The 72,089-nt window shown below is 41.3% G+C and overlaps 1 protein-coding gene across 1 annotated transcript; it reads left to right on the forward strand.

Moving 5' to 3' along the window:
- The first annotated feature begins 30,021 nt into the window (after positions 1-30,021).
- Positions 30,022-60,317, forward strand: LOC126471448 (zinc finger CCHC domain-containing protein 10-like). Its single transcript, XM_050099634.1, has 3 exons — positions 30,022-30,246; positions 41,449-41,613; positions 57,960-60,317. The coding sequence occupies exons 1-3, from the start codon at positions 30,203-30,205 to the stop codon at positions 58,531-58,533; spliced, it is 783 nt and encodes a 260-aa protein (XP_049955591.1). The 5' UTR covers positions 30,022-30,202; the 3' UTR covers positions 58,534-60,317.
- The last annotated feature ends 11,772 nt before the right edge of the window (positions 60,318-72,089 follow it).

The following is a 72,089-nucleotide window of genomic DNA, read 5'->3' on the forward strand; positions in this document are numbered from 1 at the left end:
TTCACGTTACTTTAATATTCGGACACTGATTTTGTGGAACATTAAATGTTTCAATATCTTGTCGGGTAGCCATTCTGTTTTATCACTTCTTTCAAACGCTGCGGCATACTGCAAATTATCTTTTTTAAATAGTCCGCATGTAGACTGTCCCATTCTTCTTTTAATGGACGCTTCAGAGTTTCCTTGGACGATGGTGGTGTTTTTCTAATATGTCGCTCCAGTTCTCTCCACACATTCTCAATGGGGTTGAGATCTGGTGACTGAGGTGGTGGTTATAAGACTTTGGGGCAACTGTAGAACAAATATTCCTGCACAATGCGAGCCTTATATTTCAGGTCATTGTCCTGGTAAAACTCGAACGTGTTTGATATCCCCATGGTTTCAGCACTTTCCCGTAAATCCTTCTTTAATATGTTCAAATAAACATATTTGTCCATAATACTGTCAATGAGCACCAATTCTCCCGGTCCAAATATCGATATACAGCCCCAGACAAGAACGCTACCACCTCCATGCTTTACAGTCGGTTTAATATTTGTGACTGTAAATTCTTCGTTCTTCCTCCACCACGCCACGCTTCGTCCATCAGACCCAAAAATGTGAAATTTACTTTCGTCGGCAAAAATGACGTCTTTCCACCATATTTCATCCTTCGCAATAAACTCCCTGGCAAAGTACAATCTCTTCTTTCGATTCTGTTCATTTACACACGGTTTCTTCCTGGCCACTTCTCCATTTTAGGTGCTTTCATTCAATGCTCTGCGAATCGTTTGAGGATGTACCTTCTTACCAGTTTCGTTTAGCAGCTCACGTGCTAATCTGGGTGCACTGAGTCTAGGATCTTTCTTCATTTTCCGTGTTAGCTGCCTCCTGTCACCAGCATCCAGCTTCAGTGGCTGGCCCTTTTGCGGTATAGAGTCGATACGGTCCTCATTTTTGATTCGTCTGACGATATTTGCCGCCGGCCGGAGTGGCCGTGTGGTTCTAGGCGCTACAGTCTGGAACCGAGCGACCGCTACGGTCGCAGGTTAGAATCCTGCCTCGGGCATGGATGTGTGTGATGTCCTTAGGTAAGTTAGGTTTAATTAGTTCTAAGTTCTATTCGACTGATGACCTCAGAAGTTAAGTCGCATAGTGCTCAGAGCCATTTGAACCATTTTTTTATATTTGCCACAGTACTCTTACTTACGTTGAGCGTGGCAGCAATTTGTCTATATGATTTACCTTTCGCGTTGTGAGAAATCACAAGTTGTCGTATCCCAAAACTAGTATAACTTTGCGTGGCATCGTAGCGTCTGGACAGTCGACAGCGCTTGTAAACACACACTTGCCGTCTGACTCGAAGTATTTACCCCGGTGTGAACGGTGAAATAAGTACGACACTGCCATCTGTCCGGATATTAGTGTATCGTGACAATCAAAGAGTGCTTTATTTCAATCGTATTATTTAAAAAGCGGTATACGTTGTGTAAACATCATTCATACTATCATTTACTAGACATCTGCGGACATATGTGGATATATTGCAAGTGAAGTATCAGAGACAAGTGCAGTAATCGAAATTAATTTAAGGAATTTGTGCAAAAAAAAAAGAAGAGAGAACTAAAGAAAAATGTATAATATCGTTTCTTATGAAACTTCAACACTAACATACCGAAAGAATATTCTAGATTCCTCCTTCCCCCAGTTACTGTGATTAAATATGCAGCTCTCATCAGTTAAATGTCTATGAGGATGTGACCTGATCGTGTGGTTTGTGAGAGCGAAAGGTTCATACAAGAGAAAGGGTACAGTAGTGTATGGCAGCTAGAAATGTCAGAGCACGCAAGAGATAACAGCCATAGATGTGGACAGTTAACTCCGCCAAATACAGCTTCCTGTAGAAGAACAGACACTTGCAGAATGTAGAATAAAACGCCAGTATGATTTCAGTGAGGACGCCCTGGACACGCATTCTACTGCAGAGAAAGAAGACGAGTGTTCGGCGATTAGTATGGCGCAAGCATCTATCATCACATCAGCCCTATTCACGCCAGCCACGAAAGACGAAAGTCACCAAGATGTCAGGAGATCTCATTCTCATTATCGACAGCCAACCTATCCGAGAGCTAATTAACTGAGGGGCTTCCTTGATTTAATGTCAGATGCTTACCGTCATCAGCTAAAGAAGACTATGTTCCGTGATACAAAAGCAATTGCGCTGAAAGTTGCAAATGCGAAATTCGTCCAATCAGTAATGACGTGGATTGCAATGACAGATCACAGCCCTTCCGAGCTAACGTTTTAACAGAATATAGTATTAATGATATTCTCGGATGGGATTTCTCACAGGCATCACGCGCAACCCCAGACCGTAGAAGATAAAAGCCCCAGATTGACGAAGCTATTCCAATAAACACACACAACAAAACTTGCTCTTGACGCGGGGTCGCCATTGAAGACATTGGTATCCCGGCGTCATCAACGAGAAGAGTTCCAGTCGTTAATCGACAAACTCAGCTAAACTGTGAAGCTTTTGTCGATTGCAAAAAGCTTCTCAGGATCACAAAAGAACTCTACGTGCCAGCGATACTAATAACCATTGTAGGTGATGAGGGAGAACTTCGGATCATTAATTGCCACAAGCAACCAATAACTCACACCTAAAAGTATGTGGATAGTAAAGTTGTGGCTAGGAACAGCAGTTAGCGTCATCGACGAAGAATTCATCCACCAACTAACCAGTGATCATATAGGGAGTCGCCAGCTGAATGAGGCATAACCCGAGAGGAAGTGGACAATATGCAGAAAGATGAGTTCAAAGTTATAACGTTTGGACTGTGCAATAATCCATCCACCTTCTATACATATCATGCACAAACTGTTTCGACACCTTAAATGGCCGACATCTCTTTGCTCTCTGGATGACATTGCCGTTTGTTATGTCTGTAATGTTTTTTGAAACATTTGATGTTTGTATAAGCAGCTGCTCTCGCGGTCCTGGAGGTCAGTTCTGTCCTGGCTGTATACTGGTGTCAGTAATAGAGGTGCCATCAGTTTAAGTGTTGTACTTGATTGCCGACCCTGCCTTTAGAATTGGACTTGATTGTTGTTTCGGCTTGACACAATTATAAGCTATTAAATTTAGCTATCTGAATACTTTTTGTTAAATATGCTAATACTCCTTATATGTGAAAAGATGATACAAGAGTAAAGCATTGTTTTATTTTATGCAATGTGCTTTACTTACAATTTTTTCCATATTGTACATCGAAAACAACCAATGCTGTATCTAAAAATTCTATATATGATATTTTCGATGCTGTATTATGGGCTCAAATCCAAAATATGTAAATATGAAATTTTTTGAAAACTCGCTGTAAGTTGCACACAGTTCCGCCATAGACAAAAAGAACCAATGAATAAATACTTACTGTTGATAGACTACACCAGCAATAAAAACCATACGCAACAGCTTGGTTGTAGCACTTTTCAATCAAATTCTGTTTATAATCATGCTATTGCAGCACTTTCTGTACATCTATATTCTTGTGTACTTAACTCTGTGACAACTCCGATGATTCCGTGATGTGTATGTTTATCCCACAAGAATAGAATCACAGTGAGATGGTATGTAATAATATATTTATAGGCTCACCTAGACGTAAACATCTATAGTACTGCACATATGGACCAATCAGGAGAAGTGTTTAAGTGTACAGTAATGATCGTTACTGGAGTGCTCTAACAGCAATCACGTTTGCAGAAAAAATTATATAGGACTGTGTTTTGCCTGTTTATGCTTCTTCTTCTTCATTCTTCTTTTTTTCTGGCTTTATACCATATACCCCCCCCCCCCCCCCCCATGAACCATGGACCTTGCCGTTCGTTGGGAGGCTTGCGTGCCTCAGCGATACAGAAGATGGCCGAACCGTAGGTGCAACCACAACGGAGGGGTATCTGTTGAGAGGCCACACAAACGTGTGGTTCCTGAAGAGGGGCAGCAGCCTTTTCAGTAGTTACAGGGGCAAGAGTCTGGATGATTGACTGATCTGGCCTTGTAACACTAACCAAAACGCCTTTGCTGTGTTGGTACTGCGAACGGCTGAAAGCAAGGGGAAACTACAGCCGTAATTTTTCCCGAGGGCATGCAGCTTTACTGTATGGTTAAATGAAGGTGGCGTCCTCTTGGGTAAAATGTTCCGGTGATAAAATACTCCCCCATTCGGATATCCGGGCGAGGACTACTCAAGAGGACGTCGTTATCAGGAGAAAGAAAACTGGCGTTCTACGGATCGGAGCGTGGAATGTCAGATCCCTTAATCGGGCAGGTACGTTAGAAAATTTAAAAAGGGAAATGGATAGGTTAAAGTTAGATATAGTGGGAATTAGCGAAGTTCGGTGGCAGAAGGAACCAAATTTTTGGTCACGTGAATATAGGGTTATAAATACAAAATCAAATACGAGTAATGCAGGAGTAGGTTTAATAATGAATAAAAAAATTGGAGTGCGGGTAAGCTACTACAAACAGCATAGCGAATGCATTATTGTGGCCAAGATAGACATGAAAACCATACCTACTACGGTAGTATAAGTTTATATGCCAACTAGCTCTGCAGATGATGAAGAAATTGATGAAATGTATGATGAGATAAAATAATTTATTCGGGTAGTGAAGGGAGACGAAAATTTAATAGTCATGGGTGACTGGAATTAGACAGTAGGAAAAGGGAGAAAAGGAAACATAGTAGATGAATATGGATTGGGGGTAAGAAATGAAAGAGGAAGCCGACTGGCAGAATTTTGCACAGAGCATAACTTAATCATAGCTAACACTTGGTTCAAGAATCATGAAAGAAGACTGTATACATGGAAGAATCCTGGAGATACTAGAAGGTGTCAGATTATATAATGGTAAGGGAGATTTAGGAGCCACGTTTTAAAATGTAAGACATTTCCAGGGGCAGATGTGGACTCTGACCACAATCTATTGGTTATGAACTGTAGATTAAAACTGAAGAAACTGCAAAAAAGTGGGAATTTAAAGACATGGGTCCTGGATAAACTGACTAAACCAGAGGTTGTACAGAGTTTCAGGGTGAGCATAAGGGAACAACTGACAGGAATGGGGGAAAGAAATACAGTAGAGGAAGAATGGGTAGCTCTGAGGGATGAAGTAGTGAAGGCAGCAGAGGATCAATTAGATAAAAAGACGAGGGCTAATAGAAATCCTTGGGTAACAGAAGAAATATTGAATTTAACTGATGAAAGGAGAAAATACAAAAATGCAGTAAATGAAGCAGGCAAAAAGGAATACAAACGTCTCAGAAATGAGATCGACAGGAAGTGCAAAATGGCTAAGCAGGGATGGCTAGAGGACAAATGTAAGGATGTAGAGGCTTATTTCACTGGGGGTTAGATAGATATTGCCTACAGGAAAATTAAAGAGACCTTTGGAGAACAGAAAACCACTTGTACGAATATCAAGAGCTCAGATGGGAACCCAGTTCTAAGCAAAGAAGGGAAAGCAGAAAGGTGGAAGGAGTATATAGAGGGTCTATACAAGGGCGATGAACTTGAGGGCAATATTATGGAAATGGAAGAGGATGTAGATGAAAATGAAATGGGAAATATGATACTGCGTGAAGAGTTTGACAGAGCACTGAAAGATCTAAGTCGAAACAAGGCCCCGGTAGTAGACAACATTCCATTAGAACTACTGACAACCTTGGGAGAGCCAGTCCTGACAAAACTCTACCATCTGATGAGCAAGATGTATGAGACAGGTGAAATTCTCTCAGACTTCAAGAAGAATATAATAATTCCAATCCCAAAGAAAGCAGGTGTTGACAGATGTGAAAATTACCGAACTATCAGTTTAATAAGACACAGCTGCAAAATACTAACACGAATTCTTTACAGATGAATGGAAAAACTGGTAGAAGCCGACCTCGGGGAAGATCAGTTTGGATTCCGTAGAAATGTTGGAACACGTGAGGCAATTCTGACCCTACGACTTACCTTAGAAAATTGATTAAGGAAAGGCAAACCTACGTTTCTAGCATTTGTAGACTTAGAGAAGGCTTTTGACCATGTTGACTGGAATACTTTCTTTCAAATTCTAAAGGTGGCAGGGGTAAAATACATGGAGAGAAAGGCTCTTTACAATTTGCACAGAGACCATATGGCAGTTATATGAGTCGAGGGGCATGAAAGGGAAGCAGTGGTTGGGAAGGGAGTGAGACAGTGTTGTAGCCTCTCGCCGATGTTATTCAGTCTGTATATTGAGCAAGCAGTGAAGGAAACAAAAGAAAAATTCGGAGTATGTATTAAAATCCATGGGGAAGAAATGAAAACTTTGAGGTTTGCCGATGACCTTGTAATTCTATCAGAGACAGCAAAGGACATGGAAGAGCAGTTGAACGGAATGGACAGTGTCTTGAAAGGTGGATATAAGATGAACATCAACAAAGGCAAAACGAGGATAATTTAATGTAGTCGAATTAAGTCGGGTGATGCTGAGGGAACTAGATTAGGAAATGAGACACTTAAAGTGTAAAGGTGTTTTGCTATTTGGGAAGCAAAATAACTGGTGGTTGACGAAGTAGAGAGGATATAAAATGTAGACTGGCTATGGCAAGGAAAGCGTTTGTGAAGAAGAGAAATTTGTTAACATCAAGTATAGATTTAAGTGTCAGGAAGTCGTTTCTGAAAGTGTTTGTATGGAGTGTAGCCATGTATGGAAGTGAAACATGGACAATAAGTAGTTTGGACAAGAAGAGAATAGAAGCTTTCGAAATGTGGTGCTACAGAAGAATGCTGAAGATTAGATGGGTAGATCACGTAACTAATGAGGAGGTATCGTCGAGAGTAAAAATCATAGAGGGAGACCAAGAGATGAATACATTAAGCAGATTCAGAAGGATGTAGGTTGCAGTAGGTACTGGGAGGTGAAGAAGCTTGCACAGGATAGAGTAGCATGGAGAGCTGCATCAAACCAGCTTCAGGATTGAAAAACACAACAACAACATACCATATACGTTTATGTGGATTTGGCAATGTTACTGGCAAGTGGTGGCCACATGTCCTTCATGTCACCAGCTATCAGAACTAATTTCACAATGCAGCATCGTCCATAGTATGACAAGTGTCTACCATCAGCTTCACAGCATGCTTTCATAAGACATTGACACATATAGCCTTGATGAACAGTCATGCTCAAAAGTATCCGAACGACATGAATTGCACTTCGCGTTATTCGTATGCAACCCGCAAAACGCAGCTGTCTAGCAGGTCCTCTAATCGCTCCTCAGTTCAGTTGTTTGACTATTGAAAATGGTTCCAACAAGTCACCACTAGAAAACACTGGTCTGCATCGCAATAATTCTTGATGTACAGTAATATCACTATACTACAAATATCACAGATAAGACTGTCCTTAAGGCTTGTAAGCTCACATTTATTACAATAAATGACATACCTGAAATGTAACCACTCTCATTATTACGTCAGATAGGTAATGCACGTAGTAAGTTCGTCGTATTCAGGATTTCCTCTTCAAAGTAACATACCGTACTCATTATATAACTCAAAATGACATTAAAAATTTACGTTATTCACCGGCAGCAAGTTGAGAATATGTACGAACTTCAAATGACACGACGCATCGTCCCGTTCTGCATATGGATTCAAACCCAGGTCATGCAGACTAAGCAAAGATTTCGTGACGGACGGAAACTAACAGTCACTCCTGACTAGGCATACAGAGAGTGATATACCTCGATTTTAGACAGTATCAGTTAGCAAATACACTCCTGGAAATGGAAAAAAGAACACATTGACACCGGTGTGTCAGACCCACCATACTTGCTCCGGACACTGCGAGAGGGCTGTACAAGCAATGATCACACGCACGGCACAGCGGACACACCAGGAACCGCGGTGTTGGCCGTCGAATGGCGCTAGCTGCGCAGCATTTGTGCACCGCCGCCGTCAGTGTCAGCCAGTTTGCCGTGGCATACGGAGCTCCATCGCAGTCTTTAACACTGGTAGCATGCCGCGACAGCGTGGACGTGAACCGTATGTGCAGTTGACGGACTTTGAGCGAGGGCGTATAGTGGGCATGCGGGAGGCCGGGTGGACGTACCGCCGAATTGCTCAACACGTGGGGCGTGAGGTCTCCACAGTACATCGATGTTGTCGCCAGTGGTCGGCGGAAGGTGCACGTGCCCGTCGACCTGGGACCGGACCGCAGCGACGCACGGATGCACGCCAAGACCGTAGGATCCTACGCAGTGCCGTAGGGGACCGCACCGCCACTTCCCAGCAAATTAGGGACACTGTTGCTCCTGGGGTATCGGCGAGGACCATTCGCAACCGTCTCCATGAAGCTGGGCTACGGTCCCGCACACCGTTAGGCCGTCTTCCGCTCACGCCCCAACATCGTGCAGCCCGCCTCCAGTGGTGTCGCGACAGGCGTGAATGGAGGGTCGAATGGAGACGTGTCGTCTTCAGCGATGAGAGTCGCTTCTGCCTTGGAGCCAATGATGGTCGTATGCGTGTTTGGCGCCGTGCAGGTGAGCGCCACAATCAGGACTGCATACGACCGAGGCACACAGGGCCAACACCCGGCATCATAGTGTGGGGAGCGATCTCCTACACTGGCCGTACACCACTGGTGATCGTCGAGGGGACACTGAATAGTGCACGGTACATCCAAACCGTCATCGAACCCATCGTTCTACCATTCCTAGACCGGCAAGGGAATTTGCTGTTCCAACAGGACAATGCACGTCCGCATGTATCCCGTGCCACCCAACGTGCTCTAGAAGGTGTAAGTCAACTACCCTGGCCAGCAAGATCTCCGGATCTGTCCCCCATTGAGCATGTTTGGGACTGGATGAAGCGTCGTCTCACGCGGTCTGCACGTCCAGCACGAACGCTGGTCCAACTGAGGCGCCAGGTGGAAATGGCATGGCAAGCCGTTCCACAGGACTACATCCAGCATCTCTACGATCGTCTCCATGGGAGAATAGCAGCCTGCATCGCTGCGAAAGGTGGATATACACAGTACTAGTGCAGACATTGTGCATGCTCTGTTGCCTGTGTCTATGTGCCTGTGGTTCTGTCAGTGTGATCATGTGATGTATCTGACCCCAGGAATGTGTCAATAAAGTTTCCCCTTCGTGGGACAATGAATTCACGGTGTTCTTATTTCAATTTCCAGGAGTGTATCAACTTTAAATTACATAACGTAAACATTTTGAATGGACACGAATTCCTACCCAGCATCTATTGCCCCTGTTAACGAACTATGAGAGATGTTAAATATTGCTTCTTCACAAGTACCTTACTTGAAATGCCGCGAGGTAAAGCTTTGTGTTGGACAGGGATTCGAACCCAGGACCTAATCGGATTACCATCGAAGCACAATCAACTGTGACATATCGAATTTTCTCGGCAGTAGCTAGATGTTTTAACTGAAATGACGAGACCAAACATTAACTTTTTCCTTCCCAGGACTCCAACACGGCAACTTTAGTGCCAAGCCCTGATTCGAACCCATTCACGCGCAATATGTGGAGCTGTTGAGGAATCTGCAGTTCTGAGCGAACAACAAATTGTAGTAGAGCGGTATTGTCACGAAGGGATAAAATTCCGCGTCAAGGGCGGTCTGAGTTGCATTCCCAGTTCAGAACCAATTTTATCGACATACCGAAGCTCAAATAAAAGATGGAATAAGTGTCCTGTTAACCTACATAGCGTTCTTTTCGTCACTAGAAATAAATAACTAGTATATGAAAGGTTACTGGTGATAGAATTTTTACATGTCGCCACTCCTGACTTTATTGTGGTTCAACCTAACGTCTACTTGGTAGAGAAGGAATATCATGTTTAATGTGAGTTACAGACCACAATGCCATTATACCTTCTTCACGTGGCGTAGGTAGAAAAGAATAGAATCTGTCTCTCCCTATCAAATATCATTGACAGAAGTTGGAATCGAACCCAGACCATAAGTATATGAACCTATCATCAATCCAACAGACCACCAAATCCTCTTCTCTGTGACTCCTTCTTCTATCGTAATGCCGTTGCACCACACTGGATGAGAATTCTGACACACAGGCTCCCTGTAGTGGTTAGCAGCATGTTCAGCACATCCATTTACTTGGTTGACAGAATCGCCATGAACTAGCTGCCTCAGCTACCCAGTGCATACATTCGACTCTATTTTGTAATCACCGAAATAAAATCACGTAACTGCCACCTACACAGAACTGCCAACAGTGTAGGGTGCAGAAACTTAAATAAGAGGTGTTCCTTTCCTCTTGAGCTACTCTATTGCGCTATCTGTTTGTTGAAAACGTCGTGTAGTGCAAAAGAAAAGCTGAAACTGTCTGTCTCTCAGAAGTCTAGATCCGGCCATATGCATTATCTCACAGCACTGGCGAAGGCGGAAGTTCTGGAGCAATTGTTGTTGACTTCTGGAGATGCTGTAGCTACGTATCAGCTAGTAATGTAACGGAAAGCGTCGCGCACCGTAGAGAAGACGTCGCGAGTTCGAGTACATTCACTGCTACATTTTTTAAAACGCAATTCTGCTGTCTGCTGAAGTTATCAATCTAATGGAACTTTCAACATAATTCCCTTCACTTCTCAACCCAAAATAATCGCATGTGGAAAAAGGGCTAACTTCTGTGACATTTTGTTCTTTTCAGGTTTAATAGACGGCCAGGCTGCAGATGCATTTCGAAACTTTTGCATTATGTGTGGGGAGAGCGCATCGTGCCAAAGTACGTCAGAAAAGCATTCACTACATTTTATGTCGTGTGGTAGTGGCATTTTATTCTTATTCAAACCTTGTTTGACAGCTTTAACTCAGAACAAATTTTCTACATGCATGTAATCAATAAACTGCATGTGCATTGTCGGATTGTTATAGATAACATCAGAGAATGCGTATACATGGTGTTACAAAAAGGTACGGCCAAACTTTCAGGAAACATTCCTCACACACATCGAAAGAAAATATGTTATGTGGATGTGTGTCCGGAAACGCTTACTTTCCATGTTAGAGCTCATTTTATTACTTCTCTTCAAATCACATTAATCATGGAATGGAAACACACAGCAACAGTACGTACCAGCGTGACTTCAAACACTGTGTTACAGGAAATGTTCAAAATGTCCTCCGTTAGCGAGGATAGATGCATCCACCCTCCGTCGCATGCAAGCCCTGATGCGCTGATGCAGCCCTGGAGAATGGCGTATTGTATCACAGCCGTCCACAATACGAGTACGAAGAGTCTACATCTGGTACCGGGGTTGCGTAGACAAGAGCTTTCAAATGCCCCCATAAATGAAAGTCAAGAGGGTTGAGGTCAGGAGAGCGTGGAGGCCATGGAATTGGTCCGCCTCTACCAATCCATCAGTCACCGAATCTGTTGTTGAGAAGTGTACGAACACTTCGACTGAAATGTGCAGGAGCTCCATCGTTCATGAAGCACACATGTTGTGTCGTACTTGTAAAGGCATATGTTCTAGCAGCACAGGTAGAGTATCCCGTATGAAATCATGATAACGTGGACGAAACTAAAATGAGCTCTAACATGGAAAGTAAGCGTTTCCGGACATATGTCCACATAACATCTTTTCTTTATTTGTGTGTCAGGAACGTTTCCTGAAAGTTTGGCCGTACCTTTTTGTAACATCCTGTATATCGTTGATGAATAATTTCTCTGTCATGTTTAGTACTGTTTTAACAACACTGAAAGAAACAATACGAAAATTGTGCACTGTATTATAATAAATACCTCTTAGACAAAATACTTACGCAGTGCTATCAGACAAAAAGCGCAACCCGACAAAAACTGTGGGAAGTTTGTTTTACTACTTTCGTCCCTGCATAAAGAGCTTTTCCTATTTGAGATATCTGTGATCGTTGCTGCATAAGACGATTTAAGAAGAAACTAAATTCTTTCAGTTACGACAATGTTTAAAAAATCGTCTTAACGCCACTAAATTGTGGTTTGTGAATCGTTTACCAGCCATACTCTGCAGACTTTCGCTGGCTGGAAGGCAAAAAGCTTACTGAAAAATTTCACGGAATGAAAAGGGGGACAAAATGTCTCCCAGTGGAAGGTGATGTTTTATTTAAATGATTACAAAATCAGATAAAACGAGCAGTGAGGTTGTCAGTATAAGCACACTACGGTTGTCAGTATGATGTGCACTGCCCAGGGCCTGTAACGATAAATGGTCCGTTTAGGTCAGGCATATTGTATACAGAAGTTGAAGAGAGAGCACCACTAAATTCTACAATCCGTATGCATTGCATACACACAAAAATTACTCTTACAGTGTACTTACGGAGCCCAATGAATGAATGGCGTATTGTCTGGTGAGAAAGAGCACTGGCAAACAGTCTTCACTACATTAGGTGTCACTCTGAGCTAGAATTTATAGTCAGCTGCTAAGTGTAAGATCAATGAGTCGTATGCTGGTTTTGCAACTGTGAAATACTTTCCTACATTATAGAAGCGAATATTAAATTTGAACTAATATTGCGAAATTTTTGAAGTTGGATAGCTTAGAATGAAAATCTTTCTGTTTATTGCAAAGGAAAACAATTGATTTTCTAAAACATTCTCTGTCGTACACAACTTGAAACAGGTCACCGTCGGCCAAATCATATGGAAGAACCGTCAGCGACGTATCTCGGAAGGCAGTAAGATCCCTTGGCTTTATGATTGGCAGTATTCGACAGCCAATTCTAGGCGCAAGTAAATGAAGAAAGGCATCGCGTTTCTGTTATCAAGTAACGTCTTCATCAATTACTTTAGTTTTAGTGTAATCTAAGAGTAATTGCTGATGCTTGATATTAACATGAAAAGGATTCCGTAGACAGGGAAAGAACCTGTCCTTGGGCAACTACTTCTATAATGACCAAAAGGCATTAAATGATCTTCAAGCACAAGTGTTACAGCAGCGGTATGAAGAAAATGATAGTAATAATGACGGCAATACTCGAATTATCTGCTAACTTCACACTTCACAGTGGATTTTCTCGAACTAAGAAATTTTCTGAATTAGTGAAAGTTTCAAAATGGCTTCACATCGAGGCTGTGATACCTAGAACAGTCATTACACCCTGCTGGCATGAGAATAGCATAATCTCCACGTCAGAGGATTGCTTCTACTTAACCATTAAATAGACTCGCATTCTTTCCACCGTGACTAATTTTGTAAGCTAAGCACATCATCCATTACTGCACACTCCTGGGGCTGGGAAATGTGGCCACGATTGTCGGGTGGAACGAACTATCACAGGTGCAATGCGTGGGCTCAGGCATTTACTTTTAAGAGGCACAAACAGATTTACTTTACCTCTGGTAACCTCAAGAGACGTTATAATCCAGAATCCGCATTAAATATCACGTTCCTTCATTACCAACTGGGCAAAGCCGGTTTACGTTGGGAAATGACATAGGCGGAAGTCATGGTCAACAGAAATACTGTCGCCAGTAAGCTTACTTACATTAGAAAATTTTATTTTATTTTATGAACTGATAGCCATTTAAAGGAACACGTATTTTACTTGTACTTGATTGAACTAGAGACGCTGAAAAATTTGATGCTGCATTGTGATTCGAATTCGTATCTCCTCTTTCGAGGATCTGAATCTCTCGGAACAGTATAGTTCAATCATTTCTTTCCTTTTCCCATGACAGCAGTCTTCTCTGGGTCTCATCCAAAGGTAAGTATATGGGTCCGAATCCTGATCCAGTACAAAAATATTTATGATTTCATTTCAAGCCCTATGACGTGCACACCGGCCTGCTAGTGAAAATTAACGTGCATTTTTAATGTCTGAAGAATTTAATACACTAAGGAGATGCAGAAGGATGAAGGTTGCAGTAAGTACTGGGAGATGAAGAAGCTTGCACACGATAGAGTAGCGTGGAGAGCTGCATCAAACCAGTCTCAGGACTGAAGACCACAACAACAATAACAAACATGTGTTGCCAACAATCGCAATAGGTGTCGTTATTTCTGGTCAAACAAGCACACATCTTACTGTTGGTGAGTAAGCAATTGATACTTAAGCTAGACTACTGGCCATTAAAATTGCTACACCACAAAGATGACGTGCTACACACGGGAAATTTAACCGACAGGAAGAAGATGCTGTGATATGCAAATGATTAACTTTTCAGATCATTCACACAAGGTTGGCGCCGGTGGCAACACCTACAATGTGCTGACATGAGGAAAGTTTCCAACCGATTTCTCATACACAAACAGCAGTTGGCCGGCGTTGCCTGGTGAAACGTTGTTGCGATGCCTCGTGTAAGGAGGAGAAATGCGTACCATCACGTTTCCGACTTTGATAAAGGTCGGATTGTAGCCTATCGCGATTGCGGTTTATCGTATCGCGACATTGCTGCTCGCATTGGTCGAGATCCAACGACTGTTAGCAGAATATGGAATCGGTGAGTTCAGGAGGGTAATACGGAACGCCGTGCTGGATCCCAACGGCCTCGTATCACTAGCAGTCGAGACGACAGGCATCTTATCCGCATGGCTGTAACGGATCGTGCAGCCACGTCTCGATCCCTGAATCAACAGATGGGGACGTTTGCAAGACAACAGCCATCTGCACGAACAGTTCGACGACGTTTGCAGCAGCATGGACTATCAGCTCGGAGACCATGGCTGCGGTTACCCTTGACGCTGCATCACAGACAGAAGCGCCTGCGATGGTGTACTCAACGACGAACCTGGGTGCACGAATGGCAAAACGGCTTTTTTTCGGATGAATCCAGGTTCTATTTACAGCATCATGATGGTCGCATCCGTGTTTGGCGACATCGCGGTGAACGCACATTGGAAGCGTGTATTCGTCATCGCCATACTGGCGTATCACCCGGCGTGATGGTACGGGGTGCAATTGGTTATGTGGTGTCACCGCCAGACACCACATTTGCTAGGTGGTAGCTTTTAAATCGACCGCGGTCCGTTAGTATACGTCGGACCCGCGTGTCGCCACTATCAGTGATTGCAGACCGAGCACCGCCACACGGCAGGTCTAGAGAGACTTCCTAGCACTCGCCCCAGTTGTACAACCGACTTTGCTAGCGATGGTTCACTGACAAAATACGCTCTCATTTGCCGAGACGATAGTTAGCATAGCCTTCAGCTACGTCATTTGCTACGACCTAGCAAGGCGCCATTACCAGTTACTATTGATACTGTGAATAATGTACCGTCAAGAGCGACGTTCACCATTAATGGATTAAAGTTAAGTATTCCACCAGCTACGTCCGTTTTTATAAATTCTAATTTCCTTGTCCTGTTCCAGACCTCACGCCAGCCTGCGTGAGCTAAAACGCGCGCCTTTCGGCTTCCTCCAATAACACGGTGTTGGTTCTCCTGCCAACCACAACAGGTTGCACGTCTCGGTCACCTCTTGTTCGCACTGACGGCGCTCTGAATAGTGAACGTTACATATCAGATGTGTTACGACCCGTGGCTCTACCCTTCATTCTAGGCGCTTCAGTCTGGAACCGCGTGACCGCTACGGTCGCAGGTTCGAATCCTGCCTCGGGCATGGATGTGTGTGATGTCCTTAGGTTAGTTAGGTTTAAGTAGTTCTAAGTTCTAGGGGACTGATGACCACAGGTGTTAAGTCCCATAGTGCTCAGAGCCATTTGAACCAATCTACCCTTCATTCGATCCCTCCGAAACCCTACATTTCAGCAAGATAATGCACGAGCGCAAGTTGCAGGTCCTGTACGGGCCTTTCTGGATACAGAAAATGTTCGACTGCTGCCCTGGCCAGCACATTCTCCAGATCTCTCACCAACTGAAAACGTGTGGTCAATGGTGACCGAGCAACTGGCTCTTCACAATACGCCAGTCACTACTGATGGTACCGTGTTGAAGCTGCATGGGCAGCTGTACATGTACACGCCATCCAAGCTCTGTTTGACTTAATGCCCAGGCGTATCAAGGCCGTTATTACGGCCAGAGATGGTTGTTCTGGATACTGATTTCTCATGATCTATGCACCCAAATTGCGTGAAAATGTAATCACATGTCAGTTCTAGTACTGTATATTTCTCCAATGAATACCCGTTTATCATCTGCATTTCTTCTTGGTGTAGCAATTTTAATGGCCAGTAGTGTATATTCGTGGATGATAAGGAAGGACGGTAGGTATGCGGTTCGATTGTCGCTCAGGCACAAAAATTTGTATTGGAAATCGCAACTAATCTCGTGAAGTCGCATACCTCTTCGCTAGCTCTGTGGTAACCTGCTGACCTGTGAAAAAGCGTCTGTTATGGTTCGCGGTTCCAGTCTCGCTGACTGTAACGTTCTTATTCTTTCTGTGAAAGAGCTACAAGCAGTCACATCAAACATCGATAAGGAAATCGCAAGAAAATACTTTCGGCTCATAGTGCAATGATGAAAAACTTACAGTGCTGCACAACAGGTAACGTATCTTTCCGCTGCTGGCTGTCAAATTTTGGGTTTCTAGGAATACATAACTTTATTTATGAAATGCCATATTTGTATATCTCTTGAGTGTGACACAGCATACCAATTAAACACAGACCGACTCGAAATATAAGTGAGTAGTATTTTACTAATTCGTGCCGATAGACGCACACTTGTGTACAGATACTCAGTTTTATTAAAACAGACATTCGTCGCACAGTTGTCGTGGGTAGTTTTATTTCATTTCTTATAATACAGCGCACAATTTTCGTAAGGTTTCTTTTTACAGTGCACAATTTTCGTAAGGTTTCTTTTAGTGTTGTTAAAACAATACTGAGAGAGAAATTAATCATCAACGATATATGCGAATTCTCTGATGTTATCTATAACAATCTGACAATGCACATGCAGTTTATTGATTACATGCATGTAGAAAATTTGTTCTGAGTTAAAGCTGTCAAACAAGGTTTGAATAAGAATAAAATGCCACTACCACACGACATAAAATGTAGTGAATACTTTTCTGATGTACTTTGGCACGATGCGCTCTCCCCATACATAATGCAAAAGTTTCGAAATGCATCTGCTGCCTGGCCGTCTATTAAACCTGAAAAGAACAAAATGTCACAGAAGTTAGCCCTTTTTCCACATGCGATTATTTTGGGTTGAGAAGTAAAAGGAATTATGTTGAAAGTTCCATTAGATTGATAACTTCAGCAGACAACAGAATTGCGTTTTAAAAAATGTAGCAGTGAATGTACTCGAACTCGCGACGTCTTCTCTACGGTGCGCAGCTCCAGAAGTCAACAAGACGGTTCGTCGTGTCATCTGAAGTTCACACATGTTCTCAACTAGCTGCTCGTGAATAACTTAAATTTTTAATGTCATTTTGTGTTAAATAATAAGTACGGTATGTTACTTTGAAGAGGAAATCCTGAATACGACGAACTTACTACGTGCATTACCTATCTGACGTAATAACGAGAGTGGTATGTCATTTATTGTAATAAATGTGAGCTTACCAGCCTTAAGGACAGTCTTATCTGTGATATTTGTAGTATAGTTATATTACTTTACATCTTCAATTATTGCGATACAATCCAGTGTTTTCTAGTGGTGACTTGTTGGAACCATTTTCAATAGTCAAACTACTGTACTGAGGAGCGATTAGAGGACCTGCTAACAGGTGCCTTTTGCGGGTTGCACGCGAATCAGGTGAAATGCATTTCAGGTCGTTCGGATACTTTTGAGCACGACTGTACATTGACACTGAACAAAGTGACTGGGATATGATACTGCCTGTCATGGCTGTTATGTATGAGGTGGAACTATGGGCCTCATGGAAAAAGGGTGACCTGGCTGAGTCACGCACTTTGACTCTTAGTCTGATCACGAGGTGTGGCCATTAATTGCACGCGTTGATCACGTAGGCTGACGTGAGGATCAATGAACTATACTTGACGGGATGTGTCTGAAACATCTTAGGTGATCAGAAAGTTAGTATACAGGAATACAATTAAATACTTGGCTTTAATTCAGCATCAGCGATGAAAGTCGTCGATCTTGACTTTGTACAATATATTTACAAGTGCAGTTATAGATTGACCTGCAAATACTTCTTTACAATTCTGATTGCTTCACACATATAGATCAATTGTCAATGCATAAAATGTATGTGGCGCCTGGCTACGTCGTAGCTACTGACTCAGCTGAAGGCTATGCTAACTAGTTTCTCTGCAAATGAGATCTCTGAAGCTATAATAAGTGAACCATTCCTATTAAAGTCGGCTGTAGAACTGACCAGTGCGCTAGCTTGTCTCGTAAGACCAGCCGAGTGGCGGCGCTCGGTCTGCTAGAGTCGACAGTGGCGACTCGCGGGTCCGATGTGTACTGACGCACCGCGACCGATTTGAAGCCTACAACCTAGCAAGTGTGGTGCCTTGCGGTGACACCACATTCCTCCCCCGCAGATCGGCGAACGGCCGTGGAATACAGCTTACGACCGCCCGGGAGAGGACCCCATGCTCACGTATGCGAGGAGGCGGGGAGCCGAACTGCAGGCGAGGCTGTGCTACCCGCACCCCTCCATTCGGACCGCAGCAAGAGGAAACGCCTGTAAACCGCCCCCAGGGTGCACGCCAGCATGAGGTGTTGGCGCCCTTACAGCTAAGGCAATGGCCGAAGGGCCGATGTCCATCGGGTCGGGGAACCCGACTAGCGAAGACGACATCATTTCTGGAGTGTTCCGCTCCGGAGGACAAGTGTTCACATGGATCGATCTTCTTCTCTTGACCGAGAGGGGCGCCAGGCTGCCGCAGCGATGCCTCCACTGTGGGCGCCTCCGGCGCGGTAGCATGCGTCTGCGCCGGCGTGTCGTCGTGTGGCAAAATGATAGGAATCGTCGGTAGCACCGGGGGAAGAGGCTAGGCAGTAGATGGTTCCCAGGGGCGCTGAGCGAACGGCACCGTAGCTGATAGCAGAGGGCGATCGGCAGATTCCTTGCGACTACAGAGGCGCAACTGATTGAGATGCCTACGCACCTCACCAGAGGCACCCAAAACCACATACATAGCGCGGCCGAGGCAGCGAAGAATGTGCTCTTGAAGCCAACGTTTAAACCCACGACATTGGCGATAATAAACAATGTCGCCAGGAGCAAAAGTAGGAGTCCGCCGTGGCAAAGTAACACGATGCGGTGGATGTAACAACGTCATCGAAGTCCGATGAGGACGGCCATGGAGTAATTCAGCCGGCGAGCGGCCATCTCGGGGCTGAGAGCGGTATGAGGATAAGAAGAGCAACAATGCGTCCTCCCGAGAACGTGAGTCTCGTAACTTTAGCATCTGTGATTTGAAAGTCCTGACCAACCTTTCAGCTGCACCGTTGGACTGTGGCGAAAACGGCGCTGACGCCAGATGTTGAATACTATTGCATTGCAAAGTGATTGAAACTCTACGGAAATGAATTGCGGCCCATTGTCGGAGACAATTGTCTGTGGAAGACCTTCAATACAAAAAATAGCAGATAATGCTTGCATGGTGATGGCTCTGAGCACTATTGGACTCAACTGCTGAGGTCATTAGTCCCCTAGAACTTAGAACTAGTTAAACCTAGCTAACCTAAGGACATCACAAACATCCATGCCCGAGGCAGGATTCGAACCTGCGACCGTAGCGGTCTGGCGGTTCCAGACTGCAGCGCCTTTAACCGCACGGCCACTACGGCCGGCATGCTTGCATGGTGGCCAATGATGTCGTGGAAGACATCCGGACAACAAAAGGAAAATTACTATAAGAATCAATCACAACCAACCATCGAGTATTCCAGAATGGGCCAGCAAAATCTATGTGTAAGCGCTGCCAAGGGAATGTGGCTTTCGGCCATGAAAAGAATTTCTGTGGTGGTGCTGATTTTTGTTCTGCACAAACCGTTCAAGAAGAGCAAATCTTTGTAATCGCTGCATCGATTCCGAACCAAGTACAGTGTCGGCGAGCAAGTTGTTTCGTGCACACTATACCCCAGTGTCCTTGATGGAGAAGATTTAAAACAGTGGACTGTAAGGAACTGGGCACTACTACCCTGGACTGATCATTACCAGTACGCACAACAACACTCACCACGCCGAACAAAAAGTCTCTTTTTGTGAGCAAAAAATCGGCGAACCAACGGGTCCAAGATCCGTGACTTTGACAACGGCCATTGCGTTGTAACATATCGCAGAACAATATTAAGGACAGGGTCGGCAGCCGTGGCTGTGGCTACACGATGAAAATCTATCGGAAAAGATTCGACCACGTCATTGGTTTCAGTGTCGGTCAACATACAAGCGGCCGCGCGGGATTAGCCGAGCGGTCTAGGGCGCTGCAGTCATGGGCTGTGCTGCTGGTCCCGGCGGAGGTTCGAGTCCTCCCTCGGGCATGGGTGTGTGTGTTTGTCCTTAGGATAATTTAGGTTAAATAGTGTGTAAGCTTAGGGACTGATCACCTTAGCAGTTAAGTCCCATAAGATTTAAGAAGAAAATAACATACAAGCAACTTCGGAAGAATCGAATGCAGTATCCTCAGCAACAGGTAAACAGAACAACGCATCGGCGTTTCCGTGCTTAGCTAGCAGTGGATCGATACAAAATATCGTAGCGGTACTGCGAGATGAAAATAGACCACCTGATAAGTTTCTGCGTCATACGTAGAGGTACAGGCTTGTTCGGATGAAATAGCGATGTCAGTGGTTGGTGGTCGGAGATTATTGTAAAGTGACGACCATATAAGAAGTCATGAAACTTCGTCACACCAAATATGAGAGATAATGCTTCTTTCTCGATCTGCAAATAATTTCTTTGCGCAGAGGTGAGCAATTTTGACGCAAAGGTAATAGGCCTATCGCGCAAACCATCTTTATGCGCAAGCACAGCACCGATCCCGAAATCAGATGCGTCCACCATTAACAGAAGAGGTTTCGTGGGATCGAATGGCGTGAGACAAGTATTAGAAAGCAACGCCGATTTCTAGCGGCGAAAGGCGCGTTCGCATTCCGCCGACCGGACAAATGGAACACCTTTACGCCTTAACCGATGAAGCGGAGCGGAAATGGAAGACGCATGCGGTATACAGGGTGTCCATTGATCGTGACCGGGCCAAATATCTCACAAAATAAGTGTCAAACGAAAAAACTACAAAAAACGAAACTTGTCTAGCGTGAAGGGGGAAACCAGTTGGCGCTATGGTTGGCCCACTAGATGGCGCTGCCATAGGTCAAACGGATATCAACTGCGTGTTTTTAAGTAGGAACCCCCATTTTTTATTACATATTCGGGTAGTACGTAAAGAAATATGAATGTTTTAATTGGACCACTTTTTCGCTTTGTGATAGATGGCGCTGTAATAGTCACAAACATATGGCTCACAATTTTAGACGAACAGTTGGTAATAGGTAGGTTTTTTTAAATTAAAACACAGATCGTAGGTACGTCTGAACATTTTATTTCGGTTGTTCCAATGTGATACATGTACCTTTGTGAACTTATCATTTCTGAGAACGCATGCTGTTACAGCGTGATTACCTGTAAATACGACATTAATGCAATAAATGCTCAAAATCATGTCCGTCAACCTCGATGCATTTGGCTATACATGTAACGACATTCCTCTCTACAGCGAGTAGTTCGCCTTCCGTAATGTTCCAACATGCATTGACAATGCGCTAACGCAAGTTGTCAGGCGTTGTCGGTGGATCACGATAGCAAATACCCTTCAACTTTCCCCACAGAAAGAAATCCAGGGTCGTCAGATCCGGTGAACGTGCGGGCCATGTGCTTCGACGACCAATCCACCTGTCATGAAATATGCTATTCAATACCGCTTCAACCGCACTCGAGCTATGTGCCGGACATCGATCCTGTTGGAAGTACATCGCCATTCTGTCATGCAGTGAAATGTCTTGTAGTAACATCGGTAGAACATTACGTAGGAAATGAGCATACATTGCACCATTTAGATTGCCATCGATAAAATGGTGGCCAATTATCCTTTCTCCCATAATGCTATTATTATCACTTGTCAATGAAACATTCTGTGTCAATCGCTTCAGAAGAGAACTCAGGAATTCGGTAACTGGAAGAAGCCGACTGAGAGAAAGTCGTTACCACTTTAAGTCAAAAAGTGTGGGTCGTATCGTACTTCGGACAACATCACTCGGCATTTCTTTGTATGCCATCGTTCAGGGCAATATGTATCTAAATGTAAAGGCATACTTCACATGAAAATCCAAGGAACTAACAAAATAGGAGGCAGTCTGTCCCTCCAGCACTGACGTAACCAAAGCTGGAGATCGTAGCTGCAAAAGGAATGTGTGGTTTCTCATGTGGGACATCAAAATGTTCTTAGACGTTTAGATCTGACAGAAGAAGAAAGAAACACATTAGCTGTTCACATCGCAAACAGAATTCAATTCCATGCGATACTCGACAAAAATAAGACACTTTATCTGATTTCGAGCTAGAGCGTATCCATCTGCTGACAAAAAAGGATATATATAACATTGAGCAGTGTAATGATTTACGTTCCGAAGTCACCACTGTGGAACCGTGGATAAACGAAATCAATGCTGTCGATAAACCCTGTGCGTTATTCTACAGCCGCGTGGTTTGAGGCGCCACGTCGCGGATTGCGCGGCCCCTCCCGCCGGAGGTTCGAGTCCTCCCTCGGACATGGGTGTGTGTGTTGTTCTTAGCATAAGTTAGTTTAAGTTAGTTTACGTAGTGTGTAAGTCTAGGGACCGATAACCTCAGCAGTTTGGTCCCTTAGGAATTTTCGTTATTATACAGACCACAATATACAAGCAGCCAACATCATCCACTTCTGAGAAAGGGAAGACTTTGTCCTCATCATTATCAACAATGCTCAGTGTGAAATTCTGAAGAAGTACGGCAGTTACTGTATTTGCATCGATGGTTACGGTTTTGAGTTAATTACACTTCTTGTGCTTGACGACCTGAGACAACGTTGTGCTTTTCTTATTTCAAACAAGTCTACTCAAGAGGTGCTATCATTTTTTTAGTGAAATGCAGTAGGAAAAATGCGTCGTCAGGTGTTTGTCAGATTTAGTTGAGTCGTTTTATAAAGTTTGGCTTGTGGACAGACTGTACTGCTCATGGGCAGGGCAGGGCATAGAGAAAAAAACATATGTGCAAATATCAAATCGAAGGAAAGACAAGCTGAAACTTATAAACCAGTGAGGAGTTTGATGCAAGAAGGAGGCGTTATAACACTTGAGCACCTATTTCCTTTAGCACTGTAGCGACTGATTTCAGATTCTGTTAAAGCAGAGTTTGGGTTAAATCTTCAGGAATATTACTGTAAAAGCATCAGGCGCTGGGCATACTGTTAAAGAGACAGCAGCGTTATCAACACAATCATGCGTATTGAAAGTATGTACCGAACAATAAAATACATACACTGATCAGCCAGAACATTATGACCATCGACCTATTATCGGTATAAACCCGTCTGGGCGATAGCAGCGTCACTTGGAGAGGAATGATTGCTATACTCTGTTCATCGTAAGAATAAATCTGATGTAAACATTACGCCATGTATTCTTCCGCCTTTGCTTGAACTTCACTGGATTTCTTTTCACGTGGAGCGGAAGCCAAGCTGTGACCAGTACAGTCAAGTACGATCATTAGGATGCATTGTATGCTGTGTTACGAGGACTGAGCGATACTGCGGGACAAGTTACCGGCGCATTAAACTTGGACACACACGGGCGAACCATCGGACCAGTTAATCTGCAATTATGTGAGCAGTTGCAGTTCAGACTTAAAAACAAACGAGCAAAGAAACAATATAGCTTCGAATGTCATTTCATTTTTAAAGAGAATGAAATAATATTCGGCAGAACTCAAGCATTACCGCGCGCTTTTTAGGTGACCAGACAGGAAGCATAAAATGCTCTCGTTTCCACCTGACATAGTATTCTAATGTAAACAAGAGTGATGAAAATTCCTAACTTAAACACAGGATAATTTTCTGAGTGAGCTACGTGTGACACAAAAGAATACTGCATGGATTTTACCGTACTGTTGAATACTGAAGCCACTGGAGGTATTAATTACAGTCAGTCGTCTGGTAACCTTCCTTATCCGAATCCGAGAACTACATTTCAATTTTGGAACTGTCATCCGCTACGTTAATAACGAGTCAATCAACGACAGAATCCACGAAGCCAAGCAGGAGCCGCATTTTCTCCTTTTCTTTCATGACGTGCTGTTCTATATCCCGCCAGCGTTCGGCAGTGACGTGTGAAGAAGTTGCATGCGTTAGTTCTAGTGCGCCTGGCAGCTTAAACAGTCTTGTTATTTATCGGACCAAATCCCTTGAATTAGCTCCAGATCAGTTCTGTTGGGTTCATATTGTAATAGTAGAGTGGAAAATGTAAAAATGCAGCATTTGTATGGTGTGTCCGATGCTGTGAAAATGATTGTTTTTCATGTTTCTACGACACTTATGTACATCCGTGGTATAAAACAATGGACATAGCCCAAATAAAGAGTATTTGGTTTTTAATTTCTGCTTTAAAAAATTAGATGTTTACGTTTTCTTAATTTAAGCAACCTTTATTAACAGTCTTTCATAAAATATCGATAATTAAGAATTTATATTTGAAATGGAGACAGGAATTACGCGTGCAGTATGTAATCAGAAATAAGAAGACGTGCATTATTCATAAAAATGATGATGAATTTTACGATTACAAGTTGTAGGTATTTCAAATTGAACGAGAATTGAGAGAGACTTGAATGAGCGAACTGCAGTAAATTGTCAACCTATTGCGCTGCCGGCTCCGCATTGCATTCATTGGGTTCTTGCATCTAAACTGTATCTAATACAGTCTCTCGAAAAACTTCGTCCGCAGCTCGTGGTCTAGTGGCTAGCGATGCCTCTGGATTACGGGGTCCCGCGTTCGATTCCCGGTCGCGTTGGGGAATTTCTCCGCCCGGGAACTGGGTGTTTGTGTTGTCCTCATCATTTCATCATCATTCGTGAAAGTGGGTAGATGTGATTGTGTAAAGATTGGGACTTTGTACGGGCGCTGATGACCACGCAGTTGAGCGCCCCACAACCAACATCATCATCGAAAAACTTCAAAGCCGATTATCTGTGTACATTTGAGAAAAACACTAAGATCTACCTATTTCTCGGCACTTTTTAACCGTGTTTCACCATGGAACAGGATTCTCGGCACTTTTTAACCGTGTTTCACTTTGGAACAGGAAGCAGCCCCAGCCATTTCCATACTGCGTATTAACAGCCCGACAATCAGAGCACAAGGGTGCAGAGGCTGTTACTGTACACGATTTTTGAAATAAAAACAACTTAGCTAAAGTGTGATTAAGGAAAACGTTGATGCCTGTTAACAGATTTGAATATCTTAAAGTTTCATTTAACATCATCGCGTTTGTGTTTCTTTGCATCAGGTTTATTTTTACGATGAACGGAGTATAGTCAGACACACGCACTGTGCATTTAGTATCAGTGAGTGTGCCTTCTGTGTGTAGAAACACCCAGACCCCGAGCGGAGAAAATCTCCAAACCGGCCAGGCAGCGAACCCGGGCCCGCTTGCATGGGAGGTGAGCACGTTGCCACCCAGCTAAGCAGGCGGACAACAACACGAAATTTTCCCGTATTGTTCCGGGCACGCTGCAAACTTTTAACCGTGCGCCAAATGTTCTGGTTTTGAACATGAGGCATAATGACTTATATTTTTTAACCTTCTAGTACCAAATTTTACGATGCAGATTACATTTTTCATGCTAGGGCGCGCATGCGATGGCAGATGAGACAGAGTGAGACAGATGTGACGTCAGAAGCAGAACTGCCTTGCTTGGGTATAAATTGTCACCGGTATGTAAGTGCTGTAAGTGCGATTGTAGTACTAGCACTGCGTCACGGAAGTGCGGCTTGTTCTCCAAACATCGCACCCACTCAGATTTTTTTTTCTTTTTGTGAACAAGCTGTACTTCCACCCCATGCGACAAGGCACATTGTTTCGTCCACTTCGGACGCAGGTTCAACATTTTATCGCAAGATATCGTAAATTTTACTTTTTAGAATTTATTTCTTTGTGGAAGCAGTGCGTTCAAAATGGATGAGACGGCGACAAATCCCATTAAGAGAAAATTAGATATTCAAACCAACACATACCGGAATAGTAGACTGCAAGTGAATTGTTCAGTTCGGAGAGAAAGAATTTCCAGAATTGCAGTCAGTTCCAGGAAATGTATATAAAGCAAGATGTACCTTATGTGTTGGAAAAGCTGGAGAGGGATTTTCGATTTCGCACGGCGGCTTAACCGATGTTAGGCCCTTTTCAACGGTGTCAGCCACAAACGCAGAAGCTTAACATCAGTACAAACCACACTGATGAAAAGTCTCTACAAGGTGGACTCTGTTGAAGCAGGCAAGGTATGTAGTAGGTACATGCTAATTTTAACATTTCTAATTTTCAAGGTAATAATAGACCTGTTTCGGCTATTATAAAAAGTTACTATTATTAGTGCTTCTTTCTTCGTTTTCAGATAATAGCGTCTCCGCTTACATTCCCGATTCACACAGTTTAACATCATCTTAGCTACGCCAGCACTGACATCAATGTCGTCCCTTTTCAGATTTTATTACGCAAATCCAGATTTCGGCTAGTGGTTAGCCATTCTCAATGCACTATTTTCTATTCTCGACGCATGTAACTCCCTGTTGTTCGGGCGTCAGACACATTTCTGAAATGTGGCCTGAAATGTGTCTACGTTAAAGAAATGATTGGCGCATCAAAATTGTGCAGTGTTTTAGTTACATTTGTTTTCAGTATATTTCCTTCAAATGCACTCACGGAGAGAGTTTTCTCCATTATGAGCATTAAATGGAGGGATGAGCGAAACAGATATTCAGTTTACCTAATAAAAAATGAATTGTACACTTATTTCAATTATGATGAAAGTTGCGGTTATTTTTATAAGACAGTATGGTCTAATGAAAAAATGTTGAGACTTGCACACACAACTGGAAAGTACTCCTCTTCATTGTGTTGAGTGTATTGTGAAGAAAATGTGAAGTAAATATAATTATTTAAAAAAAATTCAGTGTCGATAGATGTGTCGTATTCCTCAACACGTGACGAAACCAAGGTGAAACCACTACCACACGTCGTGGTGTTGGGCGTCTACCCCTGGAAACATACGTCGGCCGTCGTAAGCTGGGAAGACTGGTAAAACAGGACAGGCGGCGAACTGTGGCGTGACTAACATCAGGCTTTAATGCTGGGCAGAGTTCAAGTGTGTCTGAAAGCATAGTGCTCCGAACACTCCTGACGATGAGCCACCGCAGCCGATGATCCATATGCCAACGTTAACACCATGGCATCGGCAACTAAGACTGAAATGGGCATGTGACCATCGACAATACGTTAACGCAGTGGCAGAGCATTGCGTGGTCTGATGAATCCCGATACCCCCTTCATCACGTCGATGGGAGGGCGCGAATCCGTCGACTCCCAAGGGAACAGTTCCGTGACACCTCTCTTGCATGACTGAGATAAGCTGGCGGCAGTCCCTTCTGTTCTGGGGAACATTAACTTGGGCATCCATGGGTCGAGTGAAACTCGTGCAAGGCACCATGACGGACGAGGAGTGTGGTACACTGGTTGCAGAAAACGTACACACCTTGATGACTGTTATGTTTCTCGACGGCAGTGGTATTGTTCAACAAGATTATGCACTATGTCACAAGGCCAGGAGTGTGATGGAGTAGTTCGAGGAACAGAGTGGCGAGTTCCAATTTTGATGTGCTGCCCCCCCCCCAACTCTCCAGACCTGAACGCGATCGAACTGGCGTCAGAGCTCATCGCCCCCTCCTACACGGAATTTAAGGGAATTAGGTGATTTGTATGTGCAGATGTGGTGCCAACAACCTCCAGCGACCTTCCAAGACCTAATAGTTTCCATGTCACGACGCGTCGCCGCTGTTATCCGTGCCAAAGGTGAAAATACCGGGTATTAGGTACGTGGTCATAATGCTCTGGCTGATCGGTGTACATATGGGTGGTAAAAATGTGAAATGTCTAGACAAATCCGTGCATGCATCAATCAGCTTCATCAGAGGCAAGTTATATGACAGACTCATTATTCTGAAAAAGGGAAAACTTATAAATAAACTCCAGGATATTCGTACAAAGCACGAAGTGCAGAGGTGATTCGTGAATTCATTGTTGAAGAAGGAAATGGCTAGCTTGTATTATCTGCTTCTGGGGTGTATGTCACTTTCTTTGTTCAGAAAAGTTTGCACGACTGCGACTGTAAATCGATTTGAATTGAGTGTAACGCCTGCATACAACGATATACATGTTCGTGCGAAGATTCCAGTGTCACATGGAACAGGTGTAAAAATACTCACTCTGTGTGCCTACAAAAATGAGACATCCAATTCTGCGGACGTCAGTAACTTCCGTGACGTTAATTACGACATCCAAGAGGGTGCATTACATATTTATGAAGAAGGGGAATCAGTAAATGAGAAAAATAGTATGTTGGTCGAACTTAGCAGCGAAAATTAAACTACCGAGAATTAAATCAGCAAAAGGAGAAAATGAAGAGAAAATTTGACGATCTGATTGACACATCTTCTCCAAGTAAACAGCAGGTTTCAAACGCCAGATGTCAAGCCTGGAAGGTACTTTAGTTGCTGTTGATTCCAACACACATCATCAAAGAATTGGTTCCTGCAGTGTTTCATTAAGAAAGGAACAAAGTCTCGCTGAGAACGTATATGTAATGCAGCAAGTAAAAGATCTGCTTTCCACTGTTACTTTAATTTCAGTGTGTTCAAATGTACTTCCAATAATGTTACACGGTAGTGGTTGGTGGTAAAATTGAGAGCGCTTTAGTGTTAGCGCTGCGGAAGTGTTCGTCTATTATGTGCCACCAAAGCTCGGCTCGTTTCGTAGAAACTAGGCTCGCTTCGTAAGCGTGGAGCCGCATTTGCACTTCAGGCTCTGTATACAAGTCTTTCCGACCTTCGTCTTTCCGAAGTCTGAAACAGTACGAGAGGAAAATACGCTACATTAGGCTCCTACAAGTAAAGAAGTAGCACAGATTTGTAATGAAAGTGGCAAAATAACGCGTTAGCGAGACAAATTACATATGAAATGTTATTCCTTTAGATTTCGCGTCACATTCGGAACGATTCGCGCACCCAAACACTACGCACATCAGCACTATAACTCAAAATGTTTCCAGAAACTAAGCAACCCTTTGCACAGAAGCTTATAACGGCGGTATTTTTGTCGGATCAAGTGGCTACCCACTAAATTCCTCATAGAATTTCTTGGCTTTACAGTTACGACGTCAGAGCCTCTCTCGTTTTATACCTCCATGATTGGAACGAGGTACAATGTGTTTTTTATTATTATTATTATTATTATTTCATTTCTTATTGGCATCTAACATGCAGCCCGCTGTTCGTGGTCTCGCGGTAGCGTTCCCGCTTCCTGAAAACGGGGTCTTGGGTTCGATTCCCCGCGGCGTGTGTGATTTTTTTTCCCTGCCTCGAGATGACTGGGTGTTGTGTTGTCATCATCATCATCCCCTTTACGGTCGGAGGAAGGCAATGGCAAACCACCTCCAATAGGACCTTACCTAGTACATTCCCCTACGCTCTGTCACGGAGTATGGGATTTCATCATCTAGCATACAAACTTTTTATCGATCACAAATAAATGTAATGACATACATAACAAGATAACATTTCTTCTTCGTCATACGTACTGTTTAGGGCATACATTCATATGTTTTCAGATCAAAATTATTGTAATCAGATTACAAAACACAGTTGCCTTCTAAAAATTTATTTATTAATTAAGCTCTTTAGTTGAGGTACAATGTACAATATACAATGTTTGGCTTGGTTTATCTTTGATAAGATATTTGGCGGTCCGGGTATGACGTCATTAAATTTAACTAACGTGGTTGGTCAGTTTAGATTAAAGCATTGAGGCGCCATATTGGATAGCGCGGCGTCGGAACTGTTGTTAACTTTTTGTTTGTTTATTTATTTTAGTGGTAGAGGTAGTCATGCAGAGAAGCGTAGACATTTGGTTTCAAAGTGCGCTCTTAATTCGTGTTGGGGCTGCTGTTTCAGAATGAGGAGTTGATTGATTGCCATTATAACAGAAATGTCACCAGTTACTGAAGCACAAAAAATTCAGCAGCGGAAAGAGTAAGTGATAAGATTTTACTGATTCGGTTTTTCACTTCTGCCAACGTTGCCCCGGGAAGAAAAAGATAATGTGTACTTTGTTTGATCTGAACTGACGTGGAACAACTCACTTTCGTCTCTGATGTTATCATTATGTAAATTTATAACTACCAGTATATTCATGTATTTCCGGTATACTCACGGAGTGAGCAATATGCGTTTAAGCTTTATTTGGACGCATTCCACTGGCGCGTTGCAGCTTATAGTTATGAGGCAGCAGAAGTTTGCTTTTTAAGAAGGAACAGTGTGTAGACGATTTACTATTAAATTTTAGACACACATTTCAAGCGTTTACAAGTATTTCATTTCCTAGGTAGTGATAAGTCACTGATACAATCGAAACTTGAAGTAGCATCAGGTTCAGTTACCGTACAACAAATTAGATCAGGCATTTCATTTCATTCTGAATAATGATGAAGGTAGATTCTTTAAAGTAATGTTGAAACGATCTCAACCCAATGTTAGCACCGATTGGTTCAATACTTCTTTTTTTTCCAGTGCAGCCTTTTGTTCTCTTCTCGTGTATTTTCATTTGATGCCACTTTCTGCAGTATTTATGAATTTGGTTGAGTTGTTTTGTTACTGCAGCGTCTTGTAATGGTCATAGTCTGCATATACCTCAGCTATGTATGGGAAATGTAAATGCATTATCAAGCTACCTGTCAGACAAAAAGAAAGTTAGGACTTCGTGGAAATTTCGGTTAGAGTACATCATGTTCATGAACTTTTCGTTCTGTAGATGGCACAGTAACTAGAGCATTTAGGAAGTAGAAGGTGTCAGAAAAAAATTATACACAGTAAATATTTACATATAAAAACAAATATGTTAATGTATCTTCCACAGATCCCAAGTGATGCGAACAAAAAAATCTTAAACACAGTTTCATTTAAAAGGTAGTAATTATCTTGTCACAAAACATGTAAATGTTTAATACACTGACGTGCATATGATAATGCTGAGGTTATTTTAGCCATGTTGTATCAAATAGGAAAAACAATACATATTTACAATGAGCACATTACTGCACTTGTTTTCTTTAATGGAAGTCAGATTGTACGTGGTGTAATACTCTCATTATTTGATACTATTAGTAGCACATACACATCAATTGGTTCTTCTAAGAAATTCATTAATGGAATAGTAGGAGCTGGCCACTAATATATCCTTTAGGCTGTTAAACTGAATTTTATTAGTAGTTTAACTTCTAATGGCTGCCGGCAAGTTATTGAAAATGTGTGTTCCAGAATAATTGACACCTTTCCAGATAAAGCTAATTGGCTTTAAATCTTTGTGGAGATTATTATTGTTATTATTATGTCTAGTATTGATTCCCTGAACTGAGCTGTTGGTTTGAAAAAGGCATACATTTTTAATGATAAATTACATCAAGGAATAAATATGTTGGAAAGGAGTAGTTACCATCACTAGTTTCCTAAACAGGCCTCTGCAGGAGGGGCTTGGGAAAACTTAAACTTGGCTTGGTGAATTACCCCAAAAATTAATCCTGTGTGACATTACAGAATGAAAGTAAACATTGTGTGTTAGTTTATCATTATTTGACTGTTTCGGTCTGATTTCAGCTGTAAATTTTTCAGCTTGTGTGCAACAGGATACCAGGACAGTAGTTGGTAATATTTTTATAGACAGTGCTGAAACAATTAATGTGCGCCCAGAAAGTGGACCACCTAATTATGATGCACAGTAATTGTTAATGAACAACAGTGTAGCAACTTACAGCTCTGAGGCATGTTCATTCAAAGTAGTAGGGCCTATTAATGAGGAGAGGGTACAAGGTTTTGCCAAGATGTTAAGAGGTAGTATGGAATGAGGTAGATACAGGAAGAGGTGCTAATATGAAATTAAATTTATTCCATTGTAAATTTGCCTGTATTTAAAAACTAATTTTCTAAACAGTTAACAAAAAGTCCATTAAAATAAAGTAAGCCATTGTTAACTAAAAGGATTAAAATTTCATGTAAGAGAAAAGGGGAAATTTATGTAGATGCCAGAATAAGTCAAGATTGGATGTTACTTGCATTCTGCAAAAAGCACTATAATATTTGCAGGGAAGTCGCAAAAATGCACAGAAGTATCCATGTTTGGCAGAAATTGGGACTAGTGCAGCAGGGGATACAACCCGTCGGCTTTGGACAATGACGTCACAAGTGGCCAATCGAGAAGCGATTCTTCTTAGTGTTGTAGCTCCCTTCAGTGGCTGATAAGTGTTTTTTGGCTTTAAAAAAAAATCTCACGAGATAGAATAAACAGATCCACTTTATTAAGCAATCAGTAAAAAAAATGAAACTGAAACATAACGGCAAAAGCAAAAATGGTAAACTGCTCTCTGGCGACTTGTGGCGTCATTGTCCAAAGCCGACGGGTTGTATGCCCTGCTGCACTAGACCCCAGAAATTAATAATGCAGATAATAAGATAGAAACTGTAGCCTGCGAGATATTGTGAAACGGGAGACAAGTACAACCAGTTAGTGTACAAGATACCACAACAATTAAACTTAATGACAGTGTTGTGATTGATAATTCACTGGTTGCAAGTAAACTCGTACAAGTACCTGGGTGTAATACTTAGTAGGGAGACCAAACACATAGGCTCAGTCGTGGGTAAAACAGGTAACAACTTCAGTTTATTGGTAGAATGCAGTGGGTCTATGAAGGAGATTGCTCACTCTTGTGATCCATCATTGAATATTGCTGAAGTGTGTGGAACTCGTACCAAATAGGACTAGCAGGGTATATTGAACATCTTCAGAGAAAGGCAGCACAAGTGTTGCAAGTTTGTTTGACCCATAGGAGAGTATCACAGAGATGATGAAGGAACTCAGCTGACAGGTTCTTGGGAAGGTTGATGGGAACTATCCTGAGAAACTCTACTACCAAAGTTACAGGAACTGGCCTTAAATGTTGACTAGTAATGTACTACAACTATCTACATATTGTTCCCATTGGCATTGTGAAAACAAGATTAAATTAAATACAGCATGCACAAAGGCTTCCCATGCTCCATATGTGAATAGAATGACAAACCTGATAACAGGTACAGTGGGATATACCCTCTGCCATGCACTTCACAGTGGTTAACACGGTATAGGTATGAATGTGTAGATTTTTAACAATCACTTCTACACAGTCCAGTGACATTAATGTGAGCACTGCCTATGTTCAATGTCAAATTGCAAATAACCACTCACTGATGGCAGGGGCAGCACTAGCAGTGGAGTGTATACAAAGGGTGTCGAGGGGGGGGGGGAGTTGCAGACAGCTGTCCAGTCATCATCGTAATGCAGAAATGGAGCAATTTATCAGATATCCAAAAGGGCATGATCATTGTCTTTTTACCCATGCAGTGGGCCCGGGTGGGATTCCCGGCCGGATTGGATATTTTCTCCGCCTGTGGACTGGGTGTTGTGTTGTCCTCACCATCATCTCATCATCATTGACACACAAGTTGCCCAATGTGGCGTCACATGAAATAAGACTTGCAACATCGCGTCCGAACTTCCCTGGGTGGGGCCTCCCGGCCAACAATGCCATATGATCATTTCATTTCATTTTTTCATTGGCTTTTGGACGGAGAGTAAAGCATTCCTGAAACAAGTAAGTTTGTAAACTGTCTGCATGCCACTGTGGTTAAGATATGCCATGCATGGCAAAATGGTGCTATCCAAAACTGGCGCCAAGGGAATTGTGGTGCACCACAGTCCATAGCTGACAGGAGAACGAAGGCTGCGGAGATGTGTATAGGCAAATAGAGGTGCAACTGTTGAGCAACTGACTGCCTATTATGATCCATGGGGTACTACCAACAGTGTCTCCTCAGCGACTGTTCAACGAGTGTTGCTGTGTATGGGCCTCTGTAACATTCGCCTGGCTCTTGCACCTGTGCTGGCCACTGTTCATTGGCAACAAAGGCTGGAATTGTCATGTGACTATTGCAACTGGGTGCCAACTGAGTGGTGACAGGTGGCCTTTTCAGATGAATGACATTTTATGCTCGATTGACTAGATGGCCATTGGTGTGTGTGGCATGAAACATCTGAAAGCAAACACCCTGCAACTAGGAGGGAGCGTTATGGCATGGGGAATGTTTTCGTGTCATTCCCGGGATACTCTTGTCATTCTAGAAGGTAAAATGGATCAACACAACTATGCAGCTATCCTTGGGGACCATGTCCACCTCTGCATGCAATTTGTTTTTCCTCTTCACAGTGGCATCTATCTATCAGCACTACAACACGTAGTGCCACACAGCTTGCAACATACATATGTGTTTCAAAGAGCACCAGGATGAGTTTACCTTGCTCCTGTGCCCATGAGACTTCCTGGCTTTAAATCTGTGGGACCACCTCAATCAGTGTGTTCGCACCATGGATCCTCAACCATGTAACCTACCACAGCATGGCTCCAAATCCCTCTCGGTAACTTCCAGAACCTCATTGAATCTATTCCTGCATGTCTCACAGTGGTCTGAGCTGCAGAAGGTGATTACTCAGGCTTTTGACAGGTGGTCCACATTTATGCGTCTGGACAGTGTAAATGTAGCAGTAAAAATAAGATTACTTGGTTCAGTTGAAGAAGAAGAGAATATACTAAAAATTTCATTCCACAAAACTTTAAGCAAGTAGAAGTAGCACAAACATCCTTCACTGAAATTAATGGGAATTAGAAAAACAAAAGCCCATATGGTGTTGATGGAATTTCGAACAAAATTCTGAAAAATTGTTTTAACTTGATGAGTAATGTATCACTGACATGGAGTGTTTTTCCAGACAGATTAAAATGTGCAATGGTTAAGCTTCTTTATAAGAAATGTCAGAAGAAAGATGTACATAATTATTGCTCTTTTTTTATTGACATCTTTTTCCTAAATATTCAGAAAAATAATGCACTCAAGAATAGTTTCACATTTCAGCAGAAACAATTTACTTAGCATATCACAGGGACTGATGACCATAGCTGTTTAGTCCCCCTTAAACATCCCAACAACCACCACCTTAGCATATCACATTTTGGATTCCAGACAAGTTTCTTGGCTGAGAATGCCATTTCTACATTTACTCACCCAATATTACAAGCCTTAAATAATGAAATATCACCAGTTGGTATTTTTAGTGATTATGTTACATTATGTTACATCAGTTTTTTTGAACTGATGGCTTTACACACAACTGGTTTGAATCATACTTAGGGAACGGAAGGTTGTTCTGAATAATTCCAACTGTGTTGAAAGGAGAAAAAAAAATTAGTAATGGGAAAAATCATGCAGTCCTACAAGGTTCAATTTTGGGTCTATTCCTTGTCCTTATATACATGAATGACCTTCCACTTATCACTCACAACCAGAATTGGTGTTTTGTAGACATTATTGATGTTATAATAAATCTTGTTAGAGAGAAAGGTGCAGAAGAGATTGTTAATGATTTTTTTTTTCAAAGAATTATTAAATGGTATACAACACGTAGTCATACCGACAGTTGATATAGCACATGAGCACGAGTCAGTAAGTAGGAGAGAAGGCTCCAAATTTTTAGGTGTATGTATTGATAAAAACTTGATCTGGAAGAAGCACGTAAGTCAGCTGCTTCTCCTATAATTGCTACTCTTGGAAACAGATGAATCAATATCCAGGAATATTTTGCATATTACCACTCAGTGATGTCTTATGGGATAGTTTTTTGGGCTAACTCACTACTCAGGAAGGAAGTACTGATTGCACAAAAATGAGCAGTAAGAATAAAGTGTGTTTACCTCTGGTCAACTTTTAGTTCAGCATTTTAACTGCACCTTCACAGTATCTACATTCACTAATGAAATTCATCACAAAGTTTTTAGATTGAAGTCAGCTGATGGTATTCCTGCCTAAGGGAAGTCTCTCTAACAAAGAAACCACTTTCTACAAAGCTTGGGTATCCGATTAATGAGGGAATTAGTATATTTCATCAAAATATACAAGGTATTAGAGATAAAGTTAGTGAACTGCTTATAGATGTTGACTCTGAAATTATTGGTATATCTGAACACTTCTTAAATAAGGAGATAATTCAGAGGCTTCCTTTACCAGGATACAGGTTGGCTGGCAGCTTTTCTAGGAGCTCTTTGCGGTGTGGGGGAGTGGTCATGTATGTGAAAAACGGTATCCCATTTGAGTCAATTGATGTTTCAAAGTACTGCACTGAAAAGGTGTTTGAATGTTGTGCAGGTGTGGTTAAATTTAGTGGAGCTAAACTTCTTACTGTTGTTATTTATAGATCCCCAGACTCCGATTTCACAACATTTTTGCTAAAGCTAGAGGAGGTTCTTGGTTCACTTTATAGGAAATACAAAAAGTTAGTTATATGTGGTGACTTCAATATTAATTGTATAAGTGATTGTGCAAGGAAAAGGATGCTGGTAGACCTCCTTAATTCATATAATCTTATGCAAACCGTATTCTTTCCAACGAGAGTGCAAGGGAACAGTAGAACAACCATAGACAATATTTTTGTTCATTCGTCATTATTAGAAGGGCATTCTGTTAGCAAAAAGGTGAATGGCCTTTCAGATCATGATGCACAAATTTTAAGTCTAAAAGATTTTTGTGCTGCAACACATGTTAAATATAGTTACCAACTTTTTAGGAAAGCTGATCCAGTTGCTGTACAGACTTTTGTAAACCCCTTATCAAGGAACAAGAGTGGCAAGATGTTTATAGTGCTGATACAGTAGACGATAAATATAATGCTTTCCTCAAGACTTTTCTCATGCTCTTTGAAAGTTGCTTTCCGTTAGAACGTTCAAAACAGGGTACTAGCACAAACAGGCAGCCTGGGTGGCTGACTAAAGGGATAAGAATATCTTGTAGAACAAAGTGGCAATTATATCAAAACGTTAGAAACAGTCAAAATCTAAATGCAGCAGCCCGTTACAAACAGTATTGTAAGGTGCTTAAAAAAGTTATTAGGAAGGCAAAAAGTATGTGGTATGCAGATAGAATAGCTAAGTCTCAGGATAAAATTAAAACCATATGGTCAGTCGTAAAGGAAGTGGCTGGTCTGCAGAGACAGGTCAAGAATATAGAATCAGTGCGTAGTGGGGATGTCCGTGTTACTGATAAGTCGCATATATGTACAGTACTTAATAATCACTTTCTGAATATAGCAGGTGAACTAAATAGAAACCTAGTCCCAACAGGGAATCATATAGCGCTCTTAGAAAAAAGTGTTCCGAGACTGTTACCTGAAATGCTCCTCCATGATACTGACAAGAGGGAGATTGAGTTAATAATTAAATCACTAAAGACCAAGAACTCTCATGGATATGACGGAGTATCTAGCAGAAAACTGAAGTATTGTTCCACGTATGTTAGCTCAGTACTTAGCCACATCTGTAACTTTTCCTTTAGGAGTGGTCGGTTTCCTGACCGATTAAAGTACTCGGTAGTGAAGCCACTTTATAAAAAGGGAGACAGGGATAATGTTGACAATTATAGACCTATTTCTATGCCATCGGTGTTTGCTAAAGTTATCGAGAGGGTTGTATATACAAGGTTACTGCAGCATTTAAATTCACATAATTTGCTGTCAAATGTACAGTTTGGTTTTAGAAATGGCTTAACAACTGAAAATGCTATAGTCTCTTTTCTCTGTGAGGTTTTGGACGGATTAAATAAAAGGTTGCGAACGTTAGGTGTTTTCTTTGATTTAACGAAGGCTTTTGACTGTGTTGACCACAAAATATTACTGCAGAAGTTGGAACATTATGGAGTAAGGGGAGTAGCTTACAATTGGTTCGCCTCCTATTTTAAGAACAGAAAGCAGAAGGTAATCCTCCGCAATATTGAGAGTGGTAATGATGTTCAGTCCCAATGGGGCACTGTTAAATGGGGCGTTCCCCAAGGGCCGGTGCTGGGGCCACTGCTGTTTCTTATTTATGTAAATGATATGCCTTCTAGTATTACAGGTGATTCAAAAATATTTCTGTTTGCTGATGACACCACCTTGGTAGTGAAGGATCTTGTGTGTAATATTGAAACATTATCAAATAATGTAGTTCATGATATAAGTTCGTGGCTTGTGGAAAATAATTTGATGCTAAATCACAGTAAGACTCAGTTTTTACAGTTTCTAACCCACAATTCAACAAGAACTGACATTTTAATCAGACAGAATGGGCATGTTATAAGCGAGACGGAACAGTTCAAGTTCCTAGGCGTACGGATAGATAGTAAGCTGTTGTGGAAAGCCCATGTTCAGGATCTTGTTCAGAAACTAAATGCCGCTTTATTTACCATTAGAACAGTATCTGAAATAAGTGACATTTCAACACGAAAAGTAGTATACTTCGCATATTTTCATACGCTTATGTCATATGGTATTATTTTTTGGGGTAATTCTTCTGATTCAAAAAGGGTATTTTTGGCTCAAAAACGGGCTGTTCGAGCTATGTATGGTGTAAGTTCGAAAACCTCTTGTCGACCCCTATTCAATAGTCTGGGAATTTTGACATTGCCCTCACAGTATGTATTTTCTTTAATGTCGTTTGTTGTTAGCAATATTAGCTTATTCCCAAGAGTTAGCAGCTGTCACTCAGTTAATACTAGGCAGAAATCAAATCTGCATGTGGAATGCACTTCCTTGACTCTTGTGCAGAAAGGAGTGCAGTATTCTGCTGCATCCATTTTCAATAAGCTACCACAAGAACTCAAAAATCTTAGCAGTAGCCCAAACACTTTTAAGTCTAAACTGAAGAGTTTCCTCATGGCTCACTCCTTCTATTCTGTCGAGGAGCTCCTGGAAGAGCTAAAAAATTAAGCAAATTCCAGTGTTACATTCTTGATTTTCTTTATTTAAACTAACGACTTGTCGCCTGAATATGTTTCTTATATTTCATTTTATCTGTTTCTACAATCGTGTTATAATTTCATGTATTGACTCGTTCCATGACCATGGAGACTTCTTCTAAATGTGGTCCCACGGAACAATAAATAAAAAAATAAATAAACAAATAACCTGCAACACTAGAGGAAAGTATAACCATTATTACCCCATCATGAAAAGGGTTTGGTTAAAATCAACAGTCAAGATCACAGTATTTGTTTATTTACCAGTTTCGGCTTATGTTAAAGCCATTTTCAGAATTTTTGGCCATGGTGGATCCTCAGTTTTCTCGCGATGCCATGATCATACAGTACGATAATATGGTACAATCATGTTATCACGAGAAAACCGAGGAGCTGCCAGTGCCAGCCGTAGGGGGCCATAAATTATGAAGATTGCTTTAATAGAAGCTGAAACCAGTAAATAAACAAATATAGTTGCGATATAGACTGTTGATTTTAACCTAAATGTAGAATCAGGTCGCTGCACTCCATAGACAATGTTGTCTAAACGTATGAGCATTATGAGAAAGAGCCAGTGGCTCAGAAAAGAGTTCAATATACAGCAACAAGAATATTTGATTGTTTGCCAAACAACTTAAAATGTTTGACATGTAGCAAAGCAAGTTTCATATCCAATGTAAATTATATCTCGTGGACAACTCCTTTTATTCCACAGAAGAATTATTATTTAAAAACTGGTAGCCTGTTAAAAAGAGCCACCGTTTTTTAAGTGTAGTTGCATAAGTAGGACTAAAAATATCTTAACACTAACCAGGTATACACATCCTGTAAACTGACTCATTCCACATAATTTCAATTAAAGGATGGTCAAAATTATGTATGAAACATGTAACTAACAATATTGTATTACAACAATTACTCAGGCAAACTGTATATTTTTTGTGTTTCTCAGCCTCTTAATGGTGATATATTTTGCTAAATACTGAGACACAGCCTTTATATAATGATCCAGCCTTCCTTATTTTGTGGTCCATGTAGGTTACATTGAACTGCTTGAATTATTCCTTCCATGAGGCCATGGTCCATACTATCTATTCATCATGTGCAAAAGATTGCTAGTTTTATGTCAGTAATGACCTCAGTGGGTACTGTGTAAATCTAAGTGGTAAGGGAAAGAGAATTGCTATGAGAATACGGTTGATTTTTGAATGCATACATAATGTATGGGATGTCTCAGCCAGGGGAATCCCCGTTGCTTCAAGAAATATAAAACTTTTCCGCAGATGGAAGGCGATGGAAATAAATGAGATGAGCCTCATAATTAATTTAGAAGGGTAAATGATAATGCCTCTGGGCATGAACACTTTCAAAATTGTGGCATAATATTTAGTATTTTGAGGAATAATAAATGTTTGCCTATGTGGTCAACCACTGAAACGAAAGTTGGAATGTGGTATTGTTGACTGGAAGACCCAAGGTATATGCATCTACATTCTGCTGCAAAAATGCAATTGTTATATTTCTTTGTTTACTTTGGTACCTTTACATCAAAGATGAAAGCTTAGTATCTTAAATGTGAAAGTTTAGTGGAGATGGCTGTGACATACATGCTGTATTGTATGCTTCATGATCACGAGAAAGTAGGATTAGACTGAGATTTTGTATTATCAAATGAATTCTAATTTAATAAATGATTCACCACTAGAGCCTTCTTACTCCATAGCATGTTGTGCAGGATTTTGAATGTAACTCAGAACTTTGGTGTTCAGCCTGGTGCAAATAACTTTACCACACACTTTTCTGCAGTAAAAGCTAATAATTTATGTAGATCTGATACCATTTAGTGGCATCTTAGATGCTTGGCCAGTAGTGAGAAGTGTAATCGAAATATGACCAGCAGAATAGTAGTTACGACACTTGTGCAGTCTGTAAATCAGTTACAGATAGAGTTAAATAGCACACAGTCATTCATTTTCATGGAGTAGCTTATCTAATTATGAATCATGTGTTAGGTGTTTGAAATTCAGTTTGGGTCTGTGTTACATACATTGCTGTTGTAGTGTGAAGTGAAATGAGCATGTCATGTTGTATAAGAAATTGTTGTGGTGTTAAGAATGTAGGAGATGTGATAGGGACTTAAGAATAAGAAAGACAACCATCAAATATACTCCTTCTGAGAAGCTTGGCAATAAACATACAAATTACTCATTCATGTAACATTCAGTTTGAGGAACTGGAACATTTTATGTGGATAAGTTGACGTAAAAAAGTTAGAGTTGCAGACACATTGAAGCTATTTGTAAATGGAATATTTAATTACATTTTCAGTTCTGCAGCTTATCCCCAGGGAGTGAGGTGTCAAAAATGCCTCGAGTATGGCCACTGGACATACGAATGTAAGGGCAAACGCAAGTACCTCCACAGATCATCGAGAACAGCAGTGTTAAGAAAAAGACTTAAAGAAAAGACTGAAAATGCTGAAACAAATTTAGAGTAAGTTGACTAAATGCTATTTCTGTATATTTTAAGCTCTTAAACCCAGTGAACAGTTATATTAATATTACTTATTACGAGGTATGTAATATCTTTGCATTTTTTGCCTAACTTGTCTTTTTTATTATTGTAATTCCAGTTGGTAATTTAAAATAAAATGTTCCTTGCCATCCTCATCTACGTATCTCAGTCTCAACTGTCCTGATGATGGTCTTCTTCCTTTTGCAGGGACTTAGTGTATCTTCCTTGTGATCTCATTTTACGCAGAATTTTCTTCCTGAATATTGTGAGGGCTTCTTCCTTTTTTTCTGTCGGTATCCATTTTTCTTGTGCATGTGTTAGACCTGGTTCTATAAGTGACTTATAGATGCATATTGTGATTTTCTTATAATTATTTCTCATATTTAAGAAGTTTGACAGGGTATAACAGGTTTATTGCACTTTGAATCTGAATTTCATCCTTGACTTGGTTTGTTGTGTTTGAGGTGGTTGCCACATGTTGAAATGTGTGTATTACATTTGGGTACATTGCTGGCCCGGATCTTGGGGGGGGGGGGGGGGGGGGGGGGGGCAACCTGGGGTATCTGGCCCAGGTGGCAATTTCAGGGGACGTCAAATTCATATTCTGCGAGGAAAAAGCATTGTTTCACAAGGTGCACAGCATCCACCAATAATTCGTCTTTGATTATTCATATGATTTTGAAACTCATCGCTGTTCCTCGTTGAACACATTCTAAGTTGATTTCTGAATGAATCATAAGTTGATTTTTGGTTGCATACATAATGTATGGGATGTCTCAGCCAGGGGAATCCCCGTTGCTTCAAGAAATATAAAACTTTTCCGCAGATGGAAGGCGATGGAAATAAATGAGATGAGCCATATATACCTGAACGGGTGAAAGCCAGTCACTGTTTGTTTATGTGGTTGATTGGGTGTGCAAATTATTAGTGAAATCCATAGATTAAGACTACCAGAGTGGAAATAAACGGCTAACAGGAATAACAGGTAATTTATATATATATATATATATATATATATATATATATATATATAAAATCAAGAAACAAAGATGATGTGACTTACCAAACAAAAGCGCGGCAGGTCGAAAGACACACAAACATACACACAAAATTCAAGCTTTCGCAACAAACTGTTGCCTCATCAGGAAAGAGCGCGTGGAATGTTTCCCTCTATTATATTGATATATTTTTTTTTTTTTCCCCGCGTGGAATGTTTCCCTATATATATATATAAAAACACAGATGATGTGACTTACCGAACGAAAGTGCTGGCAGGTCGATAGAGACACAAACAAACACAAACATATACACGAAATTCCAGCTTTCGCAACAAACTGTTGCCTCATCAGGAAAGAGGGAAGGAGAGGGAAAGACGAAAGGATGTGGGTTTTAAGGGAGAGGGTAAGGAGTCATTCCAATCCCGGGAGCGGAAAGACTTACCTTAGGGGGGAAAAAAGGACAGGTATACACTCGCGCACACACACACATATCCATCCGCACATACACAGACACAAGCAGACATTTGTAAAGGCAAAGAATTTGGGCAGAGATGTCTGTCGGGCGGAAGTAAAGAGACAAAGATGTTGTTGAAAGACAGGTGAGGTATGAGCGGCGGCAAATTGAAATTAGCGGAGATTGAGGCCTGGCAGATAACGAGAAGAGAGGATACACTGAAGGGCAGGTTCCCATCTCCGGAGTTCTGACAGGTTGGTGTTAGTGGGAAGTATCCAGATAACCCGGACGGTGTAACACTGTGCCAGGATGTGCTGGCCCTGCACCAAGGCATGTTGAGCCACAGGGTGATCCTCATTACCAACAAACACTGTCTGCCTGTGTCCATTCATGCGAATGGACAGTTTGTTACTGGTCATTCCCACATAGAAAGCTTCACAGTGTAGGCAGGTCAGTTGGTAAATCACGTGGGTGCTTTCACACATGGCTCTGCCTTTGATCATGTACACCTTCCGGGTTACAGGACTGGAGTAGGTGTTGGTGGAAGGGTGCATGGGACAGGTTTTAAATCGGGGGCGGTTACAAGGGTAGGAGCCAGAGGGTAGGGAAGGTGGTTTGGGGATTTCATAGGGATGAACTAAGAGGTTACGCAGGTTAGGTGGACGGCGGAAAGACACTCTTGGTGGAGTGGGGAGGATTTCATGGAGGATGGATCTCATTTCAGGGCAGGATTTGAGGAAGTCGTATCCCTGCTGGAGAGCCACATTCAGAGTCTGATCCAGTCCCGGAAAGTATCCTGTCACAAGTGGAGCACTTTTGGGGTTCTTCTGTGCGAGGTTCTGGGTTTGAGGAGATGAGGAAGTGGCTCTGGTTATTTGCTTCTGTACCAGGTCGGGAGGGTAGTTGCGGGATGCGAAAGCTGTTTTCAGGTTGTTGGTGTAATGGTTCATGGATTCCGGACTGGAGCAGATTCGTTTGCCACGAAGACCTAGGCTGTAGGGAAAGGACTGTTTGATGTGGAATGGGTGGCAGCTGTCATAATGGAGGTACTGTTGCTTGTTGGTGGGTTTGATGTGGACGGACGTGTGAAGCTGGCCATTGGACAGGTGGAGGTCAACGTCAAGGAAAGTGGCATGGGATTTTGAGTAGGACCAGGTGAATCTGATGGATGCAAAGGAGTTGAGGTTGGAGAGGAAATTCTGGAGTTCTTCTTCACTGTGAGTCCAGATCATGAAGATGTCATCAATAAATCTGTACCAAACTTTGGGTTGGCAGGCCTGGTTAATCAAGAAGGCTTCCTCTAAGCGACCCATGAATAGGTTGGCGTACGAGGGGGCCATCCTGTTGCTCATGGCTGTTCCCTTTAATTGTTGGTATGTCTGGCCTTCGAAAGTGAAGAAGTTGTGGGTCAGGATGAAGCTGGCTAAGGTAATGAGGAAAGAGGTTTTTGGTAGGGTGGCAGGTGATCGGCGTGAAAGGAAGTGTTCCATCGCAGCGAGGCCCTGGACGTGCGGAATATTTGTGTATAAGGAAGTGGCATCAATGGTTACAAGGATGGTTTCCGGGGGTAACAGACTGGGTAGGGATTCCAGGTGTTCGAGAAAGTGGTTGGTGTCTTTGATGAAGGATGGGAGACTGCATGTGATGGGTTGAAGGTGTTGATCTACATAGGCAGAGATACGTTCTGTGGGGGCTTGGTAGCCAGCTACAATGGGACGGCCGGGATGATTGGGTTTGTGAATTTTAGGAAGAAGGTAGGGGTGCGGGGTGTAGGTGGGGTCGGGAGGTTGATGGAGTCAGGTGAAAGGTTTTGTAGGGGGCCTAAGGTTTTGAGGATTCCTTGAAGCTCCGCCTGGACATCAGGAATGGGATTACCTTGGCAAACTTTATATGTAGTGTTATCCGAAAGCTGACGCAGTCCCTCAGCCACATACTCCCACGATCAAGTACCACGGTTGTGGAACCCTTGTCCGCCGGAAGAATGACGGTGGATCGGTTAGCCTTCAGATCACGGATATATATATATATATATATATATATATATATATATATATATTATTTTCTTGATCATCATCATCATCATCATCATCATCTTGGACAGTTTCCAGCCACTGGCTGGGTCTGTCGGGAACACAAGCCTCTCCATCGTGTTCTGTCTTTCCACCATTCCCCCTCTTCCACCTTCGTCCTGTTCTCTCCTCTTCTCGTCACACATTCCTTCACTCCCTTCACCCATCTATCTCTTGGTCTTCCCCTGGGCCTCTTCCCCTCCAGTTGCAGATCAAACATCCTCTTTGGAATTCTTCCCTCATCCATTCTCTTCATGTGTCCATACCACTGCAGTCTTGATTTTTCTATTCTGTCCTGTACTGGTTCCTCCTTTAGTCTTTCCCTCACATACACATTTCACAATCTGTCTCGTATTGTTACACTCAACCTGCTCCTCTGGAACTTCATTTCACTAGCTTGTATTCTACTTTTGTCGCTTTTGTGAATTACCCATGTCTCACTTCCGTATGCCAATATGGGGACAAAGTAGGTTCGGCATATAATTCCCTTGGATTTCTGTGGCACCTCCTTGCTCCAAATAAGCCCCCTAATGCATTTGAAGAACTGCCCTGCTTTTCTGCACCTTTCATTTATTTCCATTGCGTTTCCCCCCTTACTTTCAATCATGCTTCCCAGGTACTTGAAGTTCTCTACCACTTGTAGTTTTTCCCCTCCACAAGTTATATCCACATTTGGCCTATTCTTCTTCCTTGTTGTGACAATTATTCCACTTTTCTTTGCAGAGAAATGCATTCCATATTGTGCTGCCGTTGCCTCCCATACATCTAACTGCTCTTGCACCTCCTTCTCGCAATTTCCCCATAACATCAAGTCATCGGCAAAAAGCACTGCTTTCATTTTATGATCTCCAATTGCATCTGATACTTGCTGTAGGATTTCATCCATAACAATAATAAACAATAAAGGCGAAAGTGCACTTCCCTGTCGCAGCCCATTTTCCAGCTTGAACCATGCAGTACGTTCCCTCCCCACTTTCACACAACTCTCACTTCCCTCATACATTTTTCTGACTTTTCGTGTTATCTCTTCATCTATCCCTTTTGCGTTCAGCACATCCCAGAGCTTGTCCCTATAGATACTGTCATACGCCTTCTCAATACCTAAAAAGGTCATGATTAAGTCCTTCCCGTACTCATAGTGCCTTTCCTGCAGTTGCCTTACCGCAAATATGAGGTCCGTTGTTGATCTTCCCCGTCTGAAACCATACTGCTCCTCTTGCAGTCTACTTTCAATACTGCTTCTTATTCTCTTCTCCAGGATCTTTTCATAGATTTTTCCACAGTGGCATAGCAGGGTGATTCCTCTGTAGTTCTCACATCTCCTTTTATCCCCTTTCTTGAAGATCGGGACTATAATTCCTTTCTTCCAATCCTCAGGAATTCTGTTCTCCTTCCACACCACCCTCAGCACTCTGTATAGCCACTGGGTTCCTACTTCTCCTGCTGCTCGTATCATATCCACTGTTACTTCGTCCCAACCTGGTGCCTTGCCCCCTTTCATCCTCTTTATGGCTTCTTCCACTTCATTCCAAGTTAGATCATCAATTTCCCCACTATTATAATCGTCTGCTGCCTTAAGCTCTCCATCGCTGTTAGTTACCCGCTTGACGGCATTCAACAGATCTTCAAAGTACTCCTTCCAAATCTTTTTGAGCTCATGCATTTCCTCCACAACTCTTCCATTATTATCCATGATCCTCAGGCACTCGCTTCTGTCGTTCCTCTTATTTCTTACCATGGTGTAAAGTTCTTTTTTGTTCCCTTCACTGTCCTCTTCTAACATTCTTGTCCATTTTTCCATCCACTTCTTCTTCTCCGCCCTTACTATGGTCTGTGCCGCTTTCTTACTTCCCTTATATTTTACCCTAGCTTCCTCTGTTCGGGTCGGGAACCATTCTCGGAAGGCTTTGTTCTTTCGAAGTACTGCCTCTTTACATATGTTGTTCCACCATGGGGTTTCCTTACTTCTCCTCTTTGTGCTAGTTCTTCCGCACACAGTCTCAGCTGCCTCAACTAGAGCCCTCTTAAAATCTCCCCATTCTTCTTCCACTGTTCTCTGATCCTCCTTTGGCAGCTTCTTCCTGATCAGTGTCTGGTACTTGGTCCTCCGTTCATCCTCTTTCAGCATCCATGTCTTCAACCTTTTCTCCTGTATGTCTGTTGCCCTCCTATCTTTTTTCTCTCTCAGGGTGGCTACCAACAGCCGATGGTCACTGTCTAAGTCCTCAGATGGAATGACCTTAACATCTGTGAGGCTGCTCATCTGCCTATCCACTAGTACATAGTCTACTACTGAAGTTTGGGACCAGTCTCCACTGTACCAAGTTATTTTGTGGCTACTTCTCTTCTTGTACCAGGAATTTGCTATTGCCAGCCCATTCCTCTTGCAGAATTCCAGCAGCAATTTTCCTTCTCTATTTCGGTTCCCCCAGCCCTCTGGTCCCATTATCTCCTCGAATCCTTTCCTGTCTGTGCCAACATGTGCATTGAGGTATCCATGAAAATGAAATTTTGACAGAAAATTTTTGCCACATCGCTACAGCACTGAGGGCCAGTAGTACAGTCCATGGTTAGCAGCCACTTAAGTTCAATTCTTGGCATAGCTCAGAAAACACATTTTACGAACACATAATAACGCCTAACCGGAGAACAAATGCGGGATAACTAAACTACTGAATTTTGCAGGGTTAGTGTAGTTAACTTGAGAATAAGTTTTGACAATGGCAGGAATAGTTACAGAATGATAAGATTGTTAGAATGAGGGAGGAGAAGAAATGGGGACATCACACAAATTATGTGGAAGAATATGACGATTCCAGATGTATATAAAAGTTTTATACTATTATTTTTTGATCTCATGCTTGAGAAACTGGAGCATATGAATAAAGTGTGAAACTTTCTCCTGATAAAAAACTTTTTACTTGTAGTAGGCCTAATAGACATTTCATATTGGTACTTCATGAATTATATTGCCGCAGAAGAAGCTGAGTAGCACAGTCACCGTGGTGTAGTGGTTATGATACTAGACTGTTGCATTTTTGTTTTAATTTTTATATTCGGTTCGAGTACATTCTAGAAGTATCCACAGATGTCAAGAATCATTGTACTGGAATGTCCTGTAACTGTACATGTACCGTATGTGTTGTGGCCGGAGGCAGTTCACTCTGCGCTCTTGTATGTGCAAGTGCTGAATAAATCTTCGTTAAGTGAAATAGGTGTTTGTCATTCATCTAATTACATCTTCTTCTATGTGATATTATTCTGGTGGAGATGCTGGGTATTGGAACTTGTGATAGCGCTAATTATCGAAGACACAGTGGTTCCCATCAGGCCACGATAGAGCCACCGTTCACGTGGTGAGAAACCCGAGTTTGAGCCATATTCAGCAGATCACAATCTGTTGGAGACAGAAGAAGAAGGGGATGTTACAATGACAACAACTGTGTGCCACCACATGAGACATCCTTCCGAGTTCTCTGGTGACGGTGGCCAAGATCCAAACAAGTGCCTGAACGTATATGAGCGTATACCCAAATTTAACAAATGGGATGACACCGTGTGTTTGGCTAGCGTATTTTTCTACTTGGAGGGCACTGGCAAGCAATGGTATGAGAACAATGAGGACAAGTTCACAAGCTGGGAAGTATTCCAGGCGGAACTGCGCAAGTATTTCGGTGACACACAGCGACGGAAGTGCAAGGCTGAAAATAAATTAAAGTACAGGGCATAGCATCCTGGAGAAACTACAGTATCCTACATTCAAGATGTTTTGGAGCTGTGTTAAACATTTTATCCTAGAATGAATGAGGAAGATAAGGTTGCACATCTCATGAAGGGTGTTGCTGAGGACCTATATCAAGCCCTACTCCTGAAGGAGGTTTTGACGGCTGACGACTTCATATAATGGTGCCAGTATATCGAGACAATGCATCAAAAAAGAATTACACACAAGAAGTTTGAACGGCTTCCAAACGTCGTATCGATGTCTGTGATGGAGGAAGGAACTGATTTCACAAGTGTTCTTCATCAGATAGTGAGAGAGGAAGTTCAGAAGGCACTTGGATTGCACGGTGAGCAAAAAACTGAGACGCTTCAAGACGTCATAAGGGAGGAAGTGGAACAGACATTGAACCCAATCTCTCATCCTTCATTTCCCTTTAAAATGGTGAAAAAGTCGAGACCCAGGTGAAGTTACGTTCCTACAATGCCACATGAGGAACCTGTTTGAGCACCAAGGAAGACTGATGTCTGGAGGACCCAGGATAACCAACCAGTATGTTTCCACTGCAGATGACCGAGACATGTGATGCGCTATTGTCGAGAAATGTGGCGGATATTTGATGACGCCCGCGCCAGAAAACAGCCGATCTCAGCTGACGCCAACTTCGGGACGACGAAGATGAACAAGAAGATGTGGGTGCAGGATGACATAGGTCACCATCGCCACAAGCTAGATGCTGGAGAGGACACTCCCCAACACGCCGATCCAGGTCTCCATCCCCGTTTTGAAGCTCCAGCTGATCACCTAGCTGCCACAACCTGGAAAACTAAAGGGTGCGACCTCCCTTGGAGGTGAGGCCGCCGAAGAGAAAAATCCTCCGCCATCAATCACTACAAAAATGATAGTAAACTACGTCGATATCCTCATGGATGGCTGACCAGCCCAAGCTCTTGTGGGCTCTGGAGTGTCATATTCAGTCATTTTGGAGAAGTACGGTCGCCAGTTGCAGAAAACTGTATTCATCGACAACAAAACATCTCTGCTGAAGGTGGCTGATGGGAAATATGTGAAACCTACAGGAAGATGTGTCATTCGTGTGGGTGTAAGTGGCCATACACATCCCTTAGAATTCATCATCTTACATGAGTGTAGTCATGGCGTCATTCTCGGATGGGTGTCTTTGAAAGCTCCTCAGGCAATTATAGATTGCAGTCACTCGAAGATTATGCTAGACGAGATGAGATACTGTGGACAGGAAGATGCGCATCCGAGTGTGTGGAGACTGTGTGCTGGATGAAGTGATCATTCCTGCAGTCAGCACTAGAAAGGTAACTGTCATGTCTCATGCCATGCATCAAACCATGGATCTTGTAGTGGAATGTAAGAGAAGCATACCATTGAAGAATAACTTGGTCATCCCAGCCTCTGTTGTTTTGTTTAAGAACAGACTCTGTGAATTGTGGATAGTTAACTGTTGCTGAGAACTTCAGATCCTTCCAAGTCGTATGTGCGTAGCAAACGCTGAACCATTAACTGCCAAACAGCTTAGCATCATAGAAACCTCCCCTGCCGAGTCTGTAGGCGAAATTGGTGTTACCACTATGAGACAAGATCTTCTAGCTCGGCTATCACCAGATCTCACTAAGGATAACAGAAGAAGCTACTTGCCATTCTTCAAGAGTTCTCTGAATGCTTCAATCCACAGGTGAAGAACAAATTAGACAATTCGACGGTGAAGCACTGGATTAGCACTGGAGACTATCATCGAGTAAGCCAGAGAGCATACCATGTGTCAGCAACTTAATGTCGAATAATTCACAGCGAGGTACAGAAAATGATGGAGAATGATTTCATTCAGCCTTCACAGAGCCCATAGTAGTCACCAGGGGTTCTTGTCAAGAAGAAGGATGGCAGTTGGCACTTTTGTGTTGATTACAAGAAGCTTAATAAGATAAGTAAAAAGGACATTTACCCACTTCCAAGAATTGACGATAATGCTAGATTGTCTGAAGGAGGCTAAGTTTTTCTCAACCATTGACTTGTACCCGGGATACTGGAAAATCGAAGTAGATGAGGCTGATCGTGAGAAAACTGCATTCATCATCTCTGAGGGCCTGTATGAGTTTAAGGTAATGCCATTTGGTGTGTGTAATGCACCAGCAACTTTTGAACGGATGATGGATAATCTTCTAAATCACCTGAAGTGGACGATGTGTCTTTGTTATGTAGATGACATTATATTGTTCTCAGAGACGTTTGATGAACACTTGAAAAGACTGGGAGCCGTTCTTAAGTGTCTCCAACAAGGTGGACTGAAACTTCATGCAAGAAAGTGTCTCTTTGGAGCAAAAGAAATCAAAATACTTGGACACTTTGTGTCAAACGAAGTTGTGCGCCCACGCCCAGAAAAGGTGAGCTCTATAACGGAATTTCCTATTCCTAAAAGTATTAGAGATGTGAGAAGCTTCCTTGGATTATATTCTTATTACCATCGTTTTATCAAAGACTTTTGTATGAAAGCCAGGCCATTCCAAGAGTTGTTAAAAGCTGATGCTAAATTTCTCTGAGGTGGTGCTCAACAAGATTCTTTTGATGTGCTGTGAAAAGCTGTGACAACTGACCCTGTACTTGGTCTGTATGATGAGAGAACACCTACAGAACTACACACAGATGCCAGTGGGCATGGGATCGGTGCTGTTCTGGTGCAAATTTCAGATGGAAAAGAGAAGGTTATAGCCTATGCTTCTAGGACACTTACAAAAGCCGAGAGAAACTACTCAACTACAGATAGAGCACGTCTTGATCTGGGCCATGTGCAAATTTCAACAGTATCTCAATGGAAGGCCATTCACAGTTTTTACAGACCATCATTCACTTTGTTGGTTGACAGGTCTTAAGTATCCAACAGGATGACTTGCCAGGTGGGCACTACGTCTTCAAGAGGACATTACCATGGTGTACAAAAGTGGAAGAAAACACCAAGCTGCTGACTGTCTCTCAAGAAACCCTGTGCAAAACCATCAAGACTTTGATGAAGATAGTGACTGCCTCGCTGCACGCCAGGCTCTTTCTGCTGAGCAGGTGGAGGATGCCGAGATCTCAAATTATGCTTGCCTTAAATCTGTCAGAGGATGTGATAGTACAATTTAAGGTAGTTAATGGATTACTTTACAAGAAAAACTTCGATCCGTTTGGAAAGAGGTGGCTACCAGTGATTCCTAAACACATGCACTTAGATGTTCTACAGAAATTCCATGACACACCTGAGGCCAGACACTTAGGATTTATTAAGACATACAGTAGAATCCACAAGAGATTTTTGTTGCCAGATTTATTTAGGAGTGTACGTCACTATGTGTCGCACTGTCTAGAGTACCAGAGGAGAAAGGCAGTTCCTCAGAAACCACCTGGCCGACTCGTACCAAATCCACCAACTGAAACGCCTTTCCAGCGTGTTGGGATTGCATAAATTTCATTGATCTAAACAGTTGTGGTACCCATACTCGCTTCTCTTTTGAAGATCTTTCCTCCACAGTTGTCTCTTGTAGGTGATTCTGGAGATGTTCCAATCCTTAAATGCAGATTTTCTCATTTTGGCAGAGGCCCATTATAATGTAAATCAGAAGAATTTCCCTTACCAGAGATCCTAAAATTGTTACCTATAGTTCATTCTGACTCATTTCCTCGAATTGCAATTTGTAGTCACATAATTTTCTCAGTGACCTATATGGGTAAAGAGTTTCTCTCAATGGTCTTCGAAACTTAATCATCATTGTGGGAGTAATTGCTTGTTATGTTCAAAATCAGTTGTTGGCCTATTATTGGCGTGCATGCGTAAGTCATTTTGAAGACACGCAAATTGTGGATTTGCTTTTATTTCAAGAGGTTATGTTGAAGCATTGTGGTAGGACATGTAGAAGTGTCCTGGCATATAATGTTTTTAGCTGTATGTGGCAGTAAAAGTCTAGAGCAGGACCAGTGGCATACTTACATTTTTCATGCAGCAATGTTGTCAGTACTCACTTTAACCACGATGGCACTGAGAAGGGATGTATTAACTGCTGGTTCTAAGCAGCCGATGGGAGAGTAGCAGATGGACATCTTTCAAAGCAAGAGACAAAGGAATATTGTCACATTCTCATGTTGGTGTTGCACCTCGTAATTTGTGACATTCGGAGGGGGGGGGGGGGGGGACAGTAAAATATTTGTAACAGCAGTGAAGAAAAGCATGATTTCAATTATGGGGAAGAAATTCATTGCCTTTTTTCTCACCTGTCATTGGTTGCATGAAAGGATCATCCATCTCTCTACGCAAAACTGACACATTGCCAACATATGAGCAGTAGAGAAACAGTCATGGTTGACACTGACCCTGATCTGGACTTAAGCCCATTCTGGTTGTTCATAGATAACACCGTTGTTTATTCAGAAGTAATTTGACACAGTTTCTCGCAGGCAGCTTAACTATATGTGTAGATTCATCAGAATGACTATCACAGTATACAGGGTGATTCTTATTAACATTTAAAAACATCTGAAGTGGCTTAGACACCGCTGCAACAAGTAATTTGATAGGAGACGCATGAGGCCACAAATGCATGGAAGTACCCGAAAAGTGGATGACAAGGGGTGAGCATGTGATATCACCAGATGATGTATCTTGCCGCACTTGCAGTGGTTGGGCTTGTCGATTCTACACTTGCCAGTAGGGGGCAGTACTACACATTGCAACACAATGTTGCAAATTTTGAACACCTTTTGTACATGTGATCTGTTGGAAATGTAGAAGTTTCATAATTACTGTCCTCATTGTAAACAATCAAAAGCTGTTCTTCTTTAGTGTTTCTTTCCTTTTGTCCCTTCTTTTTTTGTTTACAGATATTATTTAGTAAAGAAAACATAGGTCATTTGCTGGTAATGACGAAATTCAGAAGCTTATATTCATTTACTTGTGGTGCAATATGATAGGTTTTTCTTTCACCGTACTTTGCAATAAACTAGCGGAGACGGTGAGACTGCTAAATAAAATATAAATCTTACCACAATGTGTGAAAATAACTGTTTAATGCAGTGAAAAAGTCCTGCCCGCCAGATGCAAGTCTCGAACCCTGGGCCATACACGCTAGATTCGGTCACACAGGCCCAGAGCCACACTGACGTGAATGCTTAGGTTGGGATGATCAGGTGCAACAGATTGAGATACTCAAACGTGCGCCAATGTACTTGATCGGAAGATGTCACAAGTTCAATATTTTTCATTCGCTTTTGGGGTATTCCCCGACATTTTCAGTCCCACGTCTTATATTAAATTATCTCCGCATGACCTACTTCTCTTCGGAAATTTTTAAACATTAATAAGAATCACCCTGTATAGTAGTTGACAGGACGTCACCTAGTTAAAATGAAGTTACTCCTGACATTCTCCGAGGAAGTGTGATAGGCTCTGTGCTATTGTTGATGATTTAAGGGAGAATCTAAGCAGCCCTGTTAGATCAGAGTGTTTGCAGATGATGCCATTGTTTACCATCTTGCGAAGTAAATTAAACATCAGACACAACAAATAACAAAATGTTACAGATAATTGCATGAAAGTTGATCATTGGCCCTGAACAATAATTCTGTTAAATTTATATTACATAATAATTGGCAATTTTAGAGGTTGTTGATTCAGCTAAATATTTGGGAACCACAACTAGGATTAACTTAGATTAGAATGGTTATGTATATAATTTTGTAGAGAAGGTGGACCAAAGACTGAATTTTATGGACAGAACAATGGCCACAGATCTACTGAAGAAACTACATGCACCATGCTTGTAGAATACTGCTGTGCAATAAGGCATCATTACCAGACACGACTGATATAACACATTGAGAAAGTTCAAAGAAGGGCAGCGCATTTTGTTTTATCACAAAATAGGGGAGAGGATGTTACAGGTGTGATAAGAACTGAGATGACAATCATTAAAACAAAGGTTTTTTTTTTTTTTTCATTTCTATTCATGAAGTTTCAATCAACAGCTTTCTCCTCCAAATACCAAAATACTTTGTTGCCTATCATTTATACAGGGTGGAACAGCTATCATGAGAAAACGCAAATTGATCTTGCACACCAAAATATTTTGTCATCTCCCACTTACATAGGGAGGAATGACCACGTGAGAAAATAGAAACAGAGTTTATACAGTAAGATTTAGGTGTTCATTTTAGCCGCTCAGTATTCGAGAATGAAATTGTGGAGGTTTAGTTTGAAAGTAGTGTCTTGCTGTTGTTAAATGTGAATTGCAAAGTAATGTAGAGGTAGAAATATTCCTGAATGAAGATTCTTTTTAATTCTGAAGGGTTTGAGGTGTTCAGGATGCAATACAACTTGTAAATATGCTGAACTTTACCGTTCCACATCGAATTTAATAAAATAAAAGCAAAAGTAATCCGTGTTATCAGGTTAGGTTAGGTTAGTTTACAATAATCTTTGCATGAATTTATATTTATCTCACCCCAAATTTGTAGTTGTCATTAAACAACTGTTTAATGGAAGATTTTCAATTTTTAATTAATAATAATCTGTCTTCTGGTGTGTATCATGGAGATGTAGGTACTTCATCTGTGATGGTACTTTTGCTTATTGGAGTTTTAGGTTGCAGCTCACATTTCTTTGCAGCTTTAAACTTTAATCAAAAAGATATGTAAAGTAATTTCATTAAATCTATTACGGATGAGGAACTGTGCAACTGTGATTTAAATTGCTGATTTATTTGTCCATAAATATGCAATCAGTTTGGTTTTTGGCAAGCCTAGCTAGTGTTCGAGCCACAGCAGGCTCATCATCAGAGGGAAGTGTTAATGTTCCTGTAACAACTCCATCTGATGGTGTGCCTCTGTGGGCTCAAAAACTAGTTAATGGCACAGAAAATAAATTATATTAAAAATTCAAAAAAGTAACTGGTTGCATGTTTATACCCAAATAAACCACCAAGATATTAAAAGGTTGAGTATTTTTTGTGAGGATTGAGAGTGTATATAATTTGGACTTAGTATCAATGAACAAACTGAAGAGTTGAAAAAGAGTTTGTTCATATAGTCTTTGCCCAAAAAATGTGGGCAGTCTCATACAAATACCCCATTTCTTAAGCCTGTTTCTGACTAATTTGTAAATTACTAGTGAGGTCTTTTCCCCCCTTGTGCTGAAACTGCTCTGGAAGTGTCAATGAAGAAACTTCTACTGAACATAATACTGGAAAAGAACTTGCTGTTAGTCAGCTGTATTGGTGTCTTGTTTAGTATACATGTAGATGAAGAAAAAAGCTTGGTAGTCTAATACAGAGACTACCGTCATGAAAGTGACGAGCAAGCATAAGAAATATGTAGAGAACAGGATCAACAAAAACAATGACTTGCAGTTTGCAAGCATAACCTTTATGTTTGAATTAGAATTCCTAGCCTCTTGCAAACCAAGCAAATGCTGACTAGGAGCACAAAACGTGCACTATTGAGTGTGGGCAACATTTATTGTGGTGTGAGGAATCTACCTGTACACTACCTCCAACCAAAGGACAGCGTTTACTTACGAAGAACACCAGAGGAAGCATACATTGCGACCTGACACACACACACACATACCAAATATAACTTACCATCACTTCCACTTTTAATATGCCACAGACGCCAGGATTTTTATAATTAGAACAATGAAATATATAAAATTTTTGACTACATTAATAAAGACATTGGTGCTTAGTACACAGCTATAGCATAACATCCAAGAAATTAAAATTTGGAGAGAAATACGTAATTAGAAAAGCATTCATTTGAAAATTGGAGCGAAGCCTGTATTATTCAGTTTACTTAAGAACTGTAATAGCAACAAACTCTTCCCAGCTTTATCATCATGATAATTTACACGATATAAAATCAAAATTTGTGCTTACCACTGTTAGTGTTTCACTTAGCTCTAAGATTGTGAAGATAGGTGTGCAGGATATGGCAATGCAGGCACATAAAGGGGGAAATACAGTTTCTTTCAGTTGTTTCTGCCTACATGTGGAAAGTCAGTCTACTTGTTCTCTCATTCTTGGGTTAAGGGCTTTCCACTTCTGTTTTTCCTACTTGTGCACCCACAAAAAGTGTCATAGTTTTTGTTGAGAGTACTGAGAGCAGTAGTGGTCAGCCTCGGAATGGGTGTCTTTCCGCAGCTGACATGTTCCCTGCAGGTGGGCGGGCCACAAGTTGTGCAAGTGGACTAATCCTCTCACAAACCAGTGACAAGAATCTTGTGGTAAATACAGTGTGTGATTCCTAAAATTTCTTGCCATATTCTAGACAGTTAGTTTTCATACTATTTATTCTCTACAAGTCGTCAAAGAAACTTGTAAACCAACAAGTGTAAAAATATAAATGATTTTACTAAAATGTTCTGTGGAGGTGGTGGTGGGGGGGGGGGGGGGGGTGTCATGTTGCTCCCTTGTATCTGTGCCTGACTTTAGGGTTTTCAATAGGTTTTGTGGTTAAAATGGGAGGAAAATTAACTTGCAAAATATATTAAACCATATTAAGTAATAATAAGTAATTTAACCATATTAAGTAATAATATCACACTCAGTGGCACAGGCATTCCCCCCAGAAAGGTGTTACATCATCTAAGGTACACTCACCGACATAATTATAAATGTCCTGAGATTGGTTTCATTAGCAAGAGTGTGGCATGACCTTCACAATCACTAAATGCATTTTCACATAATTATGGTCTGTATTGGGAAAACAGTTAAGGGCCTTTTCCAGTATGAAACAGTTTATTTTTGAAGAAATAATATAAAACACCATTGACCACTATTCAGGACTTAATTGCATGAATCCCTAGAATGTTTCATGTTGTTTAGGATCGATATTCATATTGCTTTGTGTAGTTTCTGCATTCTGGAAGTAATAGTAGGCATTTTAGTTAACTGCACTAAGTTTGGTTTTATAGTAACATATTCTTTAGTAGAGTGAACCTTGCGCCAGAATAGATGTTTGCATTGTGTGTCTTTGAAGTGTCTGAATTTTGTTGAATTTTATTTAACATTGTTGTTTTCTAATTTTTACAGAGAAAATACTCAGAAGAAAGAAGAAAAAGTTCAGAAAAGAAAAAAGAAAAAGGACAAACCTGCTAAACAAGATACCGAAAAATCGTCAGAAAGTTCGTCGGAGGAAAACGATTCCAATAGTAGCAGCAGCAGCAGTAGTAGCAGCACTGAGAGGAGCAGCAGCAGCAGCACAAGCAGCAGCAGTAGTAACAGTAGCTCAAGTAGTGACAGTGAGAAGAGCAGTGGGGATAGCAGTAGCGACAGTGACAGTAGTGACTCAGAGGAGAGCGACAGTGGCAGTGGCAGTAGTAGTAGTAGTAGTAGTAGCAGCAGTAGCACCTCCAGTAGCAGTGGCAGCAATAGTGATACTGACACTGGTGCAGTTTCCTCACAGCAGCCAGCAAATGGCACAGATAATGAATGTCAGAAATCCAAGAAACATCATTCCAAATCAAAAAAATCAGGATCTAAATCCAAGAATGATTCACCAGAATCTAAATCCAAGAACATTTCATCAGAACCTAAATCGAAGAATGTTTTATCTGCAGTGTCCAGTAAAAAATCAGGAGCACACAGATCGAGGAGTGATTCGTGAATATTGCCAAGAACTTATGTGATTTTCTTTAAAAAATGAAAAAAATAATTATTATATATGGAAATGCCGATAAAGCGGCATTAGAGTAAATTACTTTTACACACCGTCCAAATTTCGAGATTTTTACTGAGTCCCATATTTGCTTTAGTATTCAACTGCTCAACAAATATTTAACCTGGTGAGAAGTTGCTTTTTCAGTGTATGATCTCAGAATCTGACATGAGATTCTGTACATTTCATAAATAATTTTGTTTTGCGGTTAAATGTACAACTCTAGTTTCTGTAGTTGTGTACCACATTGGGCTTCATTTGAATTAGTTCATTCAATACATATAATCAGTTTGTATATGGAATCTAATGTCTTTTAAGAGATTCTTGTTTTGAAGTTTGTTTAGAAACTGCTGTAACTTGCTCATAGCTTGAGCTACATCCACATGGGTCAATGAAGCTGAAATATTTTGGTCATTTAGGACCAAGTTATTTGCCTGTCTCTCTTTGAGATCCAGATATCTTTGTGTTATGTGGGATGTTATAACTTATGTATTTTTATTCTGTATTACTCATAATTTGACTAAACTGTCTGTGCAGTTATTGCTATTTTTTCAGAATTTGGACAGCAAAATTGATTTTTTAATTTGATTAAAATAGCTTTATGTTTGATGATTCAGTTAGTGAACCTGCCACGCTAGTGACCATTTCCGGAACAGTGGATGTGTGCAAACCCTGAATCGAGTCCGCTTCACGGATTGAATCGAATCTGCTTCACAGACTGATGATGGGAGCTGGTACGCTGACTAGCCTGGATGTGGTTTTTAGGTGTTTGCCATATCCTCCTAGGTAAATAATGGACTACATCCCACCTCAGATACATGATGAACAAATACTTTGAAAAATGGCGTCACATTTCATCATGTGATTACACTAGATACAGACAGATGGGATACATGGATTCCTCTGAGGGGGAAGGGCCTGTGTGGGGAAGCTGGCATTAGCTTTCAAATACCTTTGGGAGTGGTGACCCCATCACAATAATAGCCTGTATACAGGTATGGTTGGTCTCTGTGAGAAAATTGAAGTACCGTAGCAGTCCCAGTCCATTATTGATTGGATAAAGGGTATCAGAAAGGATGGAAACATTCAGTGAGTCAAGAGACAGGGCTACCTGCCGGCACTTTCTCAAGTGCCACATGCTTGATGCATTGCCTGTTTTTATAAGTACATGCATAGCCTTGTCAAGCATGGCTGGCTGCACGGTGGCAATGCTGCGTTCTCTATTGCAAGCTGTCAGTTACAAAATTACTTTATTTGAGGTGTAGCTTTATGATTTACTTTCCATGAAGATATGTCAATTTTTTTTTTCATTAGGCTTTTTATTAATACAAATGGAGCTGCTCTTTTACTTATGTACCATAGCTGTTCGGTTTCTTTCCTTCCTGTTAGATCATAGCTGTTGTGACTTTTGAAATACAAAAATTTTCAGTCTCACCAGAGTGTAAACTTTTCTGTTAATTGTACAAAGAAGAGGTTACACTTTTTTTTAATTGTTTAACTATGTGAGGAGTAACAGTGTTCAAGAATTGGGCCACTTGAACACTTTTTGTAAAGGTGGATGAAGGAATCATCTCAGAGGTTACAAACCGTAATTTAGGTATATCAGGAAACCTGAGTGAAAATTGCTGTACTGAAATCTTAAAGAGCTCCTTATTCTGTCTGGAGCACTGTATCACCACATCGTTCTGTCCACTAAGATAAAAGAATAAATGGAATGATATGTTGTGAAGCGATATGACTTTAAATTCCACGTTTTTGCACCTGAGTGTGAGATTTATTATACCAAGTCAGTAATGCAAATGATATAGTTGTGAGGCCCACTGTTTGAGTATGTATGAGCACTTTCAACTTATGTCAACGGCCTTCCATATCAGCCTCAGCTGATGCAAGTGTAAATAAAAATAGTGTACCACCTGTGACACTTTTACTATATAATAAAGCTTTCTTTTTTTAAAAAAATTTTACTTAGGATATGATGTATTGTATTCATTTTGCTCCAGGGAATGGAAGGAATGCTCTATGTTGAATCATTCAGAGTTAGGAGAATGGCCCTACGTCTTTAGTTTTGGGGAGTGCTCATTTATGTTACATGTTTGAATGCAGTCATCAGCTGTTTTTCCACTAGAGACAAAATGTCTTTGTTTAATGACACTTTTGAGCATTGTATTATTGTATTTAGTACCACACACTTCTGGAATCAATTAATACAGTTTTTTTTAGGTTACCTTATGATGTAAAAAGCTTTCCAGGTTTCCATCTGATTTACATTCCACTAACACATCTTAAAAGAGCTTCCTTTCTGCTGCATCTCACTTGTAAACTTGGTATTGAAATAACTGTTATTTGTGTGGACTATTAACCACTGAAATACTTCCATGTCATGAAACCAAATTAAAAACTGCTGCCTACATAATGAATAAAATATGATGGATGCATAAGTGTAGGGGAGCTATATTCTATGTTCTTCAAAGTTCATCCACATGTGAGCACGTAATCGTAGATACATTTCACAAGTCCCTACACTATAAGATCTAGTAATTGTACACAGACCTGTAGAAAACCGTATTTACACTAGTTGTAAAAAAATTATGAAGCTTTTTGTGCTGCAGATATGTGTAACAAACTGAAAACCATTTCTGTGTTACCAGTTACATAATCTTACTTTAATACAGAGAAAAATCACTATTGTTTATTTTGAATCACTTACGTGTATCTTAGATGCAAGAGCTCTTCAGCTGATGAAAGCAGTCAAGTGTTACGAAGGGGCCATCCATGCCCCACCCGCCTCTGATTTCAGTGTTTTTGCACATTAACGTGTTTGGCTTGGTCAGCATGTTATCGTGTAATTGCAGTAATAAACACACCACTTTGCACTGTATTTATAATCTTAACAATGAAACTTCGAAGATCAAAATTATAGGCACATAGTGTATGGGCAAGAGAAAATTTCTTTGCGACAAGTAAGTTTCTCTTCACTGGTAACAAGTGTGTAATCATCAATAATTATCATTAACTGCATATGTAGTGGCTATGTAAAGTTTTCTTGTTAATTACATGGTGCAGTCACAGCCTTTATCTGCTTAGGAATTCTCTTCAGTACAAAATATTTTCACTGTGGTAATTTGCTGTGATAATTATATAGTTGAATGGAATAACTCATTTTATCTCTACCAAGTACATTCTAAGTGAGCCATGTCATTTAGTATGGTGTAACTTACATAATCTGCCAATATTTCTCATAAATCTCTCACTGAATTTGAATTTGGGTGGTGCATCACTGTTGTAAAAATTGACAATTCATTACATCTCTTGTCTTTTTTTGCTCATCACTTGGATGTGAACTGCAGAACGTTGGTGTTTTCCTACTTGTAGGGTGTATTGCTTTTCAGCTGGACTGCTGAAACTGTATTGGTACTTTTCCTTTCTTAATGTAACACTAAAATTTTATCAATACTTTCTGTTCTTTGTGTTTTTGGTTGTCATATACAAACACTTCAAGAAGACACTGTGTGATGGCAGACCGGAGTACCTGTGTCGATGAAGATCAAGTGGCCAAGTCTCATATTGTCATCTCTCTAGATGCACCCAACCTTGGCTAATGATTAAAAGGTCGCTGAAATACAGGGTTATTCTAAATGATGGACCCATTTTCAAACTTTGTATGTATTCAAGTACAAATCCAAAATGAACAAGCTTTATACCAGTGAAAAGAGGAAGTTTAAAAGTTTCATAATGTTTGATATCAATTTAGTAATTTTAATTAATTAGTTTTTAATAATTAGAAATGTTATAAATGTTCAATTTGGCCACCGTTGGCTGCATGGCAAACATTGACATGGTGCCCAAACTTGTCCCACACACGCGAAAACATACCTGCTATTACTGAGTGCACGGCAGTAGTGATCCAGTTCCACACATCATTCAGAGTAGTTGGTAGAGATAAACAGCTTCCTTCACATAACCCCATAAGAAATAGTTGCAGGGTGTGAGATCAGGAGATCTCGGTGACCAGAAGTGCAGATCCATGTCTTAAAGCCCCCTGCAACAGACCCAGCACTGAGGAAGGGAGCTATGCAAAAAGCCTCGGACATCATGGTGCCAATGGGGTAGAGCTCCATCCTGTTGGAAAATGAAGTCCTGGGAATCTTCCATAACTTGAGGGACCAACCCTTGCATATGAAAATGGCCCATATCCCATAAGATGATGTATCATACCTTTTGAGTGCAGAATGTACTTTTCCATCACACTAGGCTAATATTCACATACACAGCTTCCTGTTGTACCAAGACCTCAAATGTCCTATGATTCTTACTTTACATGAAGATGATTTTGTTTTTGGGAATATTGTTAGCCTTTATAGTGCCACATCATAACCACAGTCAAATCCAGATCTGAAAGCAGGTTTGTCAATTACGTACAGAACAGAACTTTTTAAATTCTGAGCCTTTATCTTCACTGTTCAGTCCCAGTGTACTGTGGGTGGTCTTGGCAGTATCCTCGAGACTGATGTGTCACTCTACTTGGAAAATTTTCTTGGTGTTGAATTTTGTGCGGCATTGGTAACTGTATGAAGCTTTCTTGTTCTTTCCATTATGTTAGTGCTGTTACCAGTGGCAGGTGATAGACTGTGACCAAGCTCTGTGTGGATACATTCAAACTTTTCTATTATATGTGAATTTCGCCTTTTATTGAGTGTTTCCAGTGAAGATTACATGGAGTGTAGACTTGATACCCTGATCGATGATGTGCTTTTTGCTATTGATAGTTGAATAGGAAATATATCAGTGCTTGATACTGAAGAGAAATCCTGAAGAGATTCCTGTTAGATCATTGCTGTTGTGACTTTTGAAATACAAAATGCTTCAGTTCCTCATTAAGGCCTTTGTGTGATCAAACAAAGCAATTACTTTTGAAAGAATTGCAGATGAGCTAATACATCTCATTGTTTCCATTCGAGGGCCTGTAGCTAACAACTAAAAACTACCTGACATCAGGATTTTTGCTGCCATCTCTTTTCTTGTCAGTGGGTTATTCGGCTCTGTCATAACATAATGGAAGTTGGCTCAACACCTCTCTGACAACTTTCTGTAATCCTTGATTTCACTCTGACAATGATGAACAGCCAGCTTCATGAACTGACTTTGAGCTGCAAGTGAACAGGGTTTCACCGTCTGGGTTTCTTGGGCAAGAGCAGCATGTGATCTGCAGCAGCTCGAACATAGTGTACAGCTCTGAATAGGTGCATGAGGCCTTGACGCAGCATCCAGGCCCCACCTTGCAGTGGGACACGTCCTGTCCCTGGTTCACAAGGACCAGACCAGATGGGAAAACAGCCCCACAGAGCAGCAGGTTATCACGATGTGCAACTCTTCCATCTCTTTATTTATGTCTTGGCTCATCCTTATTGCATCCTTCAGTATATTTGATTCTTCCCTTTGCATTATAAGCGGAGTGCAGAATCAGTATGGTACAATACTATTACGATGAGCAATTCTTGTATTAGTACCTGCCAAGCTTTTTGATAATACATTAATATTCAGTTTTAATGCCAGCACCCGGAAATAACATACCTTGTCACTGGGTGTACGGGGAACACTCCTTCGTCATTTAGACTTGATATGAGCTGTCAAACCTAAGATCTGCGTCGTTGCTTTTTCGTAAATTGTTTAATATTATACCTTCAAATGTCCTCTGTATTTGTTTATTATTTTACTCTTGAATCACACAGTTTCTGTCACTCAATTTTTTTCTATTCATCCATTATTCTTTGCCTTCATCTGTCTATCGAACATTGAGACAATCACGTTTGAGTCCAAAGTAGGTGTTACACTTTTAATGCTTGACGAATTTCTTTTTGTCATTTGGGTTTAGCACTGTATCTTGTACGACCTCCAAAGGCAAACTGTCTACCAGCTTGATACATTGTCATTATTCCTAACAGTATTTTTTTTTTTTTTTTTTTAGTTTATTTATGCTTCATGTATACAAGGTGTTTCACAATGTATGTGGAAACTTTCTCAATAAAAGTGCAATCTTTTGCAAATAGTTCCTTTTTTCCATTTTGTGTTTATTCTGTGGTTTGGAAAATAATTGCTGCCAGGATTTATTCTAAACAACAAGTCTAGGAAACAGTATACAATTAATACATGTTGTAGCACAACTATCAACCTTTCACCTTTCTGTTAACATGTGGCAGTTGATGTATGTGTAGTATACTGCTGTGCATGTTGGTGGTACATGCATATTTAGAAAAAGAACTGAAATACTTATGCTTTAAGGTATTAAATAGTTCATTTTATGTATTTTTGCTTAAAAACATTTACTGTGTCATGCACTTTTCAGGATGCTGCATTTGAGCAATACAATAAAATGAACAGTTTCCGCTCTTTTACTCACAGAAAGTGAAAGTACACACATACATATGTTCTAACCCAAGAACACTGTAATTTATTGCGCGAACAGGACACACACACACATGGAAGACAAAGTACAATACAGTTAGGAACACACAAGTGTTTGGTTGAACATAGAACTCCATCCTATATAGACCGCAGTTGCAACAGGGTGCAGGCTGTGCGCACGACTGCTATCATATAAGCAGGCCTAGTGGCCGAATCAAACACAAGCTTCACACGCGAAATTCTAAGTGGCACACACAAAATTGGTACTTAACAGCACTTATCCTCCTTAGCGAAGAAAGCACTGTGCTCACTCCATTTCTTCTGTGGTCAATGTAGGCTGTAGAGTTGTGCAACGCACTACTGTCAGTGTGTAAGGTCGGAATGATGCGAGCGCAGACAGATGTGGCGTCTGCTCCACTGTGAGAGGCCATATGGTAGGACAGGCAACACTGGTGCAGCTTTTATTTCCACGTCCAAATCCAGGGAAGGAGGTGATGGCCGAACAGGTCATGCTAGCTGCAATGGAGATGGCAATGTTGGAGGTGTCAGATTCAGCAGCACGGAAGCCAGGGGCCCGCCGTGGCTCGTGACAGCTGAAGGGGGCTCCCACAGGGAGGAGACAGCTGTGAAAATGTCAGCAGTGGCAGTGGAGAAAGTGAGGGCAGCAGAGAAGGTGAGGACATCAGCTAAAATGTAAGAGAGAGCCAGGCAGACGGAGGATGCATGGATGGCGGAGGCGCTTCAGGTGCTCAGCTGCCCACGTGAAGTTGTAGCTGGTCGACGTGTCACGAAGCCTTCCTCTCAGCCATGCAGACGACACACGTCAGCCGTGGGTACTGTCGATTACCGCCTGCACCCATTTTGGCTGGCAGCGAAACCTGCCGCCTGCACCCATTTTGGCTGGCAGCGAAACCTGCGAGCCCAACCAGCTGTGCCAGGCTGGAAGTGTTGCAGTGCTGTTGCTGGCATCAGCTGAAGTAGAGTCGGGGCTGACAACCATGCAACAACTCTGCTGGACTCATATTGCCAACTGGGGCGAACCTATAACAACTGAGGGACCAGTCAAGACCTACTTCCAGTGACACATCCGAAACATATTTTTTCATCTGAGTCTCAAATATTCCTACTAGTCATTCTGCTTCCCCATTCGATTGAGGGTGGAAAGGGGGACATGGTGAACACTTTTTTAAATTTTTATTTTTTTTTTTACCAGCATCTTCAAATTCCTGAGATATGAACTGGGGGCCATTGTCTGTAACTAATGTATATGGAAGAGTTTGCATTTCAAAAATTTTTGACAAAGTTGAAATTGTCATCGCAGGAGCAGACAGACAACGCATCACATATGGAAACTTCAGAATAAACATCAATTACAACAAGCCAGTAGTAATTAAAGGTACCGCAAAAAGTACATGGTGTCATTCCCAAGGCTGCTGTGGCTCTAGCCATGGCAACAAAGAAGCATGGGGTGCCATGTGGTGGATAGCACATTGTGGGCTGACTGCAACAACTCACACTATTTCCCCATCAATGCCTGGCTAAAAACCATGTCTGCATGCTAACACTTTTGGATCTGATGCATCCTGGTGGTCTGTATGTAATAAATGCATAACCTGACAGTGAAGGGGGGACGGGACTACAACCTGAGAGCAATGTCCTCTGTAGCTAACTGCAGTGCTCCATCCCAAACAGAAAGATGATTCTGTAATGCAAAATAATTTCTCAAAGGATCAGGAGCATGACCCGGAGGTTTGTCTGGGGCCAGCCATGTTGCACAAAAGAAACAACTTTACTTAAAACAGGACGTAATTTTAGTGCTAGTACCAGGAAAACCATCATCATTTTCAGCTTCCACATATAAATGAAATCAAAGTAATTCCTCTTTATCAAACTCTGGATACAGACCAATCGGTAATTGCGATAAGACATCAGCATTTCCACGTGCTCCTTGGTCGAAAATGTATCTCATAATTGTATTGTGACAGGAAAATAACCCACCGCTGTAAGTGAAATGTGGCTTTATCCGGCAAGGATGCTGAAGGGTTGAAAAGAGATACAAGTGATTTGTGGTCTGTGATCAGGTGAAATTTCAACCTGTATAGAAAAATATGAAATTTTTTTTAGAGCATACACGATCTTTCTCTATCTGAGAAATGCTGTTGCATTAGGAGCATACGCAATACAGCGTTCAGATCCATCCGCATACTTACGAGCAAGGAACACGTCAAGGCTAAACTGATATGCGTCATTCGCAAACACAAGGTGCTGGCCCAGCTGAAAATGGGCCAAATAAGGAGCCAACTGCAGTGCAGATTTCAACAGCTTGAATGCCTCGTAACAAGCCAGGGACCAATGGAAAGAAAGATCTTTACAAAATAATGCATGGTGTGGTTGTGTTACAGTGGCAGTGTCTGATTTGAATATGTGATAGTACACTATTTTGCCTGAAAATGCCTGTAATTCCGTGACAGACGTGGGATGTGGCAACATGGCAATAGCATCAATGCCAGCCTGTGACACTTCAAAACCCAAATAAAGAATGGATAGCCAAAAAAACTGTGTCTTGTCCAAACTGCACTTTAACCCTGCAAACTGTAAAACAGAAAACAGCACAAAGATTGTGCAAATGTTCCTCTGTAGAGGCACCAGACATTACTATATCATCTAAATAGTTGATGCAGCCTGGAACTGATATAATAAGTTGCTCTAAAAAACATTGAAAAATAGCAGGTGCATTTGCCACACCAAAAGGCAAATACTGGTATTGATTAAGCCCAAATTGCTTATTGATAACTAGAAGGCATTTAGATTCCTAGTTGAGTGGCAGCTGTAAATATGCCTCTGCCAAGTCAGTCTTTGAAAAATAATGCCCCCCACCCAATAATTTTGCTAACAGCTTATCAGGACACGACAAAGGATAGGTATCAATGATTGACTGTGCATTAATAGAATTTTAAAAATCACCGCATAGGCATAATTTACTGGTAGGTTTGTTGACAGTCACCAGTGATGTTGACCATTCACTGGAAGAAATAGGTTGAATAACATCAAGGGACTGAAGATGATCTAATTCTGCTTTTACTTGATCCTGTAAAGTTACCACTCTTGGACGGGCTTTGGAAAAATGAGGGCGGGCACACTGTTTCATTTTAATATGAACCAGAAATTCTGTTGCACAACCCAGTCCTGAAATAATAGGTAAATTCACACAGAGAGCATGTAACTGTTGATATGTTACTTGATCAGAAAACAAATGCACTTCATCACTGATGGACAATCCAGACATTTTAAAAATGTCCAAACCAAACAGATTTTCAGTGTAAGCATTTTCCACAACTAGGAATGTAATGAATGAACCACAGCCTTGTAAGTCAGGTGCAGAAAACGGTCCAAGAATGGGAATCGGTTGTTTGGTATAACTCACCAGCCTCCATGACACTGGAGTCGAAGTGGGAGAAGCCAAATCCACATAAGTCTGAGAATCCACCAATGATGGTGCTGCACATGTGTCCACCTACATTCTCAATTGTTTGTTTAAAAACATGCACTTCAGTGTATAACTTGCTTTAAGACACTGTCGCTGCTGACACACTGTTCACATCCATATTTATTTCATCCTGACTCTGGTGTGGAAAGGAGTTACATACAGAAGCATTGTGTCCTTTCTTATGCACCTATTACACATTGCCCAGCACTTGGGACATGTGATCTGTTCATATTGAATGAAGTAGTATGGACATGAAAGCAGTGGAACCGGAGGCTGTCATTGTTGTGATGCAGACTGTTGTTATCGCGAATGGCAGTTACCTATATGACACTGAGATGTCTGCTGGACTGCTGCAAAAGTGTCTACATTCCCTTGTGAACTGACTGAAGGTTGGAAGAGGTAAGAGGAACTGATTTCTGAAACTTCGGACCAGGCTTCTATCTGACTACCTGCAGTCTGTGAAACTTCAAATGACTGAGTTATGCACAATACTTCCTAAAGCACAGAATTTTCACACTGTAAAACTCACTCTTGAATTTCCCAAGTCAGAAGCAAAACATACGATTACATCAGAAACTGTTTGATCTGCATAGGATTCCTTATGAACACTTGTCACAAAATTATTATGATGGCTAACTCCATGTAGTTCTGCTGCCCATGCCCTGTATGACAGTTTTGACAGTGGTGAAACTCCACACAAGCAGCAATAATGTAAGTTTATAATGACAAGTAGAAAGTAACTCTCACACCTGTGCAAAAGAAAGACTTTAAGGTTCTTGTAAGATGGCGAGCTGACAAAGAAAGACTTTGAAGATTCTTGTAAGGGGGTGAGCCGATGACAAAATCCACAACAAAAAAGGGGCCTTGCACAAGTTTATGTCTGTTACCCAAATACCTGGAAATGTTTCTGCAGGTGTTTTTCATAAGCATCCCAGTCTTTTGTTACATCATTGCATGCATGGAATGGCTGCGGATATATTGTTGGCAGTTGTGCCAATGTAGTTGTTAAACTGGAGATAGCAACTGTCAGCACCTGCTGTTGCTCGAGAAGAGATTTAAGCACTGCCTCCAGGGAAATTAAACTCACAGGACCAATGACTAAAGTGGAACACCTGGAGCTGAATACCATACTCGTCGCCAACCCAGTGTTCTAATCGAAGAACACTGTAATTTATTGCTCAAACAGTACCCACATGTATAAGGCAAGGTATAATAAATTAGCAATATGCAAGAGGCTGGTAGAGCCTAGCACTCCGTCCTTTATAGGCATTAGTTCCAACAGGGGGTGCTGCCGGTAGGCTGTGCATGCAACTACTGTCACATTAGCAGGCCGTGTTGCCTCTAGTAGCCAAAACCACCACAAATTTCGTGCACAAACTATGAAGCGGTGCACTCACAAAACTGGTAGTAGTTACAGCAACATACATGGTGCATGCTTTTTGCAGTTCATAGATTTATGTTTAATGTGCACCAGAGCAGCCCTAGGAAGTGTGATAAAATTATGAGAATCTACAAAACCATACCATCAGCCCTGTTCTAAAAGGTAAAATTAAAGCCTGTGCTGCAAGCCTGTGACTGGGCTATCAGCCTGACTGCAGGTAGAGTGCAACATTTCTATTTGTCAAGACACTAGGAGGAGGGATATTGAGCCCCTTACCACGCTGCTGTTTCCCCCTCAGGAATGTTACCTGCTACTCATTTTGACAGCAGGCTGAATGGACATGGGGCCATTCTGGAGGGACTGGAATGAGGAAAAATCTCTGTGCCTATCAGGGACTGAATCCAAGACCTCAAGGGCCTAGTGCTCTAACCACGAGACAACCACATCCACATCAATCCAGTTACAGCCCTAAGTGATATTCATATGATTTATTACTTGCATACAAAAATGACAAAGGGAAACATTTGGGGATCATACTCCAGTTCATATAGCCAAATTCATGTCTTCAATAAACTTCTGCCACATGAACATCACACAGTGTGAACAGCTATGTTTTTGGCATGTTAGGTGCAGTTCCATAGGTACAAATAATGCTACACCAACTGTGCAATGAAAATTATACTTTATTACTTCCGTGGCATGAGGATTTCCTTTTCCCAGGTATGCACGCTATAATTACTGACAAACATATAATGTAATTTGTATTGTCAGTGAATTTGATGTTTTCCAGAATTAAATCACCACTGTACACTTTTTCCATACCTCAGCAGAAGTTCATATAGTTTACATAGCCAGTGGATATAATTTGTTAAACATATTACGTGTGGTGCTTATTTTTCATAAGAGTGTATCAAAGCAGCTAACCTCTGCAAATCATGTTACACTTGTTTCAAATGCTTATTTGAGGATCTCCTATTATTTATGTAGCTCATCTTTTTTACAAGCCAAAACTGCATCAAGAATCCTGTCTCCATTAAACACATTTTGATAGCATAAAATGTCTGGCATTTTTAGAGCCCTGTGTGTGTGTGTGTGTGTCAAGATTATATAGCCACAATTCATGCTGTTCAAAATCCATATGACCATTATCTATGGAAGGCGCCTCTTGCTGTTTGTGTAGTCATTTCTATTGTCATGTTGTATGTTTCAAAACAAACTTTCAAATCTGTCATATTACACAGTCAAGTTTTTATTTTCCAATACTGTCAGTTGCTAAACTGACTAAGATCTTTTGTGATTTAATGGATGTGTAAGTAGCCAGCAAAGACTGTTTGACTTCTTCACTTTATCATTATTGACCTGATATGGTCATTGTTAAATATGGTACTCTTATGTCTTATTTCGGCATAACTTCAAAACAGAAACTGAGTGATATGCCACATCTTAACTTTCAAGTTAAGACGTTTAGAGCAGTGACAACATGTGCATCTGATCTTAGACATCAACTAAACTTCATTGTGCTTAATTAGCCTTGGAAAAAAGAAGGGATAATCAATTTTTAATCAGTGGATAATTATCAATCTCTCATGCCTTCATAAGTAATTGCTGAGTAATTATAAGAGGAATCTTTACACTATATGAGTGAAAATGTGTTCTTCTATTTAGCAATTTTAAAAGCCGTGTAAATTTATGTCACTTTCTGCTCCCACAGTTGATATCCATATAGGGGTCTCATTTTGCAACTGAGAGGCTTAAACAGTTATCAGCATAAAAGGAATTATGACCCACGTGTACAATTTATACACATCCATTGTGCCTGTTACTCCTCATTCAAGAAATTATGTGTGAAGATTGTCTCATACAATATGTAATGCAGAACACTAAGCAGAAATGAAATGGTGTTATCAATGTCATTTGTAACAAAGATACAATTGATACCTCTCATAAGCAGATATGATATGTGGATGATAAAGAGAAGATACTATAAGGTTTCTCAGTGATTTGACTTCTTAAATTGTGCTCTGTTGCAGGTTCCTGCCATCAACAGATCCAGGATCATACATTGCACTTATGACCGAAATTCAAATGATTATTGGGTTGTCACAGAGGAATCACTATGCTGCAAAATTCAAATACAGCAAATTGAGAATGCAGTAGGAGCTGGAGTGTTTTGCTGTCTAGTACAGATTGTGATGTGATGTAACATCATATCATACAAACTATAAATGTATTCGA

Source organism: Schistocerca serialis, chromosome 3 (assembly GCF_023864345.2).
Source record: "Schistocerca serialis cubense isolate TAMUIC-IGC-003099 chromosome 3, iqSchSeri2.2, whole genome shotgun sequence".
Taxonomy (NCBI): Eukaryota; Metazoa; Arthropoda; class Insecta; order Orthoptera; family Acrididae; genus Schistocerca; species Schistocerca serialis.

What these genes read in the sequence shown, in the direction of transcription:
- LOC126471448 (XM_050099634.1), top strand. Translation starts at nt 30,203, where the DNA reads ATGTCACCAGTTACTGAAGCACAAAAAATTCAGCAGCGGAAAGA. An exon ending in AAAATTCAGCAGCGGAAAGA is followed by an intron (nt 30,247 to 41,448) that starts GTAAGTGATAAG and finishes TTACATTTTCAG; the next exon opens with TTCTGCAGCTTATCCCCAGG. An exon ending in AATGCTGAAACAAATTTAGA is followed by an intron (nt 41,614 to 57,959) that starts GTAAGTTGACTA and finishes TAATTTTTACAG; the next exon opens with AGAAAATACTCAGAAGAAAG.